Raw genomic sequence first — 72,089 nt, 5'->3', positions numbered from 1 at the left:
TAGGTGTATCACTCTGGGAATTCTGACAGGTGAACATTTATATAATCGCTTCTACAATCAGGACCTAGAACAGTGCCATCACTCCCCAAAAGGCCCCCTTTGTGCCTTCATACTTCACCCTCTCCACCCATCCCCCATGCCTGGAAATCACTGAGCTGTTCTCTGATTTTACCATTCTGCTCTTTGGTATGTTCTTACCTAGAAATAATGATCTTCCTTTGCTTTTCAAAAAAGAACCTCAGCCCCCTCCCTCCCCCTTTTTGTTGGGATGAGTCAGGTTGTGGGTTGTGTACTTTTGTTTTAGTCCTATATACTTTGGAATAAATTGAGGCAACAAGAAGCAATTTTGCAAATAGGGCTACATGTTAACTTCCCATTAGACTAATAGATTCCATTCTTAGCACATTTGGATTCTGTTGCAGGATAAGCTTTGGTAATGTACGTCATTAATTATCCCAGATGAATTACATGGTTATTTACAAAACATTGGTTATTTAGGTAATATTGATAGAATGTATTGCATTTTTATAATCTGGGCACTTAAAAACACTTTTATTGTACTTGTAATCTCAAGTTACAAGAAAGTTACCTGAAATTACACATTATTAAATGGTGAGGAACAAAACAGTGATTGAAAATGGCATTTGGAGACATTTAAAATATAAGACAGAAAAAAAAATATAAGACAGAGTGATTGTGACTTAAGTTAGAATACATTCCTTTCTTCTTTTTCTTTTTAAGTTTATTTATTTATTTATTTTGAGAGAGACTGCAAGTGGGGGTCAGGCAGAGAGAGAGAATTCCAAGCAGGCTCCACACCACCAGTGCAGAGCCTGACCCAGGGCCAGACCCCACGAACCGAACTGTGAGATCATGACCTGAGCCAAAGTCAGACGTTCAACTGACTGAGCCACCCAGGCTCCCCCAGATACTCTCCTTAATAGGCTATGAGGTCGGTGCCCAATTTATGTGTAGATGTCAGAGTTTCTTCATTTCTGTGCTCATGCTTTGAAATCTAGATTCTCTTGCAGGACGTAGATGCAAAATCTTTTGTAAGCTAGTATTCTTTACGGCTTAATATGCTATTCAGTGAACAGTCAGGAGCCATTGCCTAAGAGTGGTACATCTTCCCTGACAGTTGGTATCGGAAGGGGCAGAGACTTGCTGAAGACCGTGAAGACTGATGGGCTCCCCCTCCCTGCCCCTCCTTAGCGTGTGATGACTTTGCAGCTGAGGCTCAGTCCTCTTCCCCATTCAAGCCCTCAAACTTCTGTTTGCCAGCCAGCTCAGTAAGGACCAGTGGGCTACTAGGGGAGTTAGGTTTTTCTCATTTCAGAAGATATGTGTACACATTCCTAAGAGTTGCGTGTGTGGGCACTTGGTAGTTCAGTTGGTCGAACATCCGACTCTTGATCTCGGCTCAGGTCTTGATCTCAGGGTTGTGAGTTCAAGCCCTGCGTCGTTAGGCTCCGTGCTAGGCATGGAACCTACTTAAAAAAACAAAACAGAACAGTTGCATGTGAATCAGTTATTAATGATCAGTTCCATGGTGATTTTGGAGTGTTTTTTCCTTTCCAGTGAATACTAAGTTGATCGAGAGCTGTGTTTTGCTGTGGAAAATTTAAGGCCAAAGGCTGGTAGACAGCCACAGACACACATGAAGGATGCTTGACAGTTAAATATTTTGTACCTTTTCCCCCAAATTCCTTCCGGTGTCTGCTTTGTGAATGTGCATCTATGACACATAATGCATGCATTTGTGATGTATGTTGCATGGGGCACACACACGAGGGGTGCTTGAACTGAATGCTTGGGGAAGTGTGGTGGACAGGCTCGAGAACACAGCACGAGGAGAAAGTGGCATTGGGTGCTCCACACGGTGCTAGCAGCCTACCAGCGGCCCAGCTGTTTGGACTGGTGTGATGGATTGTTAAGCAGAAGTTACCAAAGTACAACGAGGAGGCAAAAGTCTTCAGGGCGGTCAGAAGAGCCTTTTACCTCGCCTAGAAGTTCTGCCACCCACTATTGGCGTGTCCAGGGGCATGTAATAGACTGACGTCAGCTTCCCGGACTGTGATAATCCCTCACAGGACGCTGTCACACACACATCATTTCACTTCATCCAAGTGCTGTGAAAAAACGCAGCCCACAGCAGGTCCCGTTTCTGCTGAAGAAGCCGCGGAGGCTCAGGGAGTTGACGTGATTTGAGTGTCATCACCTGGCTTTCAGCAGAGTCAGGACTTGGACCCTGTGTGCTTCTCTGTCCACCGGGCCGGAATATATGTAATAACAGGCCCGGTGGCACCTGCCTTCTTATTGTTGAGCTAGATTTGATAGGTGCTTTGATAAGATCATTCTACTCTTCGTGGAGTACCTTTCTACCATTTTCTAGGGCTTTTTTTTTTTTCTTTTTTAAGTATCTCCCAAGGAATCACTGTCCATATTTGGAATTTTTTTTTTAATGTTTATTTAATGTTCAGAGAGAGACGGAGCATGAGTGGGGGAGGGGCAGAGAGAGAGGGAGACACAGAATCTGAAACAGGCTCCAGGCTCTGAGCTATCAGCACAGAGCCTGACGCAGGGCTCGAACTCACAGACTGTGAGATCATGACCTGGGCCGAAGCCGGATGCTCAACCGACTGAGCCACCCAGGCGCCCCCATATTTGGAATTTTAAAAACTTTTTTTCTGTTTAAGTCCTATAATGTGTTCCTGAGCCAGTGTGTTAGAACGCTGTGTACCATCACATGTGTGCAAAACGCTCTCCTGCTGAACACAGATGTGACCCAAAAGCGCTCACCACCGGCGTGTGAGCTGGACGAGTGGGGCTGAGAAGCCTCTGCACAGAAGACCGGGGCTGTTCATCGTGAGGGCTATGGGCCAACTCTTTGCTGTGGCGACTAATGAAAGAAAATTGACACGCAAAGGAATGTTTAATTCTTAGAATCAGGATGTCCGGGAACATGTTCTTTGGTTGGCCAGGTGAAGTTCGGTGCCTGCCAGGCCCAGCAATTAAGCTGTTGAGAGACTGTTTCTCCCTGTGGTACCTCGTATTGTGCTCGCTGAGTCAAAGCGTGCTTGTTCAGAGGAAAGTGTTGGGAAACTCCCACCCTACAATGAGATTCTTTCCCTCACCCATTTTGTCTCCCCAGTTTCAATAGGACCTGCTCATATAACCGGTACAGGTCTGCTCACGCACTTTTCTAGACGTCCAGTGAAGACGTCTGCTACTTGTTTGCTTGTCCATCAGGCCTCTTGCCATGATTTAGGTTCATCACCCCTTGTGTCTTTGCTTCAGAGGAGAAACCCTTTGCGTTGGCTACCAAGTTCCTAATGATCTGAGGTCCCATGTCACATGACTCTGAATGCATCCAAAGGATATCCAACCAAAAGGCAACGTGGTCTTTCAATCACTGTCCAGCAACCAGCTCTCTCACGTGAATTACTGTGCGAGGCATGTGTGGAAACTCTGGAGAAATTGATTGGTATAAGTATGTGAAATCCGTTTTCCTAAGCAAAGTCACCATGGCACCTGATTGATTGCCTGGATGAATCCTGGCATTTGCCATTTGGCGATGTGTCTGACAGGTCATTTCAGCATTTCTGGGCTGAGAATGAACATTTCAGCTGTAGGTGAAAATGAGTAATGGGGTTGATTCTGTGCTCCCGAGAGCTGTCATATTCATTTTAAATTGTGTGTTCACTTTCCACCTGGATAACAGCAAGTGTTATTTCAAGTTTATGAATTTCCATGCTGCTGTTCATCACTTTGTATCAGTAGGAGCTTTGTGTTTGTAAGAGGCCTAATGAAAGTAAAAGATTGCAGTGGTTTTCTGATAGGTGGCTGTGTTGGCTTTGCTGAATTACTTATGGTAAGACGCGGAGTACATTTCTTTGGGGCAATATAAAGTTGAGACAACGTGAAATCCAGTAAAACCTTGATTGACCAAAACGTTGAGAATGTTTTTTTGTTTAAACCGTTCAACTGATTTTATTATTAATTGTGTATTAACTTGAAGTCTTGCTCAAATTGTTACTCTAACATTCACTGCTGCCCTGCTTCATAATTTCCTGCATACAATGTGTATACTCACCACAGTGACCACGCTAACTTTTGGATATACTTTTATTTATTAAATTGGGTAGGTCATACACACACACACACACACACACACACACACACACACACACACACATGTTCCCTATATGTGGAGTTCCCCAACCTACTCCTCCTCCAGCCCCTGGCAACCACCATTCTCCTTTCTGTCTCTTATGGATTTGACTACTCAGTTCATATGGTCTCGTGTGTCAGAATTTCCTTCCTTTTTAAGGTTGAATAATATTCCATTGTGTTTATGCACCACATTTTTTTTTTAATTTTTTTTTTTAACGTTTTTTTATTTTTGAGACAGAGAGAGACAGAGCATGAACGGGGGAGGGTCAGAGAGAGGGAGACACAGAATCTGAAACAGGCTCCAGGCTCTGAGCTGTCAGCACAGAGCCCGATGCGGGGCTCGAACTCACGGACCGTGAGATCATGACCTGAGCTGAAGTCGGCCGCTCAACCGACTGAGCCACCCAGGCGCCCCTATGCACCACATTTTGTGTGTGTGTGTGTGTGTGTGTGTGTGTGTGTGTGTGTGTGTATGTATGTATATAGTCAAGAAATGCAAAATGTATTACCTCCAGGTTACATTTTACTATACATAAATACAATTTGTTAAGCATGCTACCTTCAGTATTTTCCTCTCCGTTGTTATAATGTGTACTGTTTAAGTTATGTTGTTAAAGTACTTTAAATGTTTTTTGATTAAACATCTGGATGCACAAGATATGCTGAGATCACATAGCAAAAACAATGCGCTAAAAAACAGTCACCAAGGTACAATATAAGAAACATAAAGTACAGAGAGCGAGCACATGTGTAGGTGGATTGAAATAGGAGAGGTGTTTTCAGGACAGATTGCGGGATAGATGGCTCATCACAATACTGATGGTCATGGAATTGCCATCTAAACATTACCAGTGAGCTAATTACCAATGCTTGTGTTTCTTCTAGATTCAACCACTTGCTCTAACCTAGGTTATTTCCATGGACCTGTAAATGTTTTCAAGCATCTCTGTTTAAAACCCTTTTTGATTGGGGCACCTGAGCGGCTCCGTCGGTTAAGCATCGACTTTGGCTCAGATCATCTCATGGCTGGCGAGTTCGAGCCCTGCATTGGGCTCTGTGCTGACAGCTCAGAGCCTGGAGCCTGCTTTGGATTCTGTCTCCCTCCCTCTGCCCCTCCCCGACTTGTGCGCACGCACTCTCTCTCTCTCCACCCCCCAAATATAAATAAACATTAAAAAAAAATTAAACCCTTTCTTGATTAACAAAATGTGGTGCACAAACACAATGGAATATTATTCCACCTTAAAAAGGAAGGAAATTCTGACACACAAGACAATATGAACGAACCTTGAGGACATTGTGCTAAGTGAAATAAGCCAGACACAGAAGGACAGATACCGTATGATTCCACTTATATGCAGTACTGAGTAGTCAAATCCATAAGAGACGGAAAGTAGAATGGTGGTTGCCAGGGGCTGGAGGAGTAGGTTGGGGAACTCTTGTTTAACAGGTGGGGAGTTTAGTTGTGCAAGATGGAAAGAGTTCTGGAGATGCACAATGCTGTGAACATATTTAACACTACTGAACTGTGCATTTAAAAGAGGTTAACATTGGGGCGCCTAGGTGGCTCAGTCGGTTAAGTGTCTGACTTCAGCTCAGGTCATGATCTCACAGCTCGTGGGTTCGAGCCCAGTGTCGGGCTCTGTGCTGACAGCTCAGAGCCTGAAGCTTGCTTCAGATTCTGTGTCTCCCTCTCTCTCTGCCCCTCCCCTGCTCATGCTCTCTCTCTCTCAAAAATAAACAAACATTAAAAAAATAAGGGTGGCTGGGGCGCCTGGGTGGCTCAGTCGGTTAAGCGGCCGACTCCAGCTCAGGTCATGATCTCGCGTTCCGTGAGTTTGAGCCCCGCGTCTGGCTCTGTGCTGACAGCTCAGAGCCTGGAGCCTGTTTCAGATTCTGTGTCTCCCTCTCTCTGACCCTCCCCTGTTCATGCTCTGTCTCTCCCTGTCTCAAAAATAAATAAAACGTTAAAAAAAATTAAAAAAAAATAAGGGTGGTTAACATATCATAAGCTTGATGTGTGATTTACCACCACTTAAAAAAAAAGTTTGGAAACTGTTAGTTTTGACAATAGTTACTATTATATGGTTTATCCTGCATATTTTCTGTTAGGAATCAGGGATTATATGTGTTGATTAGCAATCTAAGTAATGGACGTTATGAAATTCTGTCATTAACACATGCACATTGATTTTTTGTGTGAAATGTATATAAAACATATATATATGTATGTATAGGTACATATATATGTATAGGTAAATAAACTTTTTGGACACTATATTCTTCTCCAGTTACCATTCCCTCTCCTGTCTTTCATGGTCAGTCAATGTCGATTTTAAGTTGTAGCACGTTTGTGCTCATGCCTTAGCATCTCGCCTGGTCTTTCCTGCCTCCTTTACCTGGCACGATAGCCCTCTGCAGGCAGAGTGCGTGTGTCGGGACTCCTTGAGCTCTCTCCTGTCTCAGCACGGTACCATGCCTACGAACGGTGCTCTCATCTCTGGCTGACACCCCTGAGTGCCTGAAATCTTACATTTCCTCGTAGTCTTTCATAATAACAAATATTTATTGAGTTGTAGTGGAAGGTGAATAAAAATAGCGTGTGCCTTCAAGGAGCTTGAGTTCTAATCCTACTTCTGCCATTTACAAGGATGATTCAGTGCTGTTCTAATAAGGAGGATTACATTTGCAAGTAATTATAGAGGAGCTAAGAGTGAAAAAAGTGCTAAGGTATGAAATGCCAGCCACTCCACGATGCATTTTGCATATTTCTTACGGACACGGCAGGTCTCCTGTAGGAAAACAGCAGATTAGGGTGGGATGGTGGGTTGGGGCAGTGGCATGGATTGCCTTGGATGTTGGAAGAGTGTGACTGATTACACAGGCTGGTGGGAAGCAGAGGGCTGATCAGAGCTGGGTTTCAAGAATGTTAATCTGGCAGCTGTATGGACCTGGAGAAGGAGCTCACTGGAGACCAGGAGTGGTAAGGAGTCTATTACACATGCACAGATAAGAAGTAATGAGAGCTTGCTCAGATGGTGGCAAAGACAGACCACGAGGAAAAGGCACTGGGAGGAAAAAAAAAAAAAAAAAAGTCTGCCTTGGTGGTTAAAGATAATTGGATGCAGGGGAGAAGTCAAAGCTAACTGTACTGGGCTTTGTCATTAACACAAATAGGAAATTAGGAGTGGTTTGGGGGAGGAAAATGATTAATTTTACCTTGGATATTGTATTAATTATCTAGGGCTGTAGAATTTAGCAGCTTAAATGACAAACATAATATCACACACATTTTCTGAGAGTCAGGGGTCCAGGAGTAGCTTAGCTGGATGGTTCTTGCTTAGCTCCTCTTAGGAGGTTGGAGTCAAGATGCTGGCCAGGGCTACAGTTCCTCTGAAGGCTTGCCTGGGGCTGGCAGGTTAGTTTCCAAAATATCTCACTCACAGAGCCATTGGCTGGAGGCTGTGGTTCCTTGCTGGCCATTGGCAGGGGGCCTCCATGATACTGCTTGAGTGTCCTCACGCTATGGCGGCTAATTTCCCCTGGAATGAGTGATCCAAGGGAGCCAGCCAGGAAGAGACCTCAGTGCTTTTTATGACCTAGTCATGGAAGCTACATATCATCCCTTCTGCCATAATTTATTCATTAAAAATGAGTCATTGGGGTGCCTGGGTGGCTTGGTCACTTAAGCCTCTGGCTCTTGGTTTCCTCTCGGGTCATGATCTCTCAGTTCATGGGTTCGAGCCCCACATCGAGCTCCGTGCCGGCAGTGCAGAGCCTGCTTGGGATTCTCTCTCTCCCCCCGCCCCTCTCTGCCCCTCTCCCACTCACACTGTCTCTGTCTCTCTCAAGTCAATAAGCTTTAAAAAAAAGAGTCACAAATCTAGCACATACTCAAGGGGAGGTTAGACTCCACCTTTTGAAGGGAGGAATGTTGAAGAATTTGTGGACATGTTTTAAAACCACCATACGTATATTGTTTTGAGGACAAATGAAATGTGCATTCATTTTTTTTTAATATATTTTTTTTAACGTTTATTTATTTTTGAGACAGAGAGAGACAGAGCATGAACGGGGGAGGGTCAGAGAGAGGGAGACACAGAATCTGAAACAGGCTCCAGGCTCTGAGCTATCAGCATAGAGCCTGATGCGGGGCTTGAACTCACGGACCTCGAGATCACAACCTGAGCTGAAGTCGGGCGCTTAACCGACTGAGCCACCCAGGCGCCCCTGAAATGGGCATTCAAGTGAAAAGGTCAGGAGAAAGTAGATGGAGATGGAGAGATGGAGATGGAGAGCTTCTCCAGGCAAGTTTGTTTACTTCACGATCTCTCTCAACCAGTCTAGTTATTAGTGGTCGTTGTTCCCCTTCCCAGATTATATTATTCCAATTATCCTAGTATTTTTTTAAAGTTTATTTTTATTTATTTTGAGAGAGACAGAGGGCAAGCGGTGGGGGGGGGGGGGCGGGTGGCGGGGGGTGGGGACAGAATCCCAAGCAGGCTCTGTGCCATCAGCACAGTGTCCATGCGGGGCTCAAACTCACAAACGTGAGATCATGACCTGAGCTGAAGTTAAGAGTCGGATGCTTAAATGACTGAGCCACCCAGGCCCCCCTATTCTAAGCTTTTATTATTAAAGGTTTCCATTTGGAATTGTATTTTTTTTGTGTCTTTCCACCAAAGCTTCTTGTGAAAACTTTTGAACTTCAAGAAGAGGTGAAAGACTGGTATAATGAATGTCCACCATCTAGACTCAGTAACTGTTAACGTTTTTACTTGGTTTCTATATCCGATTTATCCATCCAAATATTTTATTTCTAAACTATTTAGTGGGTGGCATTCTCTTGTAAAGAAGAGCTTGCCCTCAACTGTGGCATAAACTATGGATCCTCTCAAAAAGTCAGGGTACAGGTTTAATTTCTTTCCCTTAATTACTACTTTTCAGAGTGAGGGACTGATGTAACAATCACTTGCAATGGTAGCTGATGACTCTTTTTTCCCTTTTTCTGGATTCATAGTCGAAAGGTAAAGCATGAGTTCTCTCTGTATAATGCCCGATATTCATGGAGGTTGTGCCATTTTGCATTCCCACCAACAACGTCAGAGAAAGTCTCTGTTTTTCCACAGCCTCGCCAGGGAGGGGAGGTCAAACATTGGAATTTTTGCCAAACGTGATAAGTGAGAAATGGTGTCTTGGTGTAGTTTTAATCTTTATGAATGGAATTGAGCATCTTTCTTTGCATTTGAAGGGCCATTTGGCTTCCCTTTTCTGTGTTCAGTGTCTTTTGCCTGTTTAAAGAATTTTTTTTAGTCTTTTTTTCACTTTAAAGTTCTCTATATACTAGGGAAATTAGCTCCCTATTTCTTTTAATTTTTTAATGTTTATTCATTTTTGAGAGACAGAGCAAGTGCAAGCAGGGGAGGGGCAGAGAGAGAGGGAGACACAGAATCTGAAGGCTCCGGGCTCTGAGCTGTCAGCCCAGAGCCCGATGCAGGGCCCGAACCCATGAATTGCAAGATCATGACCTGAGACGAAGTCAGACACCTAACGCACTGAGCCACCCAGGTGCCCTGAACCCCTTATTTCTGATAGAAGTTGAGAGTTTTTCCCCCCCCCCCCCCCCATTTGTCATTAGGCTTTTGGCTTTGCTTATGGTGTTTTTATGATGTACAAAGATTTACTTTTCTCTCCTGAATTTATTGGTCATCTTTTTATTGCCTGTGGATTTTAAGCCATAGTGAAGGTTTTTCCCACACCCATGTTATAAAACAATTTTTCTGTGCTTGCCTCTAGCACCCGTGTGGTCCCCTCTCCTTCTCCTCACTCCTGGTTGCCTTTCTCTTTTAACATTTGGATCTCTGAACCCTTTGGAGTTGATTCTGGCATGTGTTCTTTTTCCAATGGCAATTCTACTGTCCAATGTTTTCTTTGTGATGTAAACTATCAGAGACCTTTACCATATGCCAACTTTCCAAAAACTTTTGAGTTTTTGAATTTTCTATTTTGGGATTTTCTATTCTGTTATGTAGCAGCCTGCGGCCGATCAGGGGGTTGAAACTATAGGTTTCAACAGAGGAGAATTTTTCTTTTAAAAATTTTCTAACATTTATTTATTTTTGAGACACAGAGACAGAGCATGAGCAGGGGAGGGGCAGAGAGAGAGGGAGACACAGAATCTGAAGCAGGCGTCAGGCCCTGAGCTGGCACCGCAGAGCCAGGTGCGGGGCTCGAACTCATGAACTGCGAGATCATGACCTGAGCCTAACTCGGGCGCTTAACCGACTGCGCCACCAAGGCGCCCCCAACAGAGGAGGATTAATATAAAGAATAACTATGATAAGAGATTAAATATAATAAGTAACTCTATGCGGTTCCGTAGGGGTAAGGGAGAGCACCCAAGGAAGAACCAATTTGGAGGGGTTCAGATCTCTTCAGGAAGGGTGGGTGGGCCGCTAACCAGGGTGCAGTGGGGGGGCGGGGGGGGGGGTGGCGATCAGCAGCCCGTTGAGTGGTTGTGCCCTGGGAGTCTGGGTGGCTGCGCAGGACAGAAGGCCTTTACAGCATGCAGGTAGCAGGAGGTGAGGAGGTTTGTACAAGGAACGACTTCTTTGTGACTCCTCAGGCCACAGTCTGGACAGGTGACTGTGGAAAGGACCCGCCACAGGGCCAGTCTCCCCTGGTTGTTCTCACCCTCATACTGCCGCCCTCTGCCCGTGTCAGAAGTCACAGCAGCTTCTTGCTCCTGCGGTGTCCGTGCAGCGCCCTCTACTGAGAAAGGTTAGCATTGTGCTCACTTTAAACAGGTTAAGCGACTCGAGCGCTTACCATGGGCCATACACTGAACCTGAGAAGCGATAAATTAATAATTGACACGAGTGCAGTGGCCTGTCTGTTCCTTGTGTTTATTACTGGTGACTGACTGATTGTGTGTTTGAATGTCTGTTAATGCTATCCAGGCCCATTGACCTGCTCTTTCGAGGTTTCTTGGCAATTCTCGTTTATTTTTCGATAAGAATTTTTAAATAAACTTACCTAGTTCCAGAAGGGGGAAAAAAAACCCTTGGCATTTTAATTTAATCCTGCATTTTTTAATTTTTAGAAGTATTTTATAATAAATTCTTGTGGTTAAAAAAATTCTTGGAGCTAGCAACAACAAAAGTGATAAAAAAGTGAATAAAGTAGCAAATGAGAGTTCCTGCCCCCTGAGGTTAGTATTTTTTTGTCTGTCTTTCAGGATGTGTTTCTAAGCTGTGTGTGTGTAAGTAAGAAATATGTGTGAACATTTTGAATAGTTAGGCCTATAGATCTAATTTAGAAATGTCTTCTGTTTTTCTCTACAGCCCCTGAGTCTTTGAGAACCTCATAATGTCCCTTTGTGCCTCTTCTCACAAAGAGTTTCCTCAGCTGTTACCGATTCAAGACATGGATATCAAAAACTCACCATCTAGCCTTAACTCTCCTGCCTCCTACAACTGCAGTCAATCCATCCTACCCCTGGAGCATGGCCCCATATATATACCGTCCTCCTACGTGGAGAGCCGCCATGAATATTCAGCCATGACGTTCTATAGCCCTACTGTGATGAATTACGGTATTCCCAGCAGTGCCAGTAACTCCGAAGGTGGACCTGGTCGACAGACCACAAGCCCAAATGTGTTGTGGCCAACCCCTGGACACCTCTCTCCCTTAGCGATCCATTGCCAATCGTCGCTTCTGTATGCAGAACCTCAAAAGAGTCCTTGGTGTGAAGCAAGGTCACTAGAACCCACCTTACCTGTACACAGGTAAGTCCAGTCTTTATTCTGAATTGTACTTCAGGGGCATTATTCAAATCACTTTATGATTTAGTGAGAAGAAAGATAGGCATTACTCCAGGTCTTTCTTCATCACATAGATTACTTAGAGCACCTAACACATATGTTCTGAATTCTAGAGTATCTATTCTGCTCTTCTAATCCTCATTTAAAAAGTAAGCTTGTAGATCTGGGTTCTGGGGAAAATTCACTATCATGACTACGGTTTTTAGACATTAGAGTTTGAAATAAAAAATCGCTTTTCTCTTGATGAAGTGACTTGGGTTTGAAAAAGAAATTTTTAGGGGTGCCTGGGGGGCTGTTGGTTGAACATCTGACTCTTGATTTCGGCTCAGGTCACAATCTCACAGTTCCTGGGATCGAACCCTGCATTGATCTCTGCTCTGACAGAGCCTGCTTGGGATTTTCTCTCTCCCTCTCTCTCCCTCTGCCCCTCCCCTGTTTGCACACTCTCAAAAAATCAAAAAATAAAAAAAAGAAATTTTTACTTTCTTTTTAAGTTAGATCCTTCTTATCTTGTAGCGAAATTACAGTTGAGTGTTCATGGCACATTGTGTCCAAGAGAAAAGCAACTGGGGAAGTGTTACTGCTTCAATGAAATGGACTGGACACATGAAGCCTGAAAAGACAGGCAATGATTGGTACAAGTTTTTGACAGTGAACTAAAATAACATTTCATAAAGATTGATGGGAAACTAAATGTAGACTTTAGTTGAAATTTCTTGAAGTTAAAAAGAGTATCTGTACTCTTAAATGCAAGGTAACGTGGGTTATTTCCATTTAATTTGTAATGTGTTTAATGATAATTACAGCTATGGAGGGAAGAGGTCGGGTAGGGAGAAGGATGAGGGGGAGATAAATTTCTAAAACAACCAAAGTATTAAGTTCTTGCATGTTGGATATTGAAATTTGTTACTTTCAAATGCTGTCCTAACACTTTGAGAAAGCTATGTTACACTGTAATTTTATTTTTCTCCTTGTTAAAATCTTTGTGGGTAAAAGAGAATATAAACATTGTAGATAACTTTTTTTTAATGTTTATTTATTTTTGAGACAGAGGGAAACAGAGTGCGAGTGGGGGAGGGGCAGAGAGAGAGGGAGACACAGAATCCAAAGCAGGCTCCAGGCTCTGAGCTGTCAGCACAGAGCCTGACACCGGACTCGAACCCATGAACTGTGAGATCATGACCTGAGCCGAAGTCAGGAACTCAACCGACTGAGCCACCCAGTGGGAACTCTGAAGGGCTATTTAGCACCACTTAGGAATGACTGATACTTGAAAATGGTTAGGTGAGATTAGGTCCATCGTTACAGTGTTGATGAATTAGCAATTATGGAAGGCCACTGCACACCCTGCTTGCAATTCAGACCTGTGGGTAAGACTTGTTCTAGTCACTTATTACACTCAGAGATGTGCAATCTGATGGCCACAACCAGCTGTCTATAGTTACTAGTGACCCTCAGCATTGCATGGATGGGCATAGACTCACCTAACTACCTTCAAACATCAGTCATTCCCAACAGTGTGACTCTTTCTAGATCTCATGATATCAGCAACAAAGGTCGTGCTTGATCAGATTTCCTGGAATTTATTTATTATGAGCTCTGGAGGGCAGAGGTAAATTAGGCAGTGTTCGTGCTATATTTTTTTTTTTCTAGAAAGTCCATCTTTTCCCCTTAATGCTGTGTTACAATGAATATTTTCTTTGCCCCCAGAGAGACACTAAAAAGGAAGGCTAGTGGGAGCAGTTGTGCCAGCCCGGTTACTAGTCCAAGTTCGAAGAGAGATGCCCACTTCTGTGCGGTCTGCAGCGATTATGCATCTGGATATCACTATGGAGTCTGGTCGTGTGAAGGATGTAAGGCCTTTTTTAAAAGAAGCATTCAAGGTACAAGAGTATTGTTAGCTGCTTCTGTAGTTTTCCGCTTTTGCTTTCAAAGAACTCTGCAGATGACCTGGCAGAAGTTTCACCGTTGGCCTGTTTGGTACACAAAGTACAGCAGTTGAGAGGCTCGTGTGTGTTGGGGGATGGGGCGAATGGTGGAGTAGGTTGTTTCAAGCATAGAGCCCCTTATCTTTAATTCTGGATCTCTACCCCAGAGCTCCAGAACTTGAACGGATCTCTTCCCACCATCACCCATCACCATTTTCTTGGGAAGAGAGGCCTAGTTACAACTCTCATGTATCTGTTGCTGGTTTTTGATCTGTGGTTACCATTAGGTTTGTATGTAACATCTTATGCATATGGTAGTTTATGTTAAGTTGATGGTCTCTCTTTTTCTTAATGTTTTTTAAAATGTTTTATTTATTCTTGAGAGACAGAGAGACAGGGCATGAGTGGGGGAGGGGCAGAGAGAGAGGGAGACCCAGAATCTGAAGCAGGCTCCAGGCTCTGAGCTGTCAGCACAGAGCTCGATGCGGAGCTTGGTCTCACAAACTGTGAGATCATGACCTGAGCTGAAAGTCGGACTCAGCTTAACCGACTGAGCCACCAGGTGCCCCTTAAGTTGATGGTCTCTTAAGTTTGAACCCATTCTTTACTCCTCCCTCCACTCCCCTCCCCTGCTGTGTTTTAAATCTACTGTGTCATACTTTACATCCTTTTATTTTGTGAATTCCTTGACTGGTTTTTATAGATATATTTAATGTTACTGCTTTTGTGCTTCCCACTTTTCTTACTTCTGCGTATGGTTACTTTCTTTTCCACTCAAAGAGTCCCCTTCAACATTTCTCATAGGGCTGCTTTAGTAGTCATGAATTCCTTTAACTTTTGTGTCTGGGAATCTCTCTCTAAGTTTATTTATTTTATTATTATTATTTTTTTTTTTTTGAGAGAGAGAGAGAGAGAGAGACGTCGAGAGAGAGAGTAGGGGAGGGGCAGAGAGAGAGGACGAGAGAGAGAGAGAGTCCCAGGCAGGTTCAGTACTGTCAGTGCAGAGCCTGATGCAGGACTCGAACTCACAAACCATGAGATCATGACCTGAGCCGAGATCAAAAGTCAGCTGCTTAACCGACTGGGCCACCCAGGTGTCTCACTTTTTCTCCCTTTCTATTCTGAATGACAGCCTTGCTGGATAGAGTCTTCTTGGTTGCAGGGTTTTTTTTTTTTCTTTCAGCACTTTGAGTATATCATGCAGAGTTTCTGCTGAAAAATCAGTTAACAGCCTTATGGAGGTTTCTCTTTTATGTAACTGTTTTCTCTTGCTACTTTTAAAATTCTCTCTTTATCACTACTTTTTGCCATTTTAATTATTATGTGTCTTGGTGTGGCCCTCCTTGGGTTGATTTTGTTGGGGTCTCTGTGGGCCTCCTAGATCTGGATTTCTATTTCCTTCCCCAGATGCAGGAAGTTTTCAGCTATTATTTCTTCAAACAAAATTTCTGTCTCCTTTTCTCTCTCTTCCTTCTGGGATCCCTATAATTCAAATGTTATTATGCTTGATGGTGTTGTTCAGTTCACTAAATCTAGTTTCATTCTTTATTTTTTTCTCTCCTATTCAGCTTGACTCCTCCCCATTACTCTGTCCTTCAGGTTGCTGATCCATTCTTCTGCTTCCTCTAGTCTGCTATTTATTCCCTCTAGTATGTGTGTGTGTGTTTTAAGTTTTTAATGTTTATTTATTTTTGAGAAAGAGAGAGAGGCAGAGGGAGAGAGAGGGAGACAGAATCCAAAGCAGGCTTCAGGCTCTGAGCTGTCAGCACAGAGCCCACATGGGGCTTGAACTTATGAACTGCGAGATCATGATATGAGCCGAAGTTGGATGCCTAACAGACTGAGTCACCCAGGTGTCCCAGCCTCTAGTGTATTTTTAATTTCAGCTATTGAATTTTTCATCTCTGATTGGTTCTTTTTTGTTTTCTATTTCTTTGATAAGAGTTTTACTGAGGTCCTCTACTCTTTTCTCCAGTCCAGTGAGTATCTTTATGACCATTACTTTAAATTCTCTATCAGGCATGTTACTTATCTCTGTTTTATTTAGGTCTCTTGCTATGATTTTATCCTCTTCTTTCATTTGAGACCTTATTCCTCTGTCTCCTCATTTTGTCTAACTCTCTGTGTCTATTTCTATGTGTCAGGAAAGTCTACATTTCCTGCTCTTGAAAGTAGTGGCTTTATGAAGAAGAGGTCCTGTAGTGCCCTGCGGTGCAATGTCTTCTGTTCACCACACCTGGGTCTTCAAGGATGTCACCTCTGTGTGTTGTGTGCACCCACTATATAGTGGCCAAGGTGCTTTGGCAGTCCTGTTGTCTGTAATGGCTCTCTTTGCCTATTGTGGGCTGAGTTGGGTCCCTTTGTTGTTAGTGAGCCAATCTGGGGCCACCTTGGCTTGAATTGAGTCAGACCAGGCATTTGCCAAAGATGTGGCAGCACTGAACTACAGGGCACTTTTCATGAGTTGTCCTTTGAGAAGCTTTTGTTGGTGGGTGGGGCCAGCAGTTAAGACCAGATGTCTGCCTCCAACCCACTGCTGGGGCCACAATTGGACTGGTGTGGTGATCTTTCCCTCTCCCCAGGTCAGGAGTCACTTTGGAATGGTGCTGGCCCCTCTCAGGGCTGCTTGTACGCTGTCAGGCTTGTGACACCTCTTTGGATGGGCTCTGGCCAAGGGCGTATTAGAGAGGGCAAGTCTGCAGGAGAACATGGGCCATGGCAGGCCTGCTGTAGCAAGTTATATAGAGGGTATTGGGACTGTGCTGGTTTTTGCAGGTGTCTGTGTGTCTAGGCTGGGGTGTGGGGGAGGGGAATGGCACCCACCAGCTCCTTTGTTCCTGGAACAATCTCCCAATGATTCCTTCCACTCTAGCACACACTCTGAGATTAGTAAACAATCTCCCTTTCATATACCCCAGGCATTTTTCAAATAGCTGCTTCTATGCTGTACTTCCATGGGGCTGTTTGTTGTGCTGTCTCTTTAAGGGCAGGGTCTCCATTTCCTGTTGCCTTCCCAGCTCTCTCAGAGTCAAGTGCGCTGATTTTTAAAGTTCCACCTGTTAAGCCCCCCTGATTGTAAGAACTCATGAAATTACCCCCCTCTGGTTTTCAAAGCCAGATGTTAATGGGGATTTGTCTTACCTGTGTGCATTCCCCATACTTGGGGTGCCTGGTATGATAGTCTGTTCTTCTCCCCTCTCCCAGCCAGTGGGTCCTTCCCCTGCTGTGGACAGTCCCACAGGTCTGTTTAGCTCCTGACTACCGTTCCACCCTTCCTACCCTCTTCATTGTGGCCTTTTCTCTACATTTATCTGTGGAGAGTCTGTTCTGACAGTCTTTGGGTCATTTTCTGTATTATTAACACAGATGTGGGTGTTATCTAGTTGTATCCTTGGGACAAGGTGAGCTTAGGATCCTCCTATTCCACCATCTACCCCAGAAATCCCTAGTTATAACCCTTGTGAAGAAAAAGCTTGGAAAAAATGTGCTTATTAGGAATTGCAAAGATTGTTTCTTCCTTTGACTTATGTTTAATATTTGGCATGTGTAAAAGTCATGATGGTAGGATAGCTCCTGACGAAATATAGACAGGGTGAAGGGTACAATTTAGTAGTAAAGAGTTGCCTTCCTGTAGATCCCTTGAAATTCATCCTGCTGTATAGATGGCCACCTATTTTCCTGATTCCTCCATTTAGTAGCTCTATGACTTTACCTTCTAGTCTGTTTCTTCCTCTGTGAAATGGAGATACTTACAAAGTTATTCTAAAAATGAAATGGAGTTGGTTATGTGAAAATATTTGGTCATGTATAAACATCATGCAAATTTAGGATATTCTAGTTGTTTCCTATCTCTTCTACATTGAGATATCAACATCCTTTACCTTTTCTTTGTATTTTTCTTCTAATCCTAATCTCCTTTAAATCTACTTCCTTTAAAAGCTTCATAGTTGGGTGGATGAGGGCCCTCTGCCATTTCCAAACTTAATTTTCTCATTAAAAGAAGAAAGCATCACAGGTAAAGAAAGCATATGTCATCGAATTATCAAAACATAAATTGTATTGTTTGCTTATTTATAATTGCTTTTATACACCAAGCTTTTCATTCTGTATTTAATATATTTAGTGCTTAGATATTTTTATTTATGATAATTGCAGTAGATTATAAGGCCAGGTCCACTGCCCTATTATATAGTAAGAACAATTCAGATATCTAAAATTCAGAACTGAACTCTTGATATGATGACAGTTCTCTATCTTGTTGAGATTCCAGAATGTTATTCCTTAAGGAAATCTTGACCTAATACAACTAACTATATCCTTTGAAAAAGATCCTTTTTATTTGCTGTTGGGAAAAAAATCTACCTGAAATATCTTTGAACCCTTAGACTATGGCTGATTACAATAATAAGGGAGTTTCCTCTGCTTTCCATATATCATTCCTTCCCACCACATGGGTCAAGGAACTATTGGGAAAGGTGAAAGAAATGTCACATTGTAAGTGTGCAGAAGGGAAAGAGGTAGTGCTCTGTGCCCTTACAATTGCTTAATGTATAAATGATCATTTTTTTTGGACTCCATATTTTTCACATCCCCTAATATAAAATGTGTTGCAGCAACCAAAAATGGACACTCAATTCTTTTTGTATATTGAATAAGAATGAAATGTATTTATCATATTATCATTATTCATGATAAACGCTCTCAACAAAGGAGGTTTAGAGCATATCTCATCGTAATAAAGACCATATTTGAAAAACCCACAGTTAACATCATGCTTGGTGGTGAAAAACTGAGAGCTTTTCTTCTAAGATCAGGAACAAGACAAGGATGTCCACTCTCCCCACTTTTATTCAATGTAGTACTGGAAGTCCTTGCTAAAGCAATCACACAAGAAAATAATAAAAAGCCTCCAAATTGGTAAGGAAAAAATAAAACTTTCACTACTTGCAGATGACATGATATTATACATAGAAAACCCAAAAGTCTCCACCAAAAACCATTAGAACTGATAAATAAAATAAATTCAGTAAAGTTGGGGATACAAAATTAATATACAGAAATGTGTTGTTTTTCTATACACTACTAAATAGCAGAAAGAGAAATTAAGAAAACCATTCCATTTACAACTGCACCAAAAATAATAAAATACCTAGGAATAAACTTAACCAAGAAGGTGAAAGACCGATACTCTGAAAACTATAAAACACTGATGAAAGAAATTGAAGATGACATGAACAAATGGGAAGAGATTCCATGCCGATGGACTGGAAGAACAAATATTGTTGAAGTGTCCATACTAACCAAAGTAATCAGTCGATTCCCTATCAAAATACCAACAGCATTTTTCACAGAACTAGAACAAATAACACTGAAATTTGTATGAAAGATCCTGAATAACAAAAGCAATCTTGAGAAAGGAGACCAAAGCTGGAGGTATCACAATGCCCGATTTCAAGATACATACTACATACCTATAGTAATCAAAACAGTGTGGTACTGGCACAAAAACAGACACACAGATTAATGGAACAGAATAGAGAACCCAGAAATAAACCCATGATTATAAGATCAATTAATCCTTGACAAAAGAGACAACAATGTACAACGGGGAGAGAACATTCTCCTCAATAAATGGTGCTGGGAAAACTGGACAGCTGCATGCAATAGAATGAAACTGGATTACTTGCTTACACCACATACAAAAATAAACTCAAAATGGATTAAAGACCTAATGTGTGTGAGACAGAAAACCATAAAACTCCTCGAAGAAAACATAGGCAGTAATCTGACATCAGCCTTAGCAACGTTTTTCTAGATATGTCTCCTGAGGCAAGGGAAACAAAAGCAAAAATAAACTATTGGGACTAGACCCAAATAATAAGCCTGTGCACAGTAAAGGAAACCATCAACAAAAGAAAAAGTCAGTCTGCTGAATGGGAGAAGGTATTTGCAATGATATATCCAATAAGTGGTTAATATCCAAAACATATATAGAACTCTACAACTCAACACAAAAACAATAGTAATCCAATTGAAGAATGGGCAGAGAACTTAAATAGAAATTTTTCCAAAGAAGACATACAAATGGTCAATACACACATGAAAAAATATTCAGCAGCACTAATCATCAGGGAAATACAAATCAAAACCACAATCAGATATGGCTGAAATAAGTCAGTCAGAATGGCTAAAATTAACACACACACACACACACACACACACACACACACACACACACAAGAAATAACAAGTGTAGAGAAAAGGGAACCATCATGTACTGTTGGTGAGAATATAAACTGGTGCAGCCATTGTGGAAAACAATATGGAGGTTCCTCAATACATTAAAAATGGAATTACCAAAAGATCTAATAATTCCACTATTGGATATTTAACCAAAGAAAACTAAAACTCTAATTCAAAAAGGGATAATGCACCCTGTGTTTATTGCAGCATTACTTACAATAGCCAAGATATGGTAGCAATCTAGATGTCCATCAATAGATGAATGGATGAAGAAGTTACACACACACACACACACACACACACACACACACACACACACAGTGAGAGAGAGAGAGAGAAAGAGAGAGAGAGAGAGAGAAAGAGAGAGAGAGAGAGAGAAATATTACTCAGCCATTAAAAAGGATGAGATCTTGCTATTTGTGACAACATGGATGGATCTAGAAGGTATAATGCTAAATGAAATAAGTCAGACATAGAAAGGCAAATACCATGTGATTTCACTTACATGTAGAATCTAAAAATAAAACAAATGAGCAAAGAAACAAAAAACCAGACTTTCAAATACAGAGAACAAACTGGTGGTTACCAGAAGGGGGTGTAGTGGGGGATGGGTGAAATAAAGGGAATGAAGAGGTACAAACTTCCAGTTATAAAATAGTCACAGATGGGGCGCCTGGGTGACTCAGTTAAGCATCCGACTCTTGATCTCACGGTTCATGAGTTTGAGCCCCATGTCAGGCTCTGTGCTGGCAGTGTGGAGCCTGCTTGGGATCCTCTCTCTCTCCTCACTCTCTGCCCCTCCCCTGCTCATGCTCTCTCTTTCTCTCTCTCTCAAAATAAACTATTAAAAAAAGATCATTTTAAAATAAAGTAGTCACAGATGAAAAATATAGCATAGGGAATATAATCAATAATACTGTAATAATGTTGTAAGGTGACAGATGGCGACTACACTTACATGGCCGGCACTGAGTAATGTATAGAATTGTTGAATCAAAATGTTATACACTTGAGCTTTTGTTTTCCAGCCATGCCTGTGGTCTTACCACAGCTTGTTTGTTCTGGATTCTAATTCTCTTTTATTCCCAAATAAACCAATCTTCCGGTTGGGGAAAAAAAAAAAAAAGTTATACACCTGAAACTAATATAGCATTGTATGTTAATTATACTTCAATAAAATAAAGCTAAAAAAAGGAAAAAAATTAAATGTATTTATCTTAGTCAATTTTCTTCACATTGTTTTATTAAATAACTTTATTTTCATTGATTTTTTTAAATATGGGAGGTTATTTTTTTAGTTGAATTTGAGATACAATTTACATATAATAAAATTCCCCTATTTTATTTGTATAGTTTTATGAATTTTGAAAATGCATGTGGTCATTTAACCACCACCATCATTAAGATATGGAATGTTGCCATCAGCCCAAAAAGTTCCCTTAGGCCCATTATGGCCAATTGTCCCCCAACCTCCCAAGGCCCTGTAACCATCGATCTATTTTCTGTCCCTATAGTTTTGCCTTTTGCTAGAATGCCCTATAATTGAATCGTAAAGTATATAATCATCTGTGTATCATTTCTTTCATTTATCATGATGCTTTTAGGATTTATCTGTGTTTCATGTACAGTAGTTCATTCCTCTTTGTTACTGGGGATTATTCCAGTATTTAGATGTACCACAGGTTATGTATTCATCTGGGTTGTTTCCAGTATTAGGCTATTTTGAATGAAACTTCAGTGAATATTCATGCATCTTCCTTTCTCTAGACCTAAGTTTTTGTTTCTCTTGGGTAAATACCTAGGAGTAGAATTGCTGCTTGTATGATGAGTGTATGTTTAATTTTATAAGAACCTAACAAACTGCTTTCCAAAGTGGTTGAAACATTTTGTATTCTCAACAACAGACTATGAGACTTCCAGTTGGTCTACATCCTTGTAAAAACTTGATATTGACAGCTATTGAGTATACAGTTGTGTCTCATTGTGGTTTTAATTTGTGTTTCCCTGATTAGTAATGATTTTGAGCATCTTTTCATGTGTTCATTGATTTTTTTTCTCTATATATATAACCTATTAAGGTCTTTTATATACTAATGTTTTATTCTGTTCTATTGTCTAGTGCTTCATTCTTATAGAAGTACCACCACATTATTTTAACTATTATAGTTTTCTTTTTTTTTAGTATAATTTTATAATGCATTTTAATACAAGCCAGTATAAATATCTCCTGTTTTAAAAGTATTCTGGCTATTTTCCTTGGTTTATTCATACATAGGAATATTAAAATAATTTTATTAAGTGTCCTCCCATCCATAATGTTAAGAAAAGTGGAGACTTTGTTAAACCTAAGAATTATTTTGGAATAAATCTTTTTAATAGTCTTCACATCAAGAATATGTCTCCATTTATTTAGGTCTTTTATATCTCGTATACAGTTTTGTTACACACACATGTATATAATACATTTCTCAGAGGTATTTCTGTAAATTTCATTCTTTTGGGCTATTTCTTTTATGTCCATATACAATAGTAATACTATTCTATTCACTTTAATTTTGGTATTCATATGAACCTTTTATCATTGTCTTTTGAAAGTTAAAATCTTTTTGAGTGCCGCTCAAAGATCTTTAATTCTTTGTTTCTTACAACTTTGGAGTCTGAGCTTTCAATGGGAAGCTCTGACAGCTGGTAGGTTATACAGCAGATTCCTTATCTTGGAGGCACATATTCCATTACTTGGGATTCATTTGGCCTTGAAGCCACAAAGGATGTCCTGAGGGACCAAAACACAAGGTTGATTCCTGCTGTTGAGGGATAAGCGTGCCAGGGAGGGTGCGGATGATAAACATTGCTCTATTGTTGAAGTGACAAAATCGGGAAGCTGAACTGAGCTTAAACTCAGATCTTCTGAGCTCAGTCCAGTGCTGTCTCTCCCCTCTGTGCTATGGATATGAATGATGACAGGTATTCAGACTCAATAATTTTGTAGAGTATACAGATAACCTTTTATCTGTATACAGATTATAAAAAGCACATTTTCCTATACAGCTTTATATCTTTAAGAATTAGCTACCTATTTTGCTTTGAACTTTTCTGTCAGTTCTGTTAGTATAGAATAGCATGCCTCTCAGGTTGTTGCATGAAACAAGAAAACCATTTTATTTAATTTTGTTGGAGAGGGAGAGAGAACATGAGTGGGGGAGAGGGTTAGAGGGAAAGGGAGAGAGAGAATCTTAAGCAGGCTCCACACTCAGCACGGAGTCTGATGCAGGGCTCAATGTCACGACCGTGAGATCATGACCTGAGCTGAAATCAAGAGTTGGACGCTCAACCAACTGAGCCACCCAGGCGCCCTGAGAAAACCATTTTAATACGTGAGGTAGTTTGTATAGTTTAAGGAATTTTCTTCCTTTTTTTTGCCAGAAGTGAATTCAATTACCCTGGCCTTCTTGTATAAGACATTTTCTAGGCTATTTTTATTTAGTGTGTTCATATTACTATGCTTTCTCATTGTTTTTAAGTAAAATGGTCTTTTAAAATGAGGTAAAAAAGTGAACCTTTCATTGTCCCTTAAATGCTTATTGTTATAAACCTCTATAAATCCAAAAAGGGTAACATCATGTATTATTCTTTGAGTTTTTAGAAGGTCCTTAAAAGATTGATACCTCTATGGAAAGTACTGTGTGGTTACATTTACCTTCTAGCCATAAAAGATTATGTTTTAGCGGACAATTGAAAATTTCTAATTGGGAATGTATCTTGACTTTTAGCATATAATTTATTTTTGAATGTTTTAAGTGATCATAAAAGCAATAACGAATAATTATCTGTTCCTTTTAAAAAGATTTATACCATACCTCATATTGCCTCCTACTCTTGCGTGTGTGTGGAACCTGTAAATATGAGAGTTGCTTCCTTGGTTAGGTTACCTGATATGGCAAGTGGTGATGGGGGAGTCTCATGATTATGCTATAATTATGTAAGACTCCATCATACTGGAGTGGAGAGACACGTGGGAAGTCAGAGATATGCCCCCCCCGCCCCCCCCCCGGAAGAAAGCAGACATCATGCTGTGAACTGCTTTTGGGCAGGGAAGTGGTTCCTCTATGAGTTGGCAACAGCATCCTGCTGACAGCCAGCAAGAAAATGAGAACTTCAGCCCCACAGCTGCAAATGGCTGATTCTGCAAACACCTTATATGAGCTTGGAAGGGGATGCTGAGCTTCATATGAAACCACAGCCCAGCCAACACCTTGATTGCAGCCTTTTGAAACCCTGACTAGAGTAAGCTGTGCCTGGATTCTTGCCTCGTGGAAATGAGATAAGTGGGTTTGGTTTTAAGTGTGTAAGTTTGTAGAAATTTATTACGCATCACAGAATACTAAAACCAGAACCTTAAGATGATTCAACTGAAGTTACATGTTTTCTTTTGTAGAATGGGGATGATAGCTCTTTCTAGGGAAGTTATGGGATTCAATGAAATGTTGATAAACTATCTGGGAATCAGTACGTTGTCAGAATGTTGGTGAGCCAGGCTTCCTGTGTGTGGCCGGGATGAAGGTCGCTTGAGAGGGCGTTTGCATCTCTTCGAGAGCTGTACAGTCTCTGCCGTTGCTGCTACCCCAGGCTGGCTCAGGAAATGGTGGTAAAGCCACAGGCAACTGAATTTCAATTTGTGTTTCGTTGAACAAGTGTTACTGGAATCTACCTAAAGTGGGAGAGAATTATAAAATTCGATTTTGGGGTAATCGTGGAACAATGTCTTTTTGCTCTAGGGGTCGGGTAGGGTGCATCTATTTCACAAGGCTCAGCTCTGAACTCTGGGTGGAGTTCAGTCTGCATATTTCCTTATTCTCCTTGGACCAGCAACTACCCGAGGCATTTCCTTTTTTTCAAAGGGCCTCTTCTTGGCTCCAGCGGCCAAGCCAGACTGTTGGAATATCCCATCTACTTACATACTATTGGCTAAAGCAAGTTTCATGGCCACACTCAACGTCAGTTGGTAGGCGAGCACACTTTGGCTGCTCTAGTGCACTGCAGGGTCACAGGGCCGCGGGAGGCTGTGGCAACTGAGAACAATAACCACAGCCAGCCTCAAGTGGCAGTTCTTTTGGTTCTTCAGTTTGCTAATTTCATTATCCCCTTAGTGATTAGTTTCGCTCTCTTATTTGACTATGAATTCCCATAAGGGGTGCCTGGGTGGCTCAGTGGGTTGAGCGGCTGACTTTGGCTCAGGTCATGATCTCACAGCTTGTGGGTTTGAGCTCTGGGTCCGGCTCTGTGCGAACAACTCAGAACCTGGAGCCTGCTTTGGATTCTGTGTCTCCCTCTCTCTCTCTGCCCCTCCCCCTCTCACGCGCCGTCTCAAAAATAAATAAACATTTTAAAAAGTAAAAAAAAAAATCATGTTAAATCCCAAAGAGGGATATGTATAAAAGAATGTAAGCAATTGGATTTGGTGACCTGATACACAAGTACTATCCTTGCGGTGTTCTGTGATTTGCAGAACCAATTTCAGACGACTGTCTTACTTTCCATGTCCAAAGGAGAATATTTCAGCTTTGTGCAGTGGCAGAATTGTAGCCAATGAGGTGTATCCGAGGCACGATTATTGCTAATTGAAACCAAAGGAGAATATTTCTAATGTATCTCTTGAGAATTCTAAAAAACATGCAGAGAATAGCCTATTGGTCAAAGAGTAGGATATGGAGATATTCCTGGATTTTCTATACTCACTAATAAGGTGCTTATGACGCTGAACTTTGGCCTTTGTACCTATACCTATCGTTAAGAAGATGCCCCCTACCTCTCAGCCGGGTAGCATTATCGGTGTTGTTGACCAGGAAGACATGTAATCAAAATATTGTAACAATAGCCTGCCTTTTTTGTTTTGTTTTGTTTTGTTTTTTCCTCCGTTGTAGGACATAACGATTATATTTGCCCAGCGACAAATCAGTGCACGATAGATAAGAACAGGCGCAAAAGCTGCCAGGCCTGCCGACTTCGGAAGTGCTATGAGGTCGGGATGGTGAAGTGTGGTGAGTGTTCGCTTCCTGTTTCATTTCATCGTATGGGGGGGCGCGCCGATGGCTCTTTCAAACAGGACAGGTGGGGGAACTGGGGACATGTAGCCTGGATGGGAGGAGAGTTAGGACTTGGTAATTATCATCAAGTATTTGTACGCTGCCACATTGGAGGGGGCATTGATGTATTCCCTGTAGCTGCCGAGGACAGAGCTGAGGTGAACAGGAACGAGTCACAGGAGGCACATTTTGGCCCAATATAGGGAAGAACTTTCTACAGCTCAGGTGGTCTGACGACACAGTAGACTGCTGCTGGGTTTAGGGAGCTCTAGAAACCAAAGTGCTCAAATGGGCTGGATGACCATCTGCCCGAGGCCTTGCAAAGTCTAAGGATGAAGTTCAGATAAATGTCCACAGTCAAAGCTGTGACAGAAAAGTAGAATATCTTGTGGGTTACTTGGAGAGCTATGGGAAAGATTCATGCTTAGCCCTGTATTAGCTTTCTAGAAAAGGCACATATAGGTGTCAGAAACATGATAGAACCATGGAAAGCACACAGAACGTAGATTGTTGTATGATGATATCTATGTACGCATATATGCGTATAAACATACGTATGTGTGTGTATGCACACATACATGTATACGTACATGAAGAAGAAAGAAAAATGGGCACATTAGTATAACATCTGACAGTAATGCGTACCTCCTGCTCTCTCCACCTGGCTAACTTTTGATTCCCTGTCTGTACACACTTACATGTATATGTACTCACAGCAGCTCTGCCCGAGTTTTCCTGTTATTCTCTAGTCAGTATTTTGCCTGTGGTTAGTTGTAATTTCTCTATTTAAAAAATTTAAAACGAAAGTCTCTTTTCACCCTGACAGTCTCTTAGGAGCTCTGCCTTTTGAATATTCTCTCTTTTTTTTGTATTTGCTATGATATAGGACCTTTAATTTCAATATTTATAATTTCTCATCTTTTACATAGACTTATATATATATATAAATGTGTATATATATATATACATTTATATATATGTATAAATATATATATACACATTTATATATATACATGTATAAATGTATATATGTGTGTGTGTGTGTATATAAATTTATTGTTTAATTCACTTCCAAGTTGGTTAGCATATAGTGTGCAACAATGATTTCAGGAGTAGATTCCTTAATGCCCCTTACCCACTTAGCCCATCCCCCCCTACCACAACCCCTCCAGTAACCCTCTGTTCTCTATGTTTAAGAGTCTCTTATGTTTTGTCCCCCTCCCTGTTTTTATATTCTTTTTGCTTCCCTTCCCTTATATTCATCTGCTTAGTATCTTAAATTCCTCATATGAGTGAAGTCATATGATACTTGTCCTTCTCTGACTAATTTCACAGCATAATACCCTTCAGTTCCATCCACACAGTTGCAAATGGCAAGATTTCATTCTTTTTGATTGCCAAGTAATACTCCATTATGTGTGTACACACACACACACACACACACACACACACACACACATATATATATACCACATCTTCTTTATCTGTTCATCTGTCGATGGACATTTGGGCTCTTTCCATACTTTGGCTATTGCCAACAGTACTGCTACAAACATGGGGGTGCATGTGTCCCTTCGAAACAGCACACCTGTATCCCTTGGATAAATGCCTAGTAGTGCAATTGCGGGTCATAGGGTAGTGCTATTTTTAATTTTTTGAGGAACCTCCATACTGTTTTCCAGAGTGGCTGTACCAGTTTGCATTCCCACCAGCAGTGCAAAAGAGATCTTCTTTCTCTGCCAACATCCGTTGTTGCTTGAGTTGTTAATGTTAGCTATTCTGACAGGTATGAGGTGGTATCTCATTGTGGTTTTGATTTCTATTTCCCTGATGGTGAGTGGTGTTGAGCATTTTATGTGTCTGTTTGCCATCTGGATGTCTTATTTGGAGAAGTGTCTATTCATGTCTTTTGCCCATTTCTTCACTGGATTATTTGTTTTTTGGGTGTTGAGTTTGATAAGTTCTTTATAGATTTTGGATACTAACCCTTTATCTGATACGTCCTTTGCAAATATCTTCTTCCATTCCATTATTGCCTTTTAGTTTTGCTGATTTTTTCCTTTGCTGTGCAGAAGCTTTTTATTTTGATGAGGTCCCAATAGTTCATTTTTGCTTTTGTTTCCCTTGCCTCTGGAGATATGTTGAGTAAGAAGTTGCTGCAGCTGAGGTCAAAGAGGTTTTTGCCTGCTTTCTCCTCTAGGATTTTGATGGCTTCCTGTCTTACATTGAGGTCTTTCATCCATTTTGAGTTTATTTTTGGGTATGGTATAAGAAAGTGGTCCAGGTTCATTCTTCTGCATGTCGCTGTCCAGTTTTCTCAGCACCATTTGCTGAAGAGACTGTCTTTATTCCATTGGATATTCTTTCCTGCTTTGTCAAAGATTAGTTGGTCATACGTTTGTGGATCCATTTCTGGCTTCTCTGTTCTGTTCCATTGATCTGAGTGTCTGTTTTTGTGCCAGTACCACACTGTCTTGATGATTACAGCTTTGTAATACATCCTGAAGTCTGGGAGTGTGATGCCTCCAGCTTCAGTTTTCTTTTTCAAGATTGCTTTGGCTATTCGGGGTCTCTTCTGGTTCCATGCAAATTGAAGGATTGTTTGTTTTAGCTCTGTGAGGAATGCTGATATTATTTTGATAGGGATTGCTTTTTCTTTTTCTTTCTGTATGTAACAGATATGGCACCTCATCTGGCTATATTATAGTAGAGCAGAAGTCCTCTTATTTGATCACACTTCTCTGGCTTTATAATCACTGATGTTTCCTGTTTTCTTTGTAAAACACCCTGCCAATGCCCATGAGCTCCCCGTGTGTATTGGTTACTCTTTAGAACATTCAAGCATTTCTGTTCCCACCACTTTAGTTATAGCCTTATCAGTAACCAGTAGACTTTTTCCAAAACCTATTTCTACTCATTGTAACTGTCAAATTATGTAATTTAATTAGAATTTATACAAACATGAGGGGCGCCTGGGTGGCTCAGTCGGTTGAGCGTCCGACTTCAGCTCAGGTCACGATCTCGCGGTCCGTGAGTTCGAGTCCCGCGTCGGGCTCTGGGCTGATGGCTCAGAGCCTGGAGCCTGCTTCCCATTCTGTGTCTCCCTCTCTCCCTGCCCCTTCCCCGTTCATGCTCTGTTTCTCTCTGTCTCAAAAATAAATAAACATTAAAAAAAAAAAAGAATTTATACAAACATGAAATATGAGTAGGAAAAGATATCATTTCTGTGAAAGCTTTGAGTACAACTGTAAAGGAGGGACACCAGGCTGGCTCAGATGGTAGAGCATGTGACTCTTGATCTCAGGGTCGTAAGTTCAAGCCCCACATTGAGTGTAGCACTTACAGTAAAACAGCAACAACAACAACAACTGTAAAAGACTAGTAGCTGTTGAGTTAGGTCTGAATGAGATTGTGGCGGCGGGGGGGGGGAATCATAAACCTAGAAAAATTCTGAATTTGGATTGCTTTATGAGTGCCTAAGTTCTTGCTCCGTTGTAAAGAAGTGGAAATTGAAAATTCAGAGGCTGTGCATTGTGGATATGGTTTATGTAGGAAAGTTACTTGTGATTTAATTGGCAGATGTGCTTAAGGAGAAAGATTTGGTCCTCTGACAAAAGATTACAAATTGTTTCATATTTTAAGTTAACATTTTAAGGTGAGTGTGTATTTTTTAAAAAGCTATTTACAATTTAGTCAGGATAAGAACACTTTTATTCTACCATGATCTGTTGGACAGGTGTAGCCCTGGTGGTTTGGGACCAGGGCAGGAGCACATGATAATCCGCCTGCAGGGGGCGGTGTATGCGGTGGGAGAACAAGAGGACAGGACTCCCGAAGGTTGAATTTCCTTTTTTGTCTTATTTCTTGCTATCTGTGACTATGCTCAAACCTAACGTTTCTGGCCCTTGGTTTTCTTATCTCTGAAAAGAAGATATCTGTTTCACTGAGTTTTGTGAGGAATACATATGAAAAAAAATATAAAGACGTAGCCCAGTGTTTGGCACTAAATTTTAGTTTTCCTTCCTTTCCCCTCCCTCTTTGAAAAGCTTATATAAGTTATGAGGAGTTTTGATACAATACGGTCTTGCAAGGCAGAGTACAGAGATGTACTTTAAAACATCTTTCTGGGGCGCTTGGGTGGCTCAGTTGGTTAAGTGTTCAACTTGGGCTCAGGTCATGATCTCAGTTTGTGAGTTCGAGCCCCGTGTCAGGCTCTGCACTATGAAGCCCGCTTGGAATTCTCTCTCTCTGTCTCTCTCTCTCCCCCTCTCTCTCTGTTCCTCCTCAACTTGCACTTTCTCTCTCTCACAAAATAAATAAACTTAAAAAAAATCTTTCATGATACCAACTCAAAAGAGATCTGCAACCCCATGTCACAGCAGCATTATTTATTTGTTTGTTTATTTATTTATTTTTAAAATTTATATCCAAGTTAGTTAGCATATAGCAGCATTATTTATAATAGCCAAAGCATGGAAATAACCTAAGTGTCCATTGCCAGATGAATGGATAAAGAAGTTAGTGTGTGCGTGTGTGTGTGTGTGTGTGTGTGTGTGTGTGTGTGTGTGTGTATAAAAATGGAATAGCATCCAGCCATTAAAAAAAAAGCCCACAAAGAAATCCTGCCATTTGTGACAACTTGGATGAACCTTGAGGGCACATGCTAAGCGAAGTAAGTTAGAGAAAGACAAATACTGTTTGATCTCACTTACATTGGAGTCTAAAACAAAAACAAAAACAAAAACCCAAACTCATAGAAAAAGAGATCGGATTTGTGGTTACCAGAGGCAGGGTGTTGGGGAGAGGGAATTAGAGAAAAGTGACCAAGGGTACAAACTTCCATTTACAAGATAAGTTTTCTGACATAATGTACAGCATGCTGTCATTAACACTGCTGTATGATAGATATGAAAGTTACTAAGAGAGTAAGTCCTAAGAGTTCCGAAAGAAAAAAGAAATCTTTTTCGTTTTTTCCTTTTTTTTCTTTTAACTTTCCCTCTTTATTGCATCTATATGAAATGATGGACGCTGACTAAACTCACTGGGGTGGTCATTTCACAATATACATAAGCCAAACCATTATGCTGCATACCTTAAACTTACACAGTGATATATGTCAATTACATTGCAATAAAATTGGAAAGAAAAATCTTTCATGGAAAGGAAAACCAGAGAAAAGGTCATTAAATTTGGCCAAAAAGAAATTGGGCAGGGCTCTCTAAGAGAAAACATTTTATCATCTTTGGAGATTGCATGCTGAGATGGGTTGATGTGCAAACATCTGGATATATCGCCCTTTACTGACCACAGAGAAGGACCATTAGGAGTGAACTTTCTTAACTATGCTTCCCTCCTTTTCCAGCACTCTTCTTGTCTGTCCTCTCAATAAACCCTCCACCCATATTCTTCCTTCCTTCCAGTCTTGGAGGAGTAGAGACTCCACCTGCACCATTTCCCTTTTATTCAGAAATTTTGTCTTTTCTGTTATCACCGTTTTCTTCACCAATCTTGGGTTTTCTACTGAGGTTTTAATATGGTTGTTTAAATGGTGGGAAGATGCTCACCCAGACTTACTTCAGGGATGAGGCTTTGTTGTAAGGATACGCTGAAATGTAAATAGCCCGGAAAACAATCCAAAAGGCCATGCATTTGATCTCTAGAGATTCCTGTGTTGGGAGAATAAATCTGTATCTTTAGATGCCGTCTCTCTATTCATCTGCTGTATATACACATGACAGGGATTGGATAGGGATGTGGGACAAAGTAGTAAAACTGCCAGCTTTGGATTCAGACAACTGCTTTCACTATTTTCTAGTTTTCTACCCTGGGCAAGTTATTTGAGCCTTCTTGTGCCTGGCCCCTCCCCTGTATCTTGGAGATGCTAATAGCCCCTGCCCGCTAGGGCAGTTTTCAGAATGAAATAATCTATATACATTGTACAATATCTGACACATAGAAGCTTCCAGTAGCTGTGAGCTGTCATTTTGATCATTTACCATTATTATCATTGTTGTCATTGTCATCACCATTGTCATCAACATCTTTTCACTGGGGCTATTTACCACTTTCTATTTTTTTTACGTTTATTTATTTTGAGAAAGAGCACGCATGCATAAGTGGGGGAGGGGCAGAGAGAGAGGGAATCGAGAGAAAATCCCAAGCAAGCTTCCCACTGTCAGCACAGAGCCTGATGCAGGGCTCGATCTCATGAACCATGAGATCATGACCTGAGCTGAAATCAAGAGTCGGGCGCTTAGCTGACTGAGCCACACAGGCGCCCATATTACCACTTTCTAATATGGAGCACTCCTGTTTGGTAGAGTTCTTTATCACGCTTCCTCAGAGCCACACTGAGTGACTGCCTAGATTCCAGTGTAAAAGCCGTGACACTAGAAATATCCTTGGTAGAAAACAGTGAGTTCCTGGTTGAAGACTATTTTATTGATCTGGAATCCCCAGGACTCTGTACAGAGCTCAGTATATAGGGCTTTGTCAGTGAAAGCTGATCAAATAAATTTGAGTGTGTGATTCAAAACCTTTCTCTTTGTATGTTAACCTGTTTCCTCATATACTCTACAAAAAGGAGATGTGTGATCAGACAGGTGCTTTCTTAAACCAAACATTTTGTTCCTTTTTACCCTGGGGGTATAATTGATCTTAAATAATACCTATTGCTTTATGTCTGATTACTAACACAATGAATTATATTTTAGGCTTTTAATTCTTTTAGTAAACAGTTTGATTTGGTTATCTCTAGATAGATAGAGGCCTTCCTTCTAGTTTGATTAGCCAAGGATAAGAAGAAATTCAGATAACTTTTCTTGGGAGCAAGTAATTTAAATGTACTCATACCTCTTAACTAATATTTCTGTTTAAAATATGGACAACTGAATTTAGTAAACAAACATAATGGTAGGAATATAGAAACTAGGCATTTTTCAGATATTTTAGTTTTTTTGTGTGTGTGGGAAAGTTGTACCCATGCTCATGACATCCTGACTTATAATATGTCTTTTTTAATTTTCGCTTTGTATTTTTGTCTTTAACCAATGGATTTCAAATTTTTTTTTAATGTTTATTTCCGAGAGAGAGAAAGAGAGACAGAGCGTGAGCAGGGGAAAGGCAGAGAAAGGGAGACACAGAATCCAAAGCAGGCTCCAGGCTCCAACCTGTCAGCACAGAGCCCAATGCAGGGCTTGAACCTACAAACTGCGAGGTCATGACCTGAGTTGAAGTCGGACGCTTAACCCACTGAGCCACCCAAGTGCTCCTAACCAATGGATTTTTAGAAATTCTTTTGTGCTAAACTTTACAGGGGCCTGGGTTATATTTTTGTTATTTCTTGTGATCAGAGAATATGATCTATATGATACCAATTTTAGTTAAAATTTTATTCATGAACTAGTATGTGATAATTTTGTTCAAGTGAATTGTACAATCCGAATGTTCTGTATTCTGCCTTTCCCCTTATTGTTTACACTGTCAGTTGCTGAGAAAGATACATCAAAATACCCAAATAGGGGTGCCTGGCTGGCTCAGTTGGTGGAGCATGAGACTCTTGGGGTTGTAGGTTTGAGCCCCACGTTGGGTGTAAGGATTACCTAAAAAACCTTAAAAAATAAAATAAAATATCCATTATAATAATGTATTTGTCAGTTTCTCTTTTTCTCTCAGTCACTTTTTCGTGTTACATTTGTAGGTTGTGTTTTCTTATCGTTTTGATAAGATAAGAATTATCTAAGTTTAGAATTATTTATCTTCCTTTTATAATCTGATGAGGCTTTAATAATGATTTGTGCCTTACAGTTTATATTGTCTGATATTGATAGAGTAACTGATTTATTTCATTAATTTTTGCCTGTTATTTTTTTCTATCCCTTTGTTTTCAGTTTTCTGTGTGTTAGATTTATCTCTTACAGCCAGTCTATGTCTAGATAAAAAAAATATAATCTCAGAGTTGCTCTCAATTGATGAATTTAGTCTATTTATGTTTATTGTGATCATGATATTTGAATTCATTTCTATCATTTTATGCTTTAAAAAATTCATCATATATTTTCTTTCTTTCCTTTTTGGAATTGACACCATTTTACTGTTTTATTTTTCCTCTTCTAGTTTGGAAGTCATACATTCTGTTTCAATTCTTTTAGTGACAGTTCTATTTTTAGCATGCATTCATGAGAATTCAAGCCACTCTCTCTAATTGATGTTTCTCTTCCCAAATAAACAATCTTAGAAAGGTCTAGCCAAAATTATTCCTCTCTCATCTTATTTGTTACTATCCAGTATTTGGTGCTACCTTATTTCTGTACCTCCAAAAATTAATTGTTATTATTTTATACATTCTATGTTTATTAGGTTTCCTCTCATGTTTAACAATTTAGTTTCTTACCATTGCACCTTGAATTTCATTGCTTTTCTTGGGTTCATGTTTCTCCATCCCAAAGAAACAGTAATTATTTCAAAGGGGGTATGAGTGATATATCTTTTTAACCTTTGCCTAACTGAAATGGCTTTAATTTATCCTCACTCTTGAATGATAGTTTATCTGAGAATATAATTCTAAATTGAAGGCTTCTCCCTTCCCCCACCATCTTAAACACATTATCCCATTGTGTTTCTGACCCATAAACCTACAATAACTGAAACATATTGAGACCAGCAGAGGAGTAAAAACATATATATACATATGTGAAACATATATGAAACAGAGAAGACAATCCAGAAGAAGAGACCTTTATACATATTTCTTAAATGACATGGCATTTTATAAAAATCTGTGGGAAAAATTTATCCAATAAATGCTACTGGGAAAATTATATATCTGTTTGAAGAACATAATATGACATGATACAAACATAAATAAACTTCCAAATAGATTTGAACCACAAAAGTGCTTAAAGAAGATATAAGAAAACATTGGTATGATCTTGATGTGAAACAAAAGACCGATTTGGCTGTGTACTAAAGCTTCTTATGACGAGAGATACCATGAGTAAAGTGAAAAGATATATAACAAGGCAAATATGGTATATAAGAAAAGTTATCTATAGTTACTAAATAAACTTCATAGGTTACTGGGGGTGGGGGGAAGAACAAAAGAAATAAATAGGCAATATACAAGTAAAAGAAATATAAAGTATGGCAAATGTATTAGTCAACCTTGCTAGCAATTTAAAAAAATACAAAGTGAAATGAGATTGGTTAGTCATTTGTCAGATTAGCAAAGATTAGAAATTATTTTTAATGTCCAATGGTGTTATGAGGAGATAGGAAGCCCCTTAAAGTATCATTTGGATTATAAATTTTAAAATAGTTTTGGAGGGGGCATCTGGATGGTTCTGTTGTTAAGTGTCTGACTATGACTCAGGTCATGATCTCGCAGTTTGTGGGTTTGAGCCCTGCGTCAGGCTCTGTACTGACAGCTCAGAGCCTGGAGCCTGCTTTGGATTCTGGGTCTCCCTCTCTCTGTGCCCCTCCCCCACTCACACTCTGTTTCTCTCTCTCAAAAATAAATAAAGATTAAAAAAAAATTTTTTTAACATCTATTTATTTTTGAGAGACAGAGAGAGACAAAGCAGGAGACGAGGAGGGGCAGAGAGAGAGGGAGACACAGAATCTGAAACAGGCTCTAGGCTCTGAGCTGTCAGCACAGAGCCCGATGTGGGGCTTGAACTCATGAAGCATGAGATCATGACCTGAGCTGAAGTCAGACGCTTAACCGACTGAGCTACCCAGGTGCCCCCAAAATAAATAAACTTAAAAAATAAAACAATAAAATAGTTTTGGAGGGGGCCCCTGGCTGACTCAGTCTGTAGAGCATGTGACTCTTGATCTCAGGGTTGTGAGTTTAAGCCCCACGTAGAGATTATTTAAAAATAAAATCTTAAAATAGTTTTAGAGGGTAATCTATCAATAATCTTAAATGTGTATATGCCTTGGTTCAGCAACTCGACTTCTTTGAATTTATTTTAAGGGACTAATTGGATACAGGTACTCATTTTCATTGTAATATGAATACTAGCAAAGAAATTAGAACCAACCTAGATTTCCATCAAGGGACACTTTAGATAAATAATGCTATATTCATAAAACAGAATGCTATATAGGTTTTTAAATTGTAAAATGACGCCTTTCTAATAAAAAGAAAAAGGTTTAAATAGTATATACACACTGTGATCTAAATTTTGTATATGAAATATGCAAAAGTAAATAGCATTAAAAGAAAACTGAAAGAATTTATGCCAAAGTTTGTGCTTTTCTATATTTTTCAGATTTTAAAAAATTTATTACTTGAAATATATTTATTTGTGTAAATATATAAAAATGCATGTGTATATGTGTAAGCACACACAAGTACATGTGACTATTTTCAGAATGTATTATAAAAGTGTATTATTTGATAACTGTTTGGAAACATTAGTGTTCATTCAGTTACTAGTTTTGCCTATCTTTTGTCTGAAGAAAACTCCTAATTCTGTGGTTTGAAAACTGAGGTTATGTCAGCACTCTTTTTTTTAAAGTTTTATTTATTTTGAGAGAGAGAGAGAGATGAGCGAGCACACGAACAAGCGAGGGAGGGGCAGAGAGAGACGACAGAGAGAGAGAGAGAGAGAGAGAGAGACAGAGACAGAGACAGAGTCAGTTCCAAGCAGGCTTGGTGCTGTCAGTGTGGAGCCCAATGCAGGGCTCGATCCCACGAAACAGGAAATTATGACCAGAGCTAAAATCAAGTCAGACGCCGAACCCACTGAACCGTCTAGGCGCCCCGTCAACACTCTTTAAAAGAGAAATCGATTTCGTCTCCATAGGTAATCTTGAAATGGGAGACCTTACGTTCATTTGGGCTACTGTCCCTGAAACGTCCCGTTTTGCTCTTGCTAATATAGTCACAAATGTAACCATCTCTGGTACACGCCCCACAGGTTCCAGGAAGTAAGTCAGGCTTCTGTTCTAAGACGCTGTGGGGACAGGCTCGGGTCTTAACCACGGCGTCACGGCCTCGCTCTTGCCCCGGCGACTCGGGCGCCTCGAACGCCGGGTTGGCGAAGCCACGGGAAAGCACTGTGTGATCGTCTCTCCGGTTTAGGCTCCCGGAGGGAAAGGTGTGGCTACCGTGTCGTGCGAAGGCAGAAGAGCTCCGAGGAGCAGCTGCGCTGCGCCAGCAAAGCCAAGAAAGCCGGGGGCCACGTGACCCGCGTGAAGGAGCTGCTGCTGAGCGCCCTGAGCCCCGAGCAGCTGGTGCTCACGCTCCTGGAGGCGGAGCCGCCGCACGTGCTGGTGAGCCGCCCCAGCACCCCCTTCACCGAGGCCTCCATGATGATGTCCCTGACCAAGCTGGCCGACAAGGAGCTGGTGCACATGATCGGTTGGGCCAAGAAAATCCCAGGTAGGGCTTTCTGGATCTCAGCTCAGTGCAGAGGACTTTAAAAAATATCTAACTAAAAACGATCTGTTCCAGCTTTCTGTTTTTCCCTGGCATCTGTCTGGGGAGGTGGGGTGGGGGGGGGGGGGGGGGAGCTGTGAGCCCAGGTAACTGTCCTTTATTATCTTCGATGACTTGTATTAAGTCTGTAGAAGGAGTCCAAGGCCGGACGTTGTGAGTTGCACACGCAGAGTTCAGAGTTTCCTTCCTTAGGGCAGCGTGTAGCCGCAGCTTTAAAACGTTGGTTGTTTTCTCTGTGTCGTGGGTGTTTTCGTAGCTTGTGAAAACTTGCTCTTTTGTTTTCACAGACACTAGGAGCCGAGGAGGAGGGTGGGTGTTTCTCACGGCCTCTTGCTTTCCCCAGGCTTTGTGGAGCTCAGCCTGTATGACCAAGTGCGCCTCCTGGAGAGCTGCTGGATGGAGGTGCTGATGGTGGGGCTCATGTGGCGCTCCATTGACCACCCCGGCAAGCTCATCTTTGCTCCAGACCTCATTCTGGACAGGTGAGAGAAAAATGCATCGCGTTTCTCCTCCCGACTTGTCTGAGCCCCGGGCGCTGCCTCACACCTCACACCTGAAAGGTCAGTCAAGAGGATGATAATGTCATGAGCTCCCTCACCAGGTCAAGAGCCCAAGAAGGAGAGCATGGGTACTAGGATTCAGTGTCCTGTGACTTATCCTTACCCGCAGTGGGGTGACATTTACAGGTCAGACTATAAGAGCCCCTATCTTGCAGAATATGTGGCTAGTAAGTGTGCAAGTCAACTTAGATTTTTCAGCATTAGAAATTTCATTTTCAGTTTATAATTTTAAGTTGCCCTGCTGTTCTTTCCACTTGTGGGGACCATGCCTATCTCTTCCTGGACAGGTGATAAAATTCTTACAGATCTGCAGTTTATTTTAATGTGCTTTGACTCTAACTGCACGCTCTATAGCATTTTTGACAGTAGCAGTGGAAGGAATGGTTATTAAAACCAAACGAAAGGTAGTGGAAATTAAGGAATGATAGCGCCAATGCCATCACTCGATTGCGCCTTTTCTTTTAAAGATGGTGCAGAAAAGGAACCAATTTTTAATTGACTCAGGGGAACTGTTCATGGAGGAAAAACCAGAATATACAACACTAAAAATGTTAGTAGGAAAAGTGGGACACTTTCTTGGAATACATTTGAGCAGGTTGAAAATCTCTCCATGGAAATGGATTTCCACGTTCCTTATTTTGAGAAAGTTCTAATGTAGAATGTTCAGTCACATTTGACTCTGTGCACAGTGTAGAAGGAGCCATTATATGAATGGAAAATGTCTGCCCCCAACTCTTGGAACTGCCTGTTTAGATCATCAGGAGACCCCCGTGCACATGTTACACAGATGAAAAGTGACGCCCCTAAGTTGTTAGCCTCCACTCTGCCTCTTGTTCTGCATGACACCGTTGACAAAGCACTGTTTTAGTGGAGAACAGAGCCTTTGGGAAGAGCAGGAGCAAGCCCTGGTGTTAAACCATAGAAGAACGTAGGTTCTGGAAGCTGAGACCCTTCAGTAACAATCAAAACAGTCAACTTATTGGCTTGTATATATCAGTCCCCATCTTAAGCATTTGATGTGTTAACTCATTTTATCTTCACGGCCCTTTATGGGTAAGTGCCATTATTATCCTTATCCTTCAGTTATGGAAATGGGGGGGTCAGGTAATTTGCCTGTGGTGACAAGGTGACAGGGTAGTAAGTGGTAGAGCTGGATGTAGGGGCTGGCTGTGAAGTCCATGCTCTTAACTCTGACAGTAGTTACCTGTACAATGGGTCATGCCCCTCAGAGGGACAGAGAACTGAAAAGGGAAAGAGGAGGAGAGGCAAAGTGACTTTCTACTTGATTCTTTTATCTTGGGACAACTCCATTCTACTCTCTGCCCACTTCAGAAACCTTCTCCTCTTCCTGTCACGGAGGACACCATCTGGCAAGGCAGGCTGGAAAGCCAAGCCCCCTGCTGAGCCGTCACTATCTTTCATTTACTCATTATGTTCCTCTTGGCGTTCAGATGAAGCCACACACACACGCACACACACACACTTCTCCTAGAAGTTAGTGCTAGGAAGAAGTTTCACGCCTTGAATCAATACATTTGCAGACACCGGGATTGGGTTGCTGTTGCCTTTTGTCCTGATTTCTACATTGATGCCGCATTTAATGTTTATGTGCAGTGACTGTTTCGTTCCTGGTTTTTAGTATAACCACCTCTCCTCTTTGTGTGAGTTCTTTGATTCCTGTGGATGGAATTTACTGTAAACTGACACGAATCCTGGACAAATTTTAGGCCTACCTTTCGGTTAAGTAATAGAAGGAAAGCAAGAAGTAATTTTTGTTACAAATGATTTTTAATAGACTCACATTACTTTTTATAAATATTTGAAAGTATTGTGTTGCCCAGCACACAAGTCTAGTATATTTGAGTAGAGGAGAGGCGCCTTTGGAATCGTAAATGCGTTCACAGTGAGCAAGCATTTTTTTGTTTGTTTTTGTAGTGCCTGTGGTGGTTATTTTTTGTTGCAACCTCTAATATTGTTAACACGTAAACTTTGTGAGGTCTAGAATTTCAAGTCTAAGATAAGATAGTTCAATTCTTTTGTGCGTCTATTATTACAGATAAATACTGTTTTATGTGATGGGTATGTTTCTGGAGGAGTTGTCGCTTCAAATACGCTTGAAACGTTTTTTATTCAGAGTCAGAGGTGATACGTCACAAAGAAGTTCTATTATGAGGTTTTTCTGCAACATGAATAAATAATTTGCACACCGCTTAAAAATCGCTCTCTTTTGGCAGACTGTCCCATCAGAGTGCCTTCACGTGGTGGTGTGACCATTAAAGCTGTGAATATAACTAAATTAGCCCACTTGTGGAGACTGAGGCAACAATTCCTATTTCCCTTTATTCTTGTTGAGGCTTCTGCAGTGAGAAAACTTAGACCTATTGAGGATGAGAGGAAGAACCGGTTATCTCAGCTTATTTCTAACAAGGTAGTTCTCTTGGTAACTACTAGAGTCACAAATTCATGTGAGGATCTACCACAGAATCTGAGCTTTTATTTGCTGGAAAAATCGTATCTGCTAAGACATGTCATGTCCTTGGCATCAACAGGAAACAGTCTAATGTTAAGTATTATTTAAAATTCAGGGGCGCCTGGGTGGCTCAGTCGGTTAAGCATCTGACTTCAGCTCAGGTCATGATCTGACGGTTTGTGAGTTCGAGCCCTGCGTCAGGCTCTGTGCTGACAGCTCAGAGCCTGGAACCTGCTTTGGATTCTGTGTCTCCCTCTCTCTGTCTGCCCCTCCTCTGCTTGCACTCTGTCTCTCTCTCTCAAAAATAAATAAACATGAAAAAAATTTTTTTAAAAATCGGAGGGAGTTTGGATCTGGGCACGTCCCTCATTGTGGATGCGTGTGGAGTTCCGTGCACTCGTATCATTGTGCGTGTACTGAGTCTGCATTCACATTAGTTCTTTGTATGTCGACTTTCTTTAAGATACCCAAAGAATCTTCACTTTAAAAATTTCATCTCCCTTTGGTACGCACGTAATTTTCATTTCTGTTCAATATTTAAGTCTTCTCCATGTGTTAAGCTTTAAGCCCCCAACCTGTTGCCCTGACACAGAAGTAAACTATGGTCTCCAGCCACAGGTGTGCTGCCACCAGATATGAACGTGGGTACAAAATGGTGCACCCAAAGCCAGGTCCACTCATTCAACATTTTGTCGTTGGGATCAAATAGAATCTTTTTCTTTTATAAAGGAGTGGTTATCACACAATAAGACATTCCACATGTAGTTACTAATTTTACCTTTACTTAGCCCTAGTTTATGGACAAATGGTGTGCAAAAGTAAGTTTTTATGAGTGGGTTGGTTTGACTGATGGATTGTTTCAGTATTTTAAAATTCAAATCATGTTCTTTCTCTCTTTTTTTTTTTGAGAGAGAAAAAGCGTGTAAGTGAGCAAGGGGTAAAGAGAGAGGGGGAGAGAGAGAAAATCCCACGAGGGGTAGAAGGAGGGGAGAGAGAGAGAGAGAAAGAGAGGGAAGCAGGGCTCACTTGAATTAGGGCTTGTGTTCCCCCAAAGTGGGGTTCGTGCTTACCTGAAGCGGGGCTCAAGCTTATCTGATTCGGGACTCAAACTCACAAACTGAGATCATGACATGAGCTGAAGTCAGATGCTTAACTGACTGAGCCACCCGGGTGCCCTGTTCTCTCTTTTTAATTCAAATCTTTTAATCCCATCCTAATTTCTTTTTTTGTTGTTGTTTTTTAGATTTTTTTTTTAACATTTATTCATTTTTGAGAGATGGAGAGAAACAGAGTGTGTGCAGGGGAGGGGCAGAGAGAGAAGGAGACACAGAATCTGAAGCAGGCTCCGGGCTCTGAGCTGTCTGCACAGAGCCTGATGCAGGGGTTGATCCCACAAACCGTGAGATCATGACCTGAGCCGAAGTCAGATGCCCAGCAGACTGAGTCACCCAGGTGTCCCCCATCCTAATTCCTTACGCCCAGTTCAGTTCATTCCATAGTTATAAAATAAGAGTAATAGATCTCATTAACTTAGTATTTAAAAGTCCTTCCTCTGTAAGACTCATTTTAAGGCAGAGCTTTAGTAGGGTGTCATTTATGAGGTGTTGTCCCATATTTCCTGTATTTCTCATTTATTGTCTACAAAAATTACCTGGTTTCTCCAGCCTGTGAAGTGAATACAAATATTCTAACCGTGCCACCCCTTGAATGAAATGGCTGGCTGTCACATCTATTTAATAAAAGCAATCAAACCTGATTCTTTAAAATTCATTGAGAGATTCACTTTTTCCATGAGGTATACATGTTCTGATTACAGTGAGTTATAGCATTTCTCAGGGTTTAGGATGCTCTAGAATATAAACTCTCCCTCCATTTTTTAAAAAAGTTTATTTATTTATTTTGAGAGAGAGAAAAAGAGCATGAGTGGGAGAGGAGCAGAGAGAGAGGGAGAGAGAGAGAATCACAAGCAGGCTTCAAGCTGTCAGCATGGAGCCTGATGTGGGACTCGATCCCACAAACCCTGAGATCATGACCCAAGCTGAAATCAAGAGTAAGATGCTTAACTGACTGAGCCACCTAAGTGCCCCTCCCTCCATTTTTGAAATATGAGTTTGTGTTTAAAATGGCAAGCATTTTGGGATGCCTGAGTGGTTCAGTCAGTTAAGCATCTTGGTTTCAGCTCAGGTCAGGATCTCACAGTTCATGAATTTGAGCCCCGCATTGGGACTGCTTGGCATCCTCTCTCTCTCCCCTTCTCTGCCCCTCCCCTGCTCGCTCTCTCTCTCTCTCTCTCGCTCAAAATAAACTTTAAAAAAATGGCATGCATTTTAATGAGGAAATTATACTAGTTTCAATACTTAGGGATGTGTTTTTAGGTACACGTGGCAACCTCTGCACAAAATGGTTTTGATTTCAGATGAATCCTCTTATCATACTGTTTGGGAGTGGTGTGAGTATGCATGCATCTACATGTGCATGACCCCCCACCTCTGACTGGGTCTCAAAGAAAAGAGCCAAACTGTTAATCAATGAAGGACTTGGGGGGCTTTTTGTTTTTGTCCCCAGAGATATTTTGTTTTGTTTATTTAGTTTGTTAGTTTCATTTTATTTTATTTTTTAATGTTTATTCATTTTTTGAGACAGAGGCAGAGTACAAGTGGGGGAGGGGCAGAGAACGAGGAAGACCCAGGATCCAAAGCAGGATCCAGGCTCTGAGCTGTCAGTACAGAGCCCGACATGGGGCTTGAACCCACGAACTGTGATATCATGACCTGAGCCACAGCTGGTCACTTAATCGAATGAGCCACCCAGGTGCCCCTATTTATTTAGTTTTGTAAAGATTTAAAAAAAAAATTTTTTTTATTTTTGATAGAGACAGAGCACAGTGGGGAGGGGCAGAGAGAGAAGGAGACACAGAATCTGAAGCAGGCTCCAGGCTCTGAGCTGTCAGCACAGAGCCCGATGCGGGGCTCAAACTCACAAACTGTGAGATCATGACCTGAGCCGAAGTCGGACCCTTAACTGACTGAGCCACCCAGGTGCCCCTGCAAAGATTTTTTTTAAAGTAATATCTACACCCAACGTGGGGCATGAACTTACAGCCCTGGTATCAAGAGTCACGTGCTCTGGGGCGCCTGGGTGGCTTAGTCGGTGAGTCATCTTGATTTTGGCTCGGGTCACGATCTCGAGATTTGTGAGTTTGAACCCCTTGTTGGGCTCTGCGCTGATAGTGCAGAGCCTGCTTGGGATTCTTTCTCTTTCCTTCTCTCCCTCTGCCCCTCTCCCGTCAAAATAAATAAACTTAAAAAAAAAAAAAGTCACATGCTCAGGGCACCTGGGGGGCTCAGTCGGTTAAGTGTCCAACTCGTGATACCAGCTCAGGTTGTGATCTCAAGGTTATGAGATTGAGCCCCGCTTTGGGCTCCGTGCTGAAGGGGAGCCTGCTTGGGATTCTCTTTTTCCCTTACTCTCTGCCTCTCTCCCACTCATGCACGTGCACTCTTCTTGTTAAAAATAAAGAAATGATCATTAAAATAGTCATTACAAATGTGTAACATGCTGTAAAGACTGAGCCAGCCAGGTGCCCCTGACCCCCCAAGACATTTTAGAACCAGTTTTATTCAGCATCAGCTAACCTCAAGCCCAACAATTACGATTTCCAATAATTGTCCCCAAGCATAGTGATTTGATTATGTGGCATGAGGGGCCTTCAGGGAATAGGTATTTCACTACGTGCAAAGCATGCATTGTCCTTACTGGACACTTACAGCTGGCTGCCTGGGAAAGCCCAGAGCAGGGGAGGTGGGAGGAGGGGAGATTTGGAGGTTTCCTACCGATTTGGGCACCCTTTGCCCAGGGCTGATTCTCCAAGGTGGCCTTTCCCTATGAGTGACTTCTAGGAGGCACTGGCGTTTTATCACTTAACCTGTGCATGTTCGGAAAGCCTCAAGTGGTTGCAGAAGTTACCATATTTGTTTGCAACTTGCAGTGGGCTTGCTTGTAGCTTTGTGCAGGTGAGTCTGCGAGGGTTTGGATGCTGTGGAATGCAGGATCCTGGCAAGCTGCTGTCCTTTCACAGAACCCAGTGGGAAAGACTCACCGCCATTGGTGCTCCATTTCGATTCCGCAGAGGCCCTTTCTCCAGCCACCGCCATCACTGGAAACGTCCTGGCTTGGGGTTGGGGGGAGGAGGAGAGGGAACAGTCAGTTCTCTGAAGATCTCAGGTTCCCTTCAGGGGCTGCGTGGGAGACTAAGGATGAAACCCGCAGACACCCACCTCTGCCAGGCTCTCCTTCATCATGCTCTGCAGGTGTTAAGAAGCAAATGAAGTTTCATGGGAAAATCATCTAACTGCTTGTCAAGGGCTTCCAATGACTATGGCTGATGATAATAGAAGATTTTGGGGGGAGCAGTGAGGCAGAATAATGTGTGTCTGGCTGGAGTGAACTGAAGCTGGTATTTTCCAGATACAGTTCAAGTAACTTCCTTCAAAAGTACGCATATAAAAATTCATTTCTATGAATGTTCAAAAGAATTTTGATTATATGGTTTGAAGTTTGTCTAAAACCTTTGCTTAAAAATAATCTTTGGCAAGTCAAAAATGTGCATATTTCCATTTCTACCTTCCTTTCCTGATTCTAATCTGTCTTCTCGCATTGTGATTTCTTTGGCTTTTTTTCAAGTTACGTTAAATGTCTCTTAGTTACCCCACCAGTTTCTTACATGACCTCCAGGAAGTGAGTTAAGCCCTCCGGTATGAAGGATTGTTTCAGTATCATTCAGTCTTCCTCATTAGCCCTTCAAAGTCTTCTGATGGGATCACGGAAGGTCTCATTTTAGCAACGTGTGTCGTAACTAGGGCTGGTTGGCCGAAATGGTCTAGGAAGGAAAATGATCAACAGAAACGGCAATCTGTTAAGGAAACATTTGGTGCGCGGGTAGAAGGAAAATGCATTTCTAATGCACACTTTTGTCTCAGTAGCATTTATTCAAATGTTTGCTGTCAGAATTTATAGAAGTTCCCTATCCTCTCTATGTGAAGATTATTCTAGTAATTTTATATCACTGGATGTGCTTTCATTACCGGTTTGTCAGAGTTAAAGGGTGTTCAAGATGAAATTTGAGGTTAACAAGAAAATACTCATTGCTTTTGCTGGTTGCCTAGTGCTGCATGTTTCTTAAATTTCCAAACAAACTTTTGTAGGGATGAGGGGAAATGTGTAGAAGGAATTCTGGAAATCTTCGACATGCTCTTGGCAACGACTTCAAGGTTCCGTGAGTTAAAACTCCAACACAAAGAGTATCTCTGTGTCAAGGCCATGGTCCTCCTCAACTCCAGTAAGTAGCCACACAGCTGGGCTGTGTTCTATGGGGGAGAGATGCTGTTTCTAGAACTAGCCTGGTGGGAAGAACAGTATCAAACTTCTTATTTTACTTAAAAAGGGAAAAATGGCTTCCTTTCTGACTTCTCTGTTTCATTTTCTAGGGATTGAAACAGTAGTTAACTTTTGGTAACTTGAATGTGAATTATTCACTGGCTGAATTACTGGCAGTAATTTAAAAAGTGGCTCAAGCTGGAAAAGAAAAAAAAAAGAACTTTAAAATACTTACTTTACAGCTTTGTTCATTGTTTATATAGGCATTTTACATGGTTGACCCGCATATATATTTACTCTTTTGCTTTTACAGATTCATTCATTCATTGATTTCATTTATTCATTTGGTAAAGCCATTGAAGATGTAGTCCTGCCTTCCAACAGCTCACAGTCTAGGGAGGGAGAGAGAGAAAACAAATTATGAAAAGCAGTGATCGGTGGTCTAATAGAGTAGGTACAGAGTGCTGTGGGAAACCAGGAGAGACACAAGAGTGGCTGCAGAAGGAAACACGGTTTGAGTGCGTCTTCAGGGATGGGCATACATTGGCGGGACAAGGGAAGCACTAGGAGGAATGAAAGGAGGGCCAGGAGCTGCAGGCTGTGCAGAGGAGCAGAGGGAGGTGCGTATGGTTGTGCAGGGTGGTACCAGAGATTACACTGCACACCTTGGCGGAGAACTGCCCCTGGGGTGCTGAGCAGCCCTAGAAGAGGTCCAGGCAGGGCAGTATCACAGACAGAGAAGCGTTCTGTAGAGATCACTGTGGCTTCCATGTGGAGGACTGGCTGGAGAGGGGAGAGGCAGAGGCAGGGGCCTACACAGAGTCATCAGGGACAATGAGAGCCTGAACGGACTTGCTGTGGAGGGGCCAGGGAGGAAGGGCCTGACTTGAAGGAAACATCGGGGTTCGAAGTGAGAAATGAGAGAGGCACTGAGGTACATGGGTGTGGTAGTGTTGCTGCTCTTTTCTTATTATATAAGTAAAACCTGGTTCTTGTAAACATTCAAACAAGAAAAACATACAAGGAAGAAAAAAATCACCAGGAATCTCCCCCCGCCCCTGGGCAAGATAACCACCATAAGTTTGGAGACCAATCTTTAACAGCTCTCTGTAGATAGATAGATAGGTAGATAGATAGACAGATAGATAGATAGATAGACAGACAGCTCTCGATAGATGCATAGGTACATAGGTAGAGATGGGTAGGTAGGTAGATAGATATTCGCACACACACATACACAGAGAGGGAGATACCCATGCACACACAGGCTTATATGTATAATTTTACATAAACAGCAGAGCATCTTATGTTAAAAATTATAAAGACTTTGAAAGAGGCCTACTTTCATCTAATTATTGGCTTGACCCTTCCAGCCCAACACCAACTAGCTAGTCTTAACAACCAGAGGATAGATTTTATACCTTCTTCTATCCTCTAATAATCTTTTAAAATAATACGTCCTCCCTCCAATATCCACATAGATAAGCTTTTTCCCCCTATTTAAAAAAAGTTAGGGGGAACCTGGGTGGCTCAGCTGGTTGAGTGTCCAACTTTTGGTTTCGGCTTGGGTCATGATCCCAGGGTCGTGGGATTGAGCCCCACTTGGGGCCCTGTGCTGAGTGTGGAGCCTGCTTGGGATTCTCTCTCTTTCTCCCTCTGCCCCTGCCCCTCTCCCCAGCTCACACTATCTCTCTCTCTCTCTAAAATTAAAAACAAAAACAAAAAACCTCACTTTAAAAAAATTAGCATAATTTTAAAAGTTGGGATACCTATATATACAAATACTTCTCTGTGTCTTGGGTTTTTACTTTCCAAAATGCTGTGAAATACCTCCAGGTCAGCTAGGAGAGGTCTAACTCATTCTTTGAGTGAGGACATTGTCTGAATTGTTCAACCATTTCTTTGATGGGCCTTTACTTAATTACAGCTTTTTTTTTGCCATCATAAACACTGCTGCAGTAAATACAGTTGTGCTATTTTGTACACATTTCTAAGTTTTTATGTAGTGTTGACACTGTTTAGTTTACCACCTACCTGGTGTTTGGCCCAGCTCCTGTCCCTGGTATTGCTTGCTTTGCTTAGCTATTTACTCTCATTGGCTTATTTCTTTCTGAAATAATATGGGTATGCAAGTTTTTGTTGTTGTTGTTTTGTATATGCAAGTTTTAATCCTCCAACTGATGACTTACGGATAACTTCATTTGGGCATCATATGGGGCTTTGCTACCTAGATTTTATCCAATCTTACAACTTCATGCTGGAAACAATGGGAATCTCTGGGATTGTTTGATGCCACTTTATTTTAAATCATCCAAAGCAGCAGTTCCTGAAGCCAAAACTCAATGCAGACCCTGTGGCCACCTTCTGGGCACCTGCCCACTCCTTCTGTAACCTACACTCTCCTGCGTGTCTAACACCCCCACGTACTGTTGGCCACTGGCACTAGATCTGATGAGAGGGAAAGGGAGACATACAGAGCAGTGCTTCTTGAGCCTTGGCATGGAGCATGGAGATAGAGGGCTGGATCTGGGCAGGGAGAGTCAGTCCTGAGGGAGGGGAAGGGGGGAAATGAAGAAGGAGATATAGAGACCCCGAAGACAACCTTTATGTACTTCCCAGTTGGGTTTCAATCTGGCCCTACCTGCCTAGCAGGGCATTTCCCCTATACCCAGTGCACTCTCCACCCCAGTTCCAGAAAACAGTTTGTGAATAGAAATGGTCAACTGTTGGACAAATGAAAATTGTAGAGAAAGCCAAAGAAGACTCCTAAATGCTCTGGCGCTTCTGGCACCTTCTTGACATTTGTACCATTCACCTTTTACAACATAATACGAGGCTTACATCAGCGATTAAGGTGATGTGTGTATAGAGTACGTCCCACTGAGATCTTTGAAATTGATCGTGGAAGAAAATGGACTTTTCCTGATCTCTTTGAATCCACCTACAGACCTTACGTCACACGTGTGCTGTGATTTCTGTCTTTGTTGCTTGAAAAGTTCATTCCCATCTTGGCACAGGAGGATTATCAAGTGCTAGATTATGGGGCTCCTCTTACTTTTGGAAATAATTCAGAACTCCTTTCTGTGAAGCAAAGTGCTCCTTGCAAAGCCATGTGCTTCTTGTTACACCACTTTGCAGTAGAAAGCCTTCTGTTTGGCAAGGCTTCTTACTGTCAGTTTAGCCTCCGAGACATCATATTGTGTTGTTGTGAAAGCTAGAAGTATCATCTGTGCGAATGGGAAAGACCAAGGCTACAGCGTCCCTTCTGCAGCATCTGACAGAACTGCCATCATAAAATTATAGAGGGTGAGTCAGGCATGTGACGTAATTACCATTTGTGGTGGTAAATTGAGTAGAATTTGTTTATACTCAATCTATATTTAGGAAATCTTCTTTTAACAAAGTTCCTTTCTCACTTGGTAGTCAAAACAGTTGTCAAATGCATTTAGGAAAACGGGATTCTGTTTCTCCTGGGAAATTTCCATTGTCAGGAGAGAGGGGTCTTTTGTGTGCTAGATTTTAAGCATTTGAAGGTATAGGCTTTTGCTGTTGTTGTTTTGGATTATTTGTAGCGTTACATTAAAAATAGGGATAGAATCTACTTTCCCACCTTAAATTTAAAAAAAGAAAAAGAAAAACTGGAGAATATACAAAATAGACCTTGGACATTGGACAACAGACCACACAGGACAGTGATCCTCAAGAGAAGGCACACAAATGAAATGAACTCTTGGATCACCCAGTTTACTATCTAGAGCCAACTACCAGGTTCCATAGGGAGAGGTAACCCAAATAGACACCAGTGGTCTCCCTGCACAGGGAGGACAGAGTCGTGAATTTGGGGAGGTCAAGGCAGCTGGGATTTGCAGGGGAGGAGACTACTGGAGAGAAAGAGCTGGGTGCATAGGCTTTGGAGATCTGTAGCGGGTGCCCTTCAAGTTTTCATCTGAGCATTAACCTCATGCTTATGAGGATACTAACCAAAGACAGGGAAAGAGCCATCAGAAAGGAGCAGACAGAAAATCCCTAGCATTCACACAGGGGCTGGAATAGTTCATGTGCTCACCACCCAGCAGGAAAACACTGTAATATACTGGACACTGGATGTAGTATCCAAAAAGGTATTGCATTGGTAGTGAGGTGAACTTAGCCCTAGACTTAAAGGCTGCTCTGATCCTACCAAACAAAACTTAAAAGCATGCCTGAAGGATGAAATTTATTGTCAAGTAATGTAACTGCATCACAGAACAAAGTTCAAGAGTATTTAAAAGAATCCGAGAATATCCAATACCCAACCAGGTGCAGTTCACAATGTCTTATAACCAATCAAAAGTTAGCAAGCATGCAAAGAAGCAGAAAACATGACCTATAATAAGGAGAAAAACCAATAAACTGGAAAAGACCCCAAAATGATACAGATGATAGAATTCGTAGGCAAGAACATTAAAACAATAGTTTAGTAACAATAATTACTATAACTATTTTCCAAACGTCTAAGAGGTAGAGGAAAGCATGAGCAGATTTAGAGGAGACATGGAAAATATGAAATACACACAAATTGAATTTCTAAATGTGAAATTTATAGCTATATGGGATTTATATCTGTGTTAGGAAGTGGAAGAGGGACAGTAAAATATCCTGCAGACTGAGAAAGCACTTTGAGACCAAACAAACAATGCAAACCACTCCACACTGTTTGTATGGTTTTATTTAAAGATTAAACAAGTTTCTTTCAGAATGGTAAATGGGTATATTTGTCAAGAAGACATAAAAATGCTAAACATTTATGCATTAAAAAGAGGATGTCAAAATATCTGAAGCAAAATCTGACAGAACTGCAGGGAGAAATGGACAAATCTCTTGTTATAGTTGGAAATTTTAATGTCCCTCTGTTCTATCAATACAGAACAAGTAGACAGAAAATCAGTAAATATAGAGACTTGAACAATATCGTTAACCAACTTGATCTATTTGACATGTATAGAACCCTCTAACCAACAACAGTAGAAAATATGTTCTTTTCAAGTATTCATGAAATATTTACCAGGATAGACCATATTCTGAGTTATAATACAAGTCTCAATATGTTAAAAAGGATTTAAGTCATACAAAGGATTTTCTTTGATAGAGTGAAACTAAGTTAGAAACCACGAATAAAAAGGTCTTGGAAAATTTCCAAACATTTGGAAACCAGATAACATACATCTAAATAACCCATGGATCACAGACAAAAATCAAAAGCAGTACTAGAAAATATTATGAACTAACTTACAATGAAAATACATTGTAGCAGAATTTGTGGGTTGCAGCTAAAGCCATAGTTTGAGGGAGATTTATAGCACTCAAGACCCATAGTAAAATAAAAGCAAGGTCTCAGATTAATGACCTTAGCTTCCAACCTTAAGCAACTAGGAAAAACAAAGCAAATGAAACTCCAAGTAAGCCAAAGAAAACAAATGATAAGGATTAGAGTGGAAATCAATGGGACAGAAAAAAGGAAAGCAATCGATATCAAGGAAACCAAAAGCTGATTTTTTTTGAGAACAATAAAATTGTTAAGCCTCTAGGCAGACTGATTAGAATAAAGGAAAGAAGGCACAAATTACCACTATCAGGAGTGAGAGAGGTGACATTACTGGTGACATTATTATTCTGCAGATATTAAAAAGAATAATGAGGTCATATTATGAACAACCTTATGCCAATACATTTGAATACTTAGATGAAATGGAAAAATTCCTTAAAAGACAGAAATTACTCAAGAAGAAATTTTAAAATGCTGAGTAGCCATATATTTATTAAGGAAGTTGAATTTGTAGTTAAAAACTTTCCCATAATGAAAACTCCAGGCCCAGATGGCTTTTCTGGGAGAATGCTACCAAACATTTAAGGAATTAATAATCCCAGATTTGTACATACTTTGTTTTTTACTTTTTTAATGTTTAATTTTTTTTTTAATTCCAGTATAGTTAACATACAATATTCTGTTAGTTTCAGGTGTACAATACACTGACTCAGCAATTCTGTACATTACTCAGTGTTCATCACTGACCACTGAGTGAACAAGTGAACTGATGACAAGTGAACTCCTTAGTCCCCATCACCTATTCCTCCACTCACCTCCCCCATGGTAACCATCAGTTTTCTATATTTAAGAGTTGTTTCTTAGTTTCTCTCTCTTTTTCCTTTGTTTATTTGTTTTGTTTCTTAAATTCCATATATAAGTGAAACATATGCTATTCATCTTTCCTGACTGACTTATTTCACTTAGCATTCTCTAGCTCCATTTATGTTATTGCAAATGGCAAGATTTCATTCTTTTTATGGCTGAGTAATATTCCTGCGTGTGTGTGTGTGTGTGTGTGTGTGTGTGTGTGTGCGCGCGCGCGCGCTCGCGCTTTATCCATTCATCTTTTGATGGACACATGGGCTTCTTCCATAATTTAGCTATTGTAAATACTGCAATAAACATAGGGGTTCATGTATCCCTTTGAATTAGTATTTTTGTATTCTTTGGGTAAATATTCAGTAGTGCAATTACTGGATCATGGGGTGGTTCTATTTTTAACTTTTTCAGGAACCTCCCTATTGTTTTCTACAGTGGCTGCACCAGTTTACATTCTCACCAACAATGCCTAAGGGTTCCTTTTTCTTTACATCCTTGCCAACACCTATTGTTTCTTGTGTTGTTGATTTTAGCCATTCTGGCAGATGTGAAGTAGTATCTCATTGTAGTTTTGATTTGCATTTGCCTGCTGATGAGTGATGATGAGCATCTTTTCACAGTGTCTGTTGGCCATCTATATGTCTTCTTTGGAAAAAATTCTGCTCATGTCTTCTGCCCATTTTTAAATTGGATTGTTTGGTTTTTGCTGTTGAGTTGTATAAGTTCTTTATAGATTTTGGATACCTTTGCTGGGTATGTCGTTTGCAAATATCTTCTCTCATTCAATAGGTTGCCTTTTTAGTTTTGTTGATTATTTCCTTTGCTGTCAGAGGTTTTTATTTTGATGTAGTCCCAATAGTTTACTTTTACTTTTGTTTCCATTGCTTCAGGAGACATATCTAGAAGGATGTTGCTACAGCCAATGTTAGAAAAATTACTGCCTGTGCTCTCTTCTAGGATTTTTATGGTTTCGTGTCTCACATTTAGGTCTTTAATCCATTTTGAGTTTATTTTTGTGTATGGTATAAGAAAATGGTCCAGTTTCATTCTTTTCCATGTAGTTGTCCAGTTTTCCCAACAATATTTATTGAAGAGAGTATCTTTTTCCCATTGTACATTCATTCCTCCTTTGTCAAAGATTAATTGACCATTTAACTGTGGATTTATTTCTGGGTTTTCTGTTCTGTTCCATTGATCTATGTGTCTGTTTTTGTGCTAGTACCATACTGTTTTTGATTATTACAAATTTGTAATATAATGTAAAGTCTGGGATTGTGATACCTCTAGTTTTGTTCTTCTTTTTCTTTTTTTTTAATTAAAAAAAATTTTAATGTTTATTCACTTTTGAGAGACAGAGCATGAGCAGGGGAGGGGCAGTGAGAGAGAGAGAGAGAGAGAGAGAGGGAGAGAGGGAGACACAGAATCTAAAGCAGGCTCCAGGCTCTGAGCTGTCAGCACAGAGCCTGACGCGGGGCTCGAACCCACAAACTGCAAGATCATGACCCAAGCTGAAGTCGGACACTCAACCGACTGAGCCACCCAGGCGCCCCTTGTTCTTCTTTTTCAAGATTGCTTTGGCAGGGCACCTGGGTGGCTCAGTTGGTAAGATCCGACTTTGGCTTAGGTTGGAAAGATAACATGCTAATTGATATAGATAATACCAAGGGATTGTCCCCCCCAAAAATGGGTTAAGGTTGTAGGATAAAAGGGTAATATATATAAATCAATTGTATTTCTACATAGTAGCAATTAACAAATGATAATTGAAGTTAAAATCAATACTATTTATATAGCATTACAAATTATTAAACTTAGGGATAAATTTGACAGAAGGTTTGAGACTGAAAACTCAAAACATTTCTGAGAGAAATTAAATAAATTGTAAATAAATGGAGAGATATGTTAATGGCTAGCAGATTCAATATTGTTAAGATGTCAGTGCTCCCTTCAAAATCATCTATAGATTCAATTTGGTCCCAATAAAAATCTCAGCAGGCTTTTTTTGGTAGAAATTGACAAACAGGTTCTTAAATTCGTAGGGAAATGTAATGAACCTAGAACAGACAAAAGAACTTTGAAAAAGAACTAAGTTGGAAGACTCATACTACTGGACTTCGAGATTTATTCTAAAGCCACAGGAATGAAAACAACATGTATTGACATCAAAATAGATCACTGAAACAGAATAGAGTCCAGAAATAGACCTATACAATAAGCAATTTTTAACAAAGGTGTCAAGGTAAATAGGGAAAGAATGATCTTCCCACTAGATGGTGCTTGAACTAAAATAGGCAAATTTTGGGGCGCCTGGGTGGCTCAGTCGGTTAAGCGTCCGACTTTGGCTCAGGTCACGATCTCGCGGTCTGCGGGTTCGAGCCCCGTGTCGGGCTCTGGGCTGATGGCTCAGAGCCTGGAGCCTGCTTCAGACTCTGTGTTTCTCTCTCTCTCTGCTCCTCCCCCATTCATGCTGTGTCTCTCTCTGTCTGAAAAATAAATAAACATTAAAAAAAATTTTTTTTTTTAAAATAGGCAAATTTTGAATGGATACCTCATCAAAGAAGATATGCTGCTGGCAAATAATTACATGCAATGGTGCTAAAATTATTCATCAGAGAAATCTAAATTAAAACACAATGAGAAACCACTCCATACCCAATAGATTGGCTAAAATTAAAGAGACTGACCATATCAAGGGTTTGTGAGAATGTGGAATAATGAGAACTCTCACTGCGCTACTGGGGAGGATATAAATTGGTACAACTACTTTTATTTACTTACTTATTTTGGTGCAGCTGCTCTCGAAACCTGATTGGGATTTTCTTAAATAGTTAAGCATACACGTACCAGGTTACCCATTCATCCCACTTCTTGGTATTTACCGAAGAGAGTTGAAGGCATATGTTCATACAAAAACTTGTATGCAAATGTTTATAGCAACTTTATTTGTAATAACGCTAAACAGGTAACAACCCAAATGGCCACCAACAGATGAAAGGATAAACAAATGTGATATATCCATAGAGTAGAATACTGCTCAGCAGTAAAAAGCATTGAACTAATAGATACATGCAGCATTATGAACCTTAAAATAATGGTGCTGAATGAAAGAAGATAGATAAAGCATACATACTAGAAGACCTCATTTATATAAATCTCAGAAAAAGCAAGCTAATCTATAGTAGCAACAGATCTGTAGTTGCCGGGGGATGGGATGGGGGTTGGGGAAGGTGGAGGGATAGATTACTTAGGGACACGAGGGAACTTTTGAGGGTGATGAATGTGTTCATTATCTTGATTGTGGATTATGCTTTTAATGGTGTGTGTATGTGTGTGTGTGTATGTATATATATATATGTACATATATCAAGACTGATCAAATTGTACACAGTAAGTATGTGCAGGTTATTGCATATCAGTTATACTTCAACAAATCTGTAAACAATGTAATTAAAACAGAAAAAGAAAGACGAAGAGGGCAAAAATTGTAGCCTGAATGGAAAAGACATACTGCGCAACAGGGACTGTATCCAGTACAGGAGGGAGACCCTGGGGATGAGGGTCAGGAAAAGAGAAATGGAGTAGGTTTCTTAAAGTCCAAAGGCTGTGGATGTTCTCTGTCCCGTATTGAGAGAGCAGAGTCTCTGAGGGCTGCTACTTGTTGCTGTCAGCTTCCCTTGTGTGCTAGGTAAGCATTGGGCTGTCTGGAGGTAGTCTCCTGCGTAAGTGATGAGCTCAAGTTGGGATGACATCATTCAGTCAGGTCTGAATTGGTATCAGCATGCTAGGTGGCCAGGTCAGGGTTTGTTAGTAGTCATATGTATGTATACGTATGTATGTGTTTATATCTGACTTTTTTACAGCCAAGACAGTGTTTTTAACAGAACTATGAGGTATAATTAATGTACAATAAACTGTACCTGTTTAAAGCATACAATTTTATGCATTTGGACAATCATATACGCCCCTGAAAGCGTCACCACAGTTAAGATAGTGAACATATCTATTACACTCAGAAGTTTCCTTGTGCCCCTTCCTAATTTCCCCCTTCTTCATTTCTTCCCCCGTCCAATCCCATGCAACCCCCCAATACAATTTCTGTCACTATGAAACATAGTCAACATAAAATGTCACAGATTAGTTTGCATTTTACAAAATTTTATATAGAATGTATTTTGGGGTGACCAACTATTTAGATTTACCTGAGACTGAGGAGTTTCCTGGGATGCAGGACCCCCAGTCATGCTAACAGGTGTGTGGTGGCATATATTTGTGGTTTCTTTGGTTTTTTCCTATAACTAATGATGTGAATTTTTTCGTATGCTGCTTTGTGATATCTGTATCTTCTTTGGGGAAGTATTTGTTAAAATAGTCCATTTTTAATGGGATATTTGTTTTCCTTTTTTTTTTTTTTTGAGGTACAGTTGACATACAATATTAGTCTCAAAATTTTTTTAACACTCAGCTTTGAGAGAGCAGAACTGTGAGTGGGGGAGGGGCAGAGAGAGAGGGAGACACAGAATCTGTAGCAGGCTCCAGGCTCTGAGCTGTCAGCACAGAGCCCCACGCAGGGCTTGAACTCATGAACCGTCAAATCATGACCTGAAGTCGGACACTTAACCGACTGAGCCCCCCAAGTGCCCCTGTATTAGTTTCGGATGTAGGTAGTTATGTTTTAAATAGCTGCATACTTCTGTGTTATTTATCTCTATTTATTTATTTATTTATTTATTTATTTATTTATTTTCTGGGTTATTTATCTCTTCTAATAATGGACATAATATAGAATGAATATTAACTTTATTATCCAATTCAATTTCAGTTTAGTAAATGTTTATTTGGTTTCAGGTATGTGCCAATGACTTCTAAATAGTAAAAATGTCAAAGTGAACTAGATACATGCATTTGGTCTAGAATAACGATATACACTGAAACAGGTAATCGGGGGTCTGGTCCTTGCTAGGCTTTAGTAGCAGAAGAGTATTGTCCTTGCTACAGGGAGAGAGATAGAGAAAGGTCATCACCATTTTGATTCCTCTCTCAGCACATCCTCTTACACACAACCTAGGATGTGAGGGGCACTTGGCATAACTTTATTATTCTCAGCCTTTGATGCGGCTTCTGAAACTTGGCTTCTAAAATTTGGAGATCACAGAAAACACTGCATTTAACAGCCTGTTACAATGTTTGCTAAAATGCTTTAGAACTCAAAAGTGTTATACAAGTGTTGTAGTTAACATAACAACATATCCAAATTAAGAGTGGTGGGACCAGCCATCTTGTCATCCAGAAACCTGAAGACTGAATACGTTTTCCCCTGGATAGAATCAAGGGTACTGAATGTAGGACATGGAGTCGGATCAGTCTGCAAATAGTCTTTAAAAATATTTAAAATTAGGAAGAGGTCTGTGTTTTTAGATTTTTTTAAATGTTTGTTTTTGAGAGAGAGTGACAGAGCATGAGCAGGGGAGGGGCAGAGAGAGAGGGAGAGTGACAGAGCATGAGTAGGGGAGGGGCAGAGAGAGAGGGAGCCTCCGAAGCACGCTCCAGGCTCTGAGCTGTCAGCACAGAGCCCATTGTGGGGCTTGAACCCACAAACCATGAGATCATGACCTGAGCTGAAGTCGAATGCTCAACCGACTGAGACACCCAGGAGCCTCTGGAAGAGGTCCATTTGTCCAAGCAGTTTTAAGACTTAAAAAGGATGAAACTTTTTGTTCAATGAAAGAAATAGAGGGTTAGAACCAGGCAGTACTCTTTGCCATTAAGAAGATGATGGAGACAACAACTCAAGCCCTGGTTCACTCTGAGTTTCGGGGAGAGCTGCCATGAGGCAGGTGGGTGGAAGGCAGAGGCACAAAAGGATACACAGAAGGATGCTGAAGAGGCCAGACGGGGCCTTTTCTATTGACGGACTGTGGGAGCAAAGCATTGTGAACATCAGCCTGCTCGTTTCCTATCACAGGCCTTTTTCAAACACTGGCCTGTTCTCATGGTGCTGGGTAGGAGGTGGTGATAAAGGGATGGGTCATGGCTAGAGCTTCCTTACCTTAAAGCAAAGAGGCAAACACCACATATACCTCCCTAAAGCACATTTTTCCTTTGGCTAGTATTCTGGGATTTTTATTAAACACTTAAGATTTTCTGCTTTATTTGCCTTCAGTCAAGGAGAGCTTATATCTTCATCCTTTGAACATAGGATGTGGCAGATCTTGGGGAGTCTCTCCCCCCCCACCCCGCCCCGCCTCAGTGTACTGCTCAGAATGTCATCAGGTAGGTTAGTGAGAGGAACACACAGCTGTTCCCAGGTGATAAAGAGGAGAGGAGATTATATCTTTGTTTTTATTTTACTTTCTTTGGTATGTGTGGGGCATGGTGCCAAGATCTTGTCTTCTTTAGTTTCATGTAAAGTAATTGAACTGTGTTCTAAAATGAATCCTGACGTTTTTTAAGTACTTTTTTTAAACAATTTTTTTTACTAACTGATTTTTTTTACTACTTTTTTTAAAACATTTTTTTTTTTTACTGTTTATTTATTTTTGAGAGAGAGACACACACACACACACACACACACACACACACACAGAGTGCGAGCGGGCGAGGGGCAGACAGAGAGGGAGATCCAGAATCTGAAGCAGGTTCCAGGCTCTGAGCTGTCAGCACAGAGCCCGACGCGGGGCTCGAACCCACGCACTGTGAGATCATGACCCGAGTCAAAGACGCGCAACTGGCTGAGCCACCCAGGCACCCCAACTGATGTTTTTACTTTTGGCTGGTAGAAGAGCTTAAGTTTTGTTCCCTGTGTGTCTGGGTGGTGAGCATCCCAGAGGTGAGGGGTTTGTGTCCCGTCTCCTGCCTCTGCCACAGCCTGCCAGTTAGCAATGATTCTGTAAGTACACGCTTGGTGAGCCCCGGGGTGTGTGAATGCCCAAGTGCAGGCTTGGCACTGCTGACCAACGAGGCAGCAAAATGGGTATTTTTCGGCTAAATTCCTTCCCAGGATGATCTTATATAGGTTAATCTTTCTACATATAAAAACTTTCCCCGTATCCAAAATTGATACAGTCCTCACAAAACCTAACTGACTCCCGTCCCCAAACTCCTTGCTGGTGATGACAGTGATGGCCCGGGAGGAAGCTGCACTGCCCCCACAGCCTCTAGAAGACCCAGGCTTGCCTTTGGCAACGACTACTCCTTTGTGAAGAGGGATTCACCTACTAGACAATTCACCCATTTAAAGTGTACAATTCAGTGGATTTTAGTGTGTCCGTAGACTTATGCACCACCCATCATCGCAACCAATTTTAGAACATTTTCATCACCCCAAAAGAAGGCTGTGCTCATTAGTCATCCCTCCCTAATTTCTCTTCCACCTTCACTCCTAGGCAGCCACCCCCGTGTATAGATATGCCTGTTCTGGACACATCCTATAAATGGAACCATACAAATTGTGGTCCTTTGTAACTGGCTTCTTTCACTTGGCATAAGGTTTTCAAGGTTCATCCATGTTGTAGCATGAATGAGTCTTTTGTTCTTTTTTAAGGCTGAGTAATACTCCATTGTATGGACACACCCCATTTTGTTTATCCATTTATTAATGGGCACTAGATTTGTTTCCACCTTTAGGCTATCATGAGTAATGGTGCTGGGAATACTAAATGGTGCTATGTATACTTAGCTGAGGAGTTATTTTTATTTTTTCACTTTGTCACTTTGGACCAACACACGTCCTTTTAGAATCCTAAAACATATTTCTGACAGCAGAAATCCATGGAGCACACATCCTGTAGAAGAATGGACTGAAGGGTAGTTTAGAGAAAGCACTTGTTAATGCAGCTGTGGTCAATTTTAGGGGAAGTAAGTTTAATGAGATTAATAATTTTCTGTGCGTATCCCTAAAATATGCATTAACCTGCATTTTTATCATTTCAGTTATGATGGTGTGATTGGCTAACCTGATGTAAAAATCTGAACCTATGTACATTCAGCCTAATTCTTCCCTTTATGAGTATTCATTCCATGCCAGTCTTTGCACTAGGTGATGAGGATATAATGATAAGCAGACAGGGTCTGTGCTCTCAAAGTGCTTATGTCCAGTGTCTCTGAGGGTGGAAGGGTGGCCATGGGTGTGTATAAGGAAATCCAGGATGTGGGACAACATGGTGCTGTCTGCACTGTCAGAACTTCAGAGGAGAACCAGAGTAGACTTAGGGTGGGATAGTAGGGAGGTCAGGAGAGCATCCAGAAGGAAGTTCACAGCCAGGCTGGGATCTAAAGGAGGAGTGGATGTCAATAAGCAAAAGAGGGAGGGTGGAGAGGAGGAGAGGGAGAGCGAGCGAGTTCCTAAGCAGAAAGTTGGGCGTGTTCTTTGCATCACCTGCTCTGGAGTTAAAAGGGTTCAAGGTGAGGTGCGGTGGGAGATGAGGGTGAAAAGAGCAGAGAGTGGCCTGGTACCCTTGAAAGCTGCGCCAGATGGTTTGGATTCTGACCCAAGAGCTGGGAAGCCATGAAAGGGAGCCACATGAGCGGGTCTGCATTTTGGTGGCTCGGGAGGGGCACGTTGGGCCAAGGGTGGGACTTGTTTCCCTTGCGGTGTGAGGGCAGGTCACCTGCTGTGGGGTTCAGTCAGAGTTTTGAGGATATGGGGGGATTCAGGAAGCGTCACTGTGGAGAATGAGGTGAGCCTGTGAGTTAGAGAAGCAGTTCTGGGTTACTGTAAAAAGATGAATATTTTAAGCCTACATCGTCAGACATTGTGGAGGGACAGGCCCCAGGGGTGTGGTGAAGCATTACACTTGCATAATTGTGGTTCAAGATGTCCCTTGCCTCCACTGAACTGTGTGGAACTGAGCTACCTTAATTGAACTAAAAATACCAATAAAAAAAAAGAGAACGGAAAGTGCCCAAATTCCATGGATGATGGTGTGCTGGTCCTCATTATCCTTCTAGCACACAGCCGGCAGGTCCCTGGTTGGTTCCACAGAGTTGCCATTTATTCTTACTTTGAAACCGAAAGCCTGGAAGAGAAGCTAATTATTTCCCTGCTTCCAGGGATGCAGGAGGCAGGGTTGGTGGTGGGGTGTGGGGGCAAGAGGATTTACCTGAGCCGTTATTTTGCAAATACTGGGAGGCCACAGTATCTCAGATCCTAGAGTCAGAGGGGGATTAAACACCGGGCAGGGTAGGATGAGGTGGGGGGGTGGGGAACAGCCTACTTCGAGGGTGGCTTTGGGGATCTCAGGAGTCATGTGCCTGCAGGCTTTGCTCAATGAGGTGCTCAGGTTGGAAGCACTAGGAAACTGGTCTGGGGTCCAAGAACTAGAGATGGTCTTCCTGCCCCAGCGAGGTGCCACCAGAGGTGTGATGCCAAGGGCCTGGACAGCGGGCCTGCCATGGCTGTCTGCATGTGGTGGACAGGGGAGGCTACGTCGTTGTGGTCATTCGTTTATGTTTGTTAAACTCCCCTTAGATGAGGGGGCCTCCTAGGGGCTGAGAGTAGAATTAATCTCACTCTCTGACCCTCTCTGTATGTAGCTGTTACTACAGCTGAGAAACACCATGTAATGGTTCAGGCCACCAGATAGGTTTACTGCTAGGAAAAGCCATGGTTGTGGGCCGCGTGGCATTTTGAGAGACCAGTTAGTCCGCCCGCATTCAGCCAGGCTTGGCGACGGGGCTGGCTCTCAGGGGAAGGACACCATGGGCAGGTGAAGATTTATTTAAGACTTCACTATACGTGCAGATGCCAGAACAGCCCAGATCAATTTGGCCCCCTTTCTGGAGAATGTAGGCATTCTTAGCTGCTGGATACACGACTTCCATTCCCTCTCTTCAGAGCAATGACTCGTGGCTGTTGTTCTCTGTCCAGGTATGCACCCGTTAGCCGCAGCAAGCCAGGAGGCTGACAGCAGCCGGAAGCTGACTCACTTACTGAATGCCGTGACCGATGCTCTGGTCTGGGTGATTGCCAAGAGCGGGATTCCCTCCCAGCAGCAGCCAGTCCGCCTGGCTAACCTCCTGATGCTCCTTTCTCATGTCAGACACGCCAGGTACAATCCTGGGGTGGGCATGGGGGGCAGCTCCACTGGACGTGTGGGGGTTGGGGGGGGGGTTGCACGCACATGCTCTGAGAAGGGTGAAGAGCTTTGAGAAAGCGTTTGCAAGTTTGAGAGTAATAAGGTAGAATTTTTACCTCTAAAGGAAAATAACCCCCTGAAAGGGAATGGTGGTGGTGGTGGGGTCCCTTCATCAGTGCATGAGCCTGTGGCCAAAGATTGGCATAGTGGGCACTGACTAGATGTCATGTGACCCTTTATAGGATATTTATGGCATCCTTCATCTGTTTTTTAGTTGCCGGGGGTTTGGGCTTGTTCATGGAATTCTAAAAAGGACAGTGTCTCTCCTAACGTGACGTGCCTCCCCTCCTGCACCACTACTCTGAGGTCGTTTTCTTGAGGAGGTTAGATCAACTCCTGAGGCTAGTGATCTGGGGAAGTACTGAAGCAGCAAATGCACTGCTCCTGGGGGAAATACAGGGTTGGGTTCCTGAGAGGCTCTGGTCACAACATTTTTCATCCTCCAATTCATACATGACCTTGGTGTACCTGTGTTTGTGTTTAAAGAGTGGTTCTGTTCTTGTGACAGCATCAGGATGTTAAGAATGAGACCAAAGGGAACTGGCGAGGCCAGCAGGTTTAGGAAGGCAGGGCCGTGAGTGGAGTGGATTTCAGGGAACATGAATCATGTGTTCTGACGACGAGGGGCTCCCCTGGTGTAGGATGGTAGCTCTGTGCTGGGACAGTGATGCTCAGTGCTACATGGCTCCCGGGATGAGGGTCACCCTGCCCTGGAGCAGGAAGAGGGGAGATGAGGTTGGAAAGTAATTGCTGCCCAAGGAGGACGAAAGTCTAGGGGCTGTGGGGAAGGACAGTACTCACCTCAAGGATTATTACAAGGGGGAGGAAATGAAAACAACCTTTGCCTTCCTTCCTCTTGAATGATTATTTACCACCGGGATCATTTTCAGAACAGGAACCATCTGTTCTCATTATTCACAGATTCTGTATTTGCAAAGGTGACTGCGTTTACAAATTTATTTGTAACCCCTGACTCCATACTCTATGCCATTTTTTGTGCTCACTCAAGGACGTGTGCAGAGTGGCAAAAAATTTGAGTTGCCCACACGTACATACCCAACTGAGGTCAAACAAGGTGACACTTGCATTCTTGTTTCGGCCCTCGTACTGTAAAGAAATGTCCTTTACGTGGTCTCTTAAGTGCCATGTTTTTGCACTTTTTTGTACTTTTTGTTGGGAGATTTCAGTGTCTAAACGTGGCCCCCAAGCACAGTACTGAAGCACTGTCAGTGTTCCTAAGTGCAAGAAGGCTGTGATGTACCTTATGGAGAGAATATGCGAGTTAGATCAGCTTTTATTCATGCATGAGCTATGGTACCATAGACTGTGAGTTAAATGTTAATGAAGCGACAAGTTATGTTAAACAAGGTGTCTTTAAACACAAACACAGGTACACCTAGGTTATGTATGAATTGGAGGATGAAAATGTTGTGACCAGAGCCTCTGTATTTTCCCCAGGAGCAGTGTATTTGCCGATTCAGTGTTGGTGGCAACTATATAGAACATAACTGGTATGAAAAATGAGAATTGCACTCCGTGCCAGGTTCTGTCGGGCCACTGCAGGTGGGTGGTGGGACACTGAGGTGCTTGCCCTTCAGTGTAGATGATTGATGGAGCCAGATGGAAGGACCCTACCTACAGCAAATGGCAAAGGGATTTGGGGTGTGGGGTGGACCGACTTTGTTGGGGAGAGTTGGGGAAGATTTTGAAGTTCCCACGGCTGCCTCACGGGAAGGACTCTCAGCATCTCTTTGTTCCCATAGTAACAAGGGCATGGAACACCTGCTCAACATGAAGTGCAAAAACGTGGTCCCAGTCTACGACCTGCTGCTGGAGATGCTGAATGCCCACACGCTTCGAGGGCACAAGTCCTTGGTCACAGGGTCCGAGTGCAGCCCGGCAGAGGAGAGTAAGAGCAAAGAGGGCTTCCAGAACCTCCAGTCTCCTGAGTGATGCCCATCCTGGGGCGAACAGGCCACAGAGGAGGTCAGAGGCTGAAGTGTGAACCCCAAATGCAAACCGCGAGCTCCATCTGGAAGTGGGCGGGCTTCATCGTCTTTCTCCTGCGTGGTCCCTCATTGGGTCATGGTAGGCTCAGCCATGTGCCGTCCTTCACCTGACCTCTCCACTTCCCAGGAGTCAGGCTGAGAAAGCTAGGGAGCATGTTTGAATGCAGAGTTTACCTCTCGCTTGGCCTCATAGAATCTCAGTGTGGTTCCTTTCTTACTTTCCATCTCCCTTCTGTTCCTCTGGGAAACATCCTGAAGGTTTTGTAATGAATGGTGGAAATCTGATATGGAAGGTTTATAAGGTAGAGAGGGAGAGAATGAGGCACTTTAAAGAAGTGGACTAACCTTTAAAGAAAATTTTTTTTAAATGTTTATTATTATTTTTTTTTTTTGAGAGAGAGAGACAGTGAGAGCAGGGGAGGGGCAGAGAGAGGGAGACACAGAATCTGAAGCAGGTTCCAGGCTGTGAGCTGTCAGCACAGAGCCCTACGTGGGGCTGGAACTCACAAACCATGAGATCATGACCTGAGCCGAAGTCGGATGCTTAACCGACTGAGCCACCCAGGTGCCCCAAGAAGTGGACTAACCTTTATTGTGCCACCTAACCTGCCCTTAGATAGGCCTTTGTTTGCCCTCTTCCGGGCTACTTGATTATAGGATTGAAAACCAAATAATGAATGAATGAACTAGTTCCACAAACCTGCCTCACAAATCTGTGAGGACTAAGGCCATGTATCACTATTACCATTGAAGGCCAGAGGGATTGCAACCTGGGGAGCCGGTGGTCAGGCTGGGAAGGGAGCCACGTTCTCCACCCCCGCGCCCCCCCCCCCCACACTTGACCTTGCTGCCATCTTCATAGAGGTTCATTCCTCTTGGTTTGCATTCATAGAGCCTGCTAATTATTTGGGGTGCATGTGTGTTTGTGATCACTTTCATGGAGGATTGTAGAGATTTAAATCTAACTGCCCCTGGAATTTTCCTTCCTCAAAACTCTCTTGTCCCAGGTGCCCAGTGTGTGCGGGAGAAAGGCCCAGTGTTTGCAGGAATGGGTTTCTCTTGTGGGTTTGGGTCGCAGCCACAGTGCTTCCCTGGGACATCCACAATTGTCACATCAGCCATCCATAGACAGGGACACGTCAGGCTGTGTGTGCAAGGCATGCTGTTCCGTGGAAAGATGAATGGCTACAGACACACCGGTATGTCGGGTTCACAGCCACAGTGTAGATTTGGTGAGCATTACCACCTGAACAACCCTGGTCTGCAAACTCTACTTAAAAAAAAAAAATATATATATATATGTATATATTTATGGATATTTATAGCAAGAATTCTTTTACATCCTACGGCTCTTTTGAACTGTTTTCTTATCAGAACATTTCTATGGTGAGTGTGTGGGGGGGGGAGACTTCGTAAACTATTAGTTCCTATTTCAAGTGGAACATAAATAGGACGAGGTGATAAACCACCTCTGAAATTACAGTTTTAACTCACTTTTTAACAATGGAAACCTTCAGGAACATGGTGAATGCGTAAAATGAGTTACATCTGTACCTTGAAAGTGAGCAGTTAAATAATGTTCGATTTTTTGATGATGTTTTAAAAAATTACCTTGTGAGAGAAGATTAAACTCATTCTCTTTTCGAAAATAGGTTTACTTTGCTAGCACACTCTGTATTTACTAAATCATTAGGAAAATTAAATTCAATGTTGTAAAGGTTGGTTTCTGGTAGGGAGTCCTTGGATAATTCTTAATTTTGGTGCAGTTTTACTGAAAGTTGAGCAGAGCCGTTTCAGAAACACGTGGACACAGACCTAGAGAACACGCCATTGTCTGTAGTCTAAGGTGGCCTGAAATTATTCCTAGTGGCTCAGTGTTGCAGCCGAGGTGAGATTTGGTATAGATCACATGGACTGCCTTTTACAGGAACTGGGGAACCAGTGTCATCCAGAAGGTCAGTTTTCTTTCTTTCTGGGCAGCCTAGAACCCTGCACGTTGAACAGAAGATAGCAGGTTGGGGAAACCGAAGTGGGAGGCAAAGGAGGCAGTCTTGAACAAGTATTTGCTGATGAAGTTCTCTCTCTCTTTTTTCACGTTTGTTTATTTTGTGCATGTGCACGCGAGAGAGAAAGAGCGCACGCGCGCAAGCTGAGGAGGGGCAGAGAGCGAGAGACAGAGGATCCGAAGCAGGCTCCGCGCTGTCGCACAGAGCCCGATACAGGGCTTGACCTCACGACACTGTGAGATCATGACTTGAGCTGAAGTCAGACGCTTAACTGACTGAGCCACCCAGGTGCCCCTGCTGATGAAATGTTCTTAATTGTACTTACAAAAGAGACTACCAGGTTCAAAAACAAAAACAAAACAGAATGAGGTCCAAGCCACTGCCACAGGAGCATGCAGTGACATTTTTTAGGTTGGATTTTGCTGCCCAAGGTAGAAACCAGATTTGTCTCAGGTGTCTAAGCACCTTTCCGTGCCAAACCCTGTGCTTGCCCGGAGGGTGTATGTGCTTGAGTAAACCCTTCCAGTACCCACTACGCATCCCCTCATTATTCCCGCATGCTTCTTGAGGCTGCTTGCTTCACTGCATTTAGATTCAGCCATGAGGGGGATGTAACACGTTGGTAATTTCTTCTTGGCTCAGGTTGCCATTCGGGGTGTGTGTGTGTGTGTGTGTGTGTGTGCTGCTGGTACAGGTTAGTCCAGCCTGGGGGGGCCTCCTCTGTGCAAGGCTGTCTCTTAGAACTGGGATCTGGGCCAAGTAGGCAGTTGAGATGACATGGCGTATAGTTGAAAAGAGTTCTTCATTTTGTTTAGAATATTTTAGGGCCCTTTCCCCCACTGCAGATGGAGTGTTTTGAATCTCTGTGCCCATCTGCTCCAAATGTGTCCTCTAAAGATGACACCAGTGTGCAGTTTTTATGTTGTTGGTAAACTCTCAGTATCCATTTTAAAGATGAATCATTTCTCTTTAATAGTGCTTTCTTTTAAATGTCGTCTTTTTTTGGGGGGTATCCATACTCCTCAAAGTGATCTATAGACAACTTTAAATTCTGCCATAGCTAAGCCAGGATTTTGTTGTTTCCAAGATCAGTTTTCAAAAGGAATTAACTCAGGGAAATAGGACCTGATAAATGTAAACAGGAATTAACTTGAGTATTGGAGGGGGAAAAAAACCCCACCCAGCTACACTTTATGTATTATGGAAAAATGATCTTAGCTTTGCCTCACACTCGTGTGGCAAGATTCTTTTCTTCCATTTTGATCTGCAAGTTATTGTTTAATGTAAGAAGCTTATTGGTGGGAGACGAATGAGATTTGGGCTTAATTCCAAAAACACGAGTGTCTCATACAGAATCATATGGCAAATGTTAATGAAATAATTAACATGGAATATTCTTAACACAGGGAACGTTAGAAGAGAGCATTCAACTCGGAATCCCGGGAGGGAACTGGCAATTCCTAGAGAGGACGGTGTGGGCGAGCCTGGGGCTGCACAGTGAGTGTGCACACGTTGTCCTTTGTCCCCCACCCTTCCCCCGTCCCCTCTGTGTGGCCTCAGGCCTGTCACATTCATACTGTCTACTGGGACCATTACAGAGGATTCGACCCTAACATCATTTTGAAGAGATTTTTCTTGAACACTTGAGGTGGGAACGGAAGATTGTCAGCCTAATAACAAATCTAGAAGGTGTCAACTGTATTAAAAACAAAACAAGGCAAATCAACAAAAGTTCTGCAGTGAGACAGTCTTTATCTGGATTATTTCACCTGCCGACTCAGCTAGAAGGCAATTATTCTAGAGCTCAGTAAAAAGACATGAGTTACCAGTTCTTGGCAGAGTGACTTATATAATCATATAAGTAAGCTAGGTTGAAGCAAATCTAGAATATTCTAGCATGTGAAAAGTTTGGTTTTTATTTAAATCAGCTAAGGAGCATGCATATAGGGACACTTTTTCAAATTCAAGGTGCACCTTCAGTATATAGGTCTATTTTGAAACAAAATGTTTTTTTATTAAGATTTGACCCATTTCTTTAAGCTGCTGAAAGCCTTTTAGAAAACATAATAAAGGTTACGTGAAGGAGATGATAAAAATACATCATTTAGTACCTAAAAATAACATTTGTGGAACACTTACTGTGTGCCACAGTTCTCCATGCCTCATACTTTTGCATTTACTCTTCATAATAATTACCGTTATCCTAATTTTCTGGCTCTGGAAAACAGAGGGTACAAGCAAACTTGCTCAAGGTCACACAGGGCAGTTAGTGACAGAGCTAAACACAAGTTCCAAAGCTTAAAGTAATCATGCAGTTTAGTTAAAAACAAAACAAAACACACACCAAAAAAACCCCAAAACACTAAAGAAATATTTTTAGACTGCGGAATCCATTCATCAATTGCGATCTGACACGCATGGCTGCTCTGGTTTAAGTGGGGCCTTCCCAATTTCCGCAATACCCTGTAGGCACAGTGACAGCTTGCAAACTTGACAGAGGTTGAGTCTCATCTTTTATCCACACGTAAAATTAAAGCCCAGAGGGGTAAGCTGACCTGCTCAAAGTCACAAAACTACTTATGGCAAAAGTTGGACAGGAATGGAAGTCTTCTGCCTGCCTGGCCAGCATTGCTCCTGCTGCTTGATGTGAATCTCAGTGTGTAACACACATTAGAGTTAGGGTTGCCTCTGGGCACCTGGGTGGCTCAGTCACGAGCATCTGATTTCAGGTCAGGTCATGATCTCACAGTTCGGGAGCTCATGTCCCACTTCTCTCTCTCTCTCTCTCTGTCTTTATGGGATTCTCTCTCTCCTCTCTCTTTCTTCCTGCCCTTGCTCTTGTGCCCTCTCGCTCAAAAAGAAAAAAAAAAAAGAAAAAAAGCTATGGTTGCCTTCTGTTGTATCTTTAGGTCCTCCTACCTTTTTGGCTTAGATGGGGCCTGCACAAAACTTTATACAGGTGGAACAGAAAATGAAGAGTTCTATTGTTCCCTCACCCTGGGCTCCTAAGCCAGTGGGTGGTATTCCTGTCACCTCCTGTCTGCTATTGCTTTCCCCAGATGCACTGGAGTGGAGTACGGGGTTCCTTGGAAATTTACCCCTGTAAAATTCTCACACCTTTTAGGTACTTACCGATGCTTCCCCGTGGAGTTTGGTATACAATCGTGTGAAACACATGCCGTGTATTCTTTGTAGCTCTCAAAGTTGCTGGAATTTTGGCTCCAGTGACAGCTCGAAGATGTGCATTGTCTCTGCGATATGCAATCTTCTTATAACCCTTTTTGTTGCTTTGGAGTCAAGGATCCTTCTCCCCCCCCCCCCCCTTCTTTTATTTTTGGAGTTCCAAGGATCCTATCCACTTGTGGCGCCAGTGGCTGGCTGTTAATGTGTGGGAGGATTTCCTTCATGGGAAGGGCGAAGGCTTGTGAACGCTGGTCCTGAGCAGCTCCTATTAGCACGGTCTCCGCACGTTTGTTCTTCTGCGCTGGGTGTCTAACTGCCCGGACTCTTGGTGCTGTGACTTTGTCATCTGGTGGTCCTGTGTACCTCAGAGCCTGTTGGCTGGCTATAGCTTGTCATTTTTTCGGGTGAATGCTTTGTACCATTAAGCAGCCTTGTACATTTGGGCCTTTTTACAAATGAATGTTGTGTGACAGCAAGTTTTGAGGTCTGCTTTCCGTTCTTCCCCCATGACTGCTTTTCCCCTCTGCTGTGTCCCCTTAATGTTTATGGAAAGAAGTTTAATGTGACATAAGCTAAATAAAGTGTTTTTCATAATTTTGGCTTTAAAAATGTATTTGTTGGGAATATAAGAACTTTCAATAATTAGGCTTAATTAGTCTGTGTTCCCATATCTGAATTCTATTCTATTTTAGGTTTGCAGCACCCTTTAAGAATTTGATGAAAACCATGGACAGTCTTCCCAGAAAAAGGTACATAAGCAACAAATGCTTGCCTACAATTTCAGGAGGGTTAGAATCTGTCTTAAGCTGTCAAAGACTTAAAAAAAAAATTTTTTTTTAATGTTTGAGAGAGACGGGAGTGCTAGTGGGGGAGGGGCTGAGAGAGAGGGAGACACAGAATCTGAAGCAGGCTCCAGGTTCTGAGCTGTCAGCCTAGAGCCCAACGTGGGGTTCGAACCACGAGATTGGACACTTGACTATGCCACCCAGGCGCCCCTGTCAAAGACTTTTTAAACGGCAGCAATTTAATCTTTGGTCAACTAATCTCACCCTGGTGATTTATGACCACAGGCACTGTGTGTTCAAATAAAATGCAGCTCACCCATGTAAGAGTCCTGGTTTGCCTGACATACAGACTCAAGACTCAAAGACCGTTATTTTGAGAATGGATGTGTACAATTAGGCTTTAAAATGCAGACACTTTTCTTTCACTGGGACTTTGACTTGCTCCAGGGTCAAAGGTTTCTAGAACCATCACTTCCTTTGGACTGGAAGAGAAGGAGGTCAAGATTCTGCAAAACTGGAGCAAGGACCTCCTTCTAACCAACTCAGTGGCTTAGAGAAAAAGTTTGGGTATCATTTTTCCCTTAAATGTCCCTCTGGAATTTTTGTAATCCATGAAAAGAAATGAATTATTTTAAAGCATCAAAAGACTTGGCAGTTAAAAAAAAAAGTACAGTGGGGCACGTGGGTGGCTCAGTTGGTTAGGTGCCTGATTCTTGATCTTAGCTCAGGTCTTGATCTCAGGGTCATGAGTTCAAGCCCTACACTGGACTCTTCACTGAGCATGAAGCCTACTTAAAAAATTTTTTTTTTGAAGTGCCCGTTTCTCCCTATCAAACACTTTCGTCAATTGTTAAAGTGGAGACCGGTTTTCTTCCAACTGGTCCCTTAAGTGGCTCGGGAACTGCACATGTCCTGGGGATGTCTCACCTGCAGAAGGGGCCACTGGCGCTGAGAGTTGGGCTTCACCCACAGATAAGCATCCTTGGCTTCCCCTGAGGTCTGTGCTCGGCAGAGAAGGAGAGAGGACACTGACCGAGGTGACCATTAGGTCAGTGGTGTCTCCCGTGTGTCAAGAGCTGCAGGTTAGGAACAGTTAACCCAGGAACTGGTTCAGCGACTTCTAATCCCTGTAACATTTGTTAAAATCTGTTCGATTTGGAGAGAGCTGGGAATAGAAAAATCTGGGTGAAATGATCCTTTCCTTTGTACCCACCTTCCCCACCATGCTGCCCTCATCACTCCCTACAGCACTAGGGGGACACACACTGGGTAATTTCTACATATGCAGGTTGTGGGAGTTTAGATCTCAAGTTATTCTGTACAAAGTTAAATAATATAAAGCTTGGCTTGGAATTAAAACCAATAAATCCCCCCAAATATATATTTTTTAAAAGTTTATTGGGGCACCTGGGTGGCTCAGTCGGTTAAGCGTCTGACTTTGCCTCAGGTCATGATCTCCCGGTTTGTGAGTTTGAGCCCCGTTCCTGGCTCTGTGCTGACAGTGTAGCAGGTTTCTTGTACAGAGAGCCCTAACACTGCGGCTTTTCTTTCCAGGAAGCAACTTTATTTGTGCCAGCACGGGCTCAGTTGGGTTCGTACCAAAAAGTGAGCCCGGACGCCCGGGTGGTGTAGCCTTTTATGCATTTTCTGCTTGTCTCCCATATATGGGTAACGTATAGACATACAGTCTGATTGGATGGTCTCA

General features: G+C 41.9%; 1 protein-coding gene and 1 pseudogene across 3 annotated transcripts; both read left to right on the top strand.

Moving 5' to 3' along the window:
- The first annotated feature begins 11,531 nt into the window (after positions 1-11,531).
- ESR2 (estrogen receptor 2) lies at positions 11,532-70,382 on the top strand. Of its 3 annotated transcripts, XM_007095208.3 has the most exons (9): positions 11,532-11,960; positions 13,707-13,879; positions 26,089-26,205; positions 37,340-37,639; positions 38,040-38,178; positions 45,931-46,064; positions 62,134-62,314; positions 64,165-64,387; positions 70,292-70,382. In XM_007095208.3, the coding sequence occupies exons 1-8, from the start codon at positions 11,542-11,544 to the stop codon at positions 64,352-64,354; spliced, it is 1,653 nt and encodes a 550-aa protein (XP_007095270.2). In that variant the 5' UTR covers positions 11,532-11,541; the 3' UTR covers positions 64,355-64,387; positions 70,292-70,382. The 3 variants fall into 3 exon arrangements, with proteins under 3 accessions (XP_007095270.2, XP_042845802.1, XP_042845803.1); XM_042989868.1 differs by lacking the exon at positions 70,292-70,382 and having other exon boundaries at positions 64,165-64,785; XM_042989869.1 differs by lacking the exons at positions 38,040-38,178; positions 45,931-46,064; positions 70,292-70,382 and having other exon boundaries at positions 64,165-64,785.
- Positions 25,725-25,913, top strand: LOC122239762 (annotated as a pseudogene).
- Positions 70,383-72,089: the final 1,707 nt, after the last annotated feature.

This window comes from Panthera tigris, chromosome B3 (assembly GCF_018350195.1).
Source record: "Panthera tigris isolate Pti1 chromosome B3, P.tigris_Pti1_mat1.1, whole genome shotgun sequence".
Classification (NCBI taxonomy): Eukaryota; Metazoa; Chordata; class Mammalia; order Carnivora; family Felidae; genus Panthera; species Panthera tigris.
This window is presented reverse-complemented; position numbering and strand designations above follow the sequence as displayed.

Excerpts from the sequence above, each read along its gene's own strand:
- ESR2 (XM_007095208.3), top strand. The coding sequence starts at position 11,542 with ATGTCCCTTTGTGCCTCTTCTCACAAAGAGTTTCCTCAGCTGTTACCG. Across the intron at positions 11,961-13,706 it reads CCCACCTTACCTGTACACAG|AGAGACACTAAAAAGGAAGG; the intron begins GTAAGTCCAGTC and ends CTTTGCCCCCAG. Across the intron at positions 37,640-38,039 it reads TTGGGCCAAGAAAATCCCAG|GCTTTGTGGAGCTCAGCCTG; the intron begins GTAGGGCTTTCT and ends TGCTTTCCCCAG.